At 47.9% G+C, this 70,853-nt stretch overlaps 1 protein-coding gene across 1 annotated transcript; it reads right to left on the bottom strand.

Moving 5' to 3' along the window:
• Positions 1-33,362: 33,362 nt before the first annotated feature.
• LOC123461593 (UPF0561 protein C2orf68-like) lies at positions 33,363-34,886 on the bottom strand. The gene is made up of 2 exons (XM_045152670.1): positions 34,739-34,886; positions 33,363-34,662 (listed from the first exon to the last, which is right to left on the bottom strand). Exons 1-2 carry the CDS (start codon positions 34,840-34,842, stop codon positions 34,266-34,268), a joined length of 501 nt encoding a protein of 166 aa, XP_045008605.1. The 5' UTR covers positions 34,843-34,886; the 3' UTR covers positions 33,363-34,265.
• Positions 34,887-70,853: the final 35,967 nt, after the last annotated feature.

Genomic DNA, 70,853 nt, shown 5'->3' with positions numbered 1-70,853 from the left:
CAATCAGTCGCTCTTTAATTTTGATGTCATGATCGATCTTTTCCTCCTATTAAGATGGTCTTGTGTTGGTAGTGTCAGGCACTGTGAGGTCATGGATATCCAGGCCATTTTGTGTCTGAAGGAGCACTAAGGAGTCCTACCCTTCCTTTGGCTCTTACATTCTTTCTGCCACCTTTTCCGCAATAGACCCTGAGCCTTGGAAGGTGTGATAGAGATATTGCAGCGCTGAGCACTCCTGTCACTTCTTTCCAGCACCATAATGTCTTCCGAGTCATCCCAAGGTCACGCCATCTGAAAAGAGAAGATTCTCTACCCAAAGCGAGGGTAGCATTAATATATGGTATGAACATTAAGAGAAGTGCTTACTGGGCAGTTTGATAAGCATAGTATACACATGTCTTTTAAATATTTTTAAATTTTTTATTTATTTATTTGAGAGCAACAGAGAGACAGACAGAGGCGCAGAGAGAGAGAGAGAGAATGGGCCAGGGCCGCTAGCCACTGCAAACAAACTCCAGATGTGTGCGCCCCCTTATGCATCTGGCTAAGGTGGGTCCTGGGGAATTGAGCCTCGAACCGGGGTCCTTAGGCTTCACAGGCAAGCGCTTAACTGCTAAGCCATCTCTCCAGCCCAACATGTTTGTTTGTTTGTTTGTTTGTTTTTGAGGTAGGGTCTCACTCTGGCTCAGGCTGACCTGGAAATCACATCAGGGTATCTCGGAACCCATGGCCGTCCTCCTACCTCTGCCTCCCAAGTGCTGGGGTTAAAGGCATATGCCACCACATCTGGATAAAAATATTTTAAAAATAAAATTGCTTGTCTCAGCAGCCCAAGGTTCATCTTGAGAGCCACAAAGAAACAAGTGACACCCAGCTCTAAGCCTTGGGATCCTATGTCACTGCAGTACTCAAGACACTAAGCAAAAGCACGCCCTAACCCAAGGCCACCTTCCAAGCCATGCCCACTCTGTGGTCCGGGAGGCCCTGGAAGATGAACTGTCTTGATAAGAGGCCTTACCCTCCGGTTGGGGGGTCCGCTCACAATGTTGTCCCTTACCTCAAATTTTGCCTGCAGACCTGTTCTCTGTGTTGGTGCTACCAATAGAGAGCGGAGGTGCCTGGGGTCTTTTGCTCCACATCAAGTGACCCTACGGAACACAGGGTGATTGGGACAGTGTCTGGTAATATTGTTTTGTCCTGGGTACTGGGGCAAGCACATCTGTTTTTTTTTTAAGATTTATTTTTATTTATTTATTTATTTATTAGAGACAGAGAGAAGGAGAGTGAGAGCAAGAGAGAGGGAGAGAGAGAGAATGGGCACGCCAGGGCCTCTAGCCACTGTAAACAAACTCCAGATGCATGTGCCATCATGTGCATCTGGCTTCTGTGGGACTTGGAGAATCAAACCTGGGTCCTTTAGGCGTTGCAGACGTGCACCTTAACTGCTAAGTCATCTCTCTAGCCACTCGTATCTGTCTTAATTGATTCAAATGCTTATCAGGAATCCACAACTCATGCCTTCTTCCTAGTTACTGGCATGAAAGCCCAACCGGAGGTCCCCTGTCTCGTCTCCCTCCCTACTTATTTGCTCTTCTTTTAAAAATTCAAACTTATTTTTCTTTCTTTATTTATTAGAGATAGAGACTTTGTGGGGGGAGGGAGAGAGAAGGGGCATGCCAGGGCCTCTAGCCACTGCAAATGAACTCCAGACACTTGCACCACAATGTGCATCTGGCTTACATGGGACCTGGAGAATTGAACCTGGGTCCTTAGGTTTCACAGAAAGGGCCTTTAATCCCAGCACTCAGGAGGCAGAGGTAGGAGGATTACCATGAGTTCGAGGACACCCTGAGACTACATAGTGAATTCCAGGTTAGCCTGGACTAGAGTGAAATCCTACCTTGAAAAACAAAAAAGAACAACAACAAAAAAGCCATTTCTCCAGCCCTTATTTGCTTTTTTTGATGAGATTATTTCTGAGCATTCCTTTTTGGTCCTGCCTAATACTCCTTCCCCCTACTGGGATGGGACCTTCTCCACATATTAGGGGCTACAGTTCATCTCTTCCGGATAACTAACCACTCCAGACTCTATCCTTCCATGTCAGATTGAAACACTCACCCCTGACTCTCCACTCAGCCCAGATTGAGTCACTAATTAACCTTATGATCTGGGATACCAGCCATGCCATTATAGCCTCGCATCATACCCTATAAAAATCTCCTGAATCCGCTATATTACTGTTCCCCTGTGCCACTCAGCCCAGAGGGACTTGGAGGCCTTAAACCCATCATCTCCCACCTTCTTACTGCCTGGTATCTTTGTCCCAACCAACTCACCTCTTAATACCCCTACTCTTGCTGTCAAAAAAAAAAAAAAAAAAATCCACACAATTGAAGCCAGCCATGGTGGCGCACGCCTTTAATCCCAGCATTCAGGAGGCAGAGGTAGGAGGATCATCATGAGTTCGAGGACACCCTGAGACTACATAGTGAATTCCAGGTTGGCCTGGACTAGAGTGAAACCCTACCTTGAAAAATCAAAAACAAACAAAAAGGGCTGGAGAGATGGCTAGCGGTTAAGTGCATGCCTGCGCAGCCAAAGTACTCAAGTTTGATTCTCCAGGTCCCTTGTTAGCCAAATGCACAGGGGTGCACGCATCTGGAGTTCATTTCCAGTGACTAGAGGCCCTGGCATGCCCATTCTCACTTACTCTCTCTGTCTCAAATAGATAAGAAATAGATCTTTAAAATACACACAATTGAGCTACGCTTGGTGGCACACACCTTTAATCTTAGCACTCAGAAGGTAGAGGTAGGAAGATTGCTGTGAGTTCAAGGCTACCGTGAAATCACATAGTGAATTCCAGGTCAGCCTGGGCTAGAGTGAGACCTTACCAAAAAGAAAAAAAAAATGGGAGATGGCTCAGCAGTTAAGGTGCTTTCCTGCAAAGCCTAATGACCCAGGTCTGATTCCCCAGGACCCACGTAAGTTATATGTACAAGGGGCACATGCATCTGGAGTTTGTTTGCAGTAGCTAGAGGCCCTGGTGCATCTTCTCTCTCTCTCTTCCTCTTTTTTTTTAAAGATTTTAAAAATTATTTATTATAGACAGAGACAGGGAGAGGGAGAGAGAATGAGAATGGGTGGGCCTCTAGCCACTGCAAACAAACTCCAGACGCATGCACTACCATGTGCATCTGGCTTACGTGGTACCTGGAGAATTGAACCTGGATCCTTAGGCTTTGCAGGCATGTGCTTTAAATGCTAAGCCATCTCTCTAGTCCTCCCTCTTTTTTATTAGAGACAGAGAGAGGGACCGAGAGTGAGAGAGAGAGAGAGAGAGAAAGAATGGGCGCACCAGAGCCTCTAGCCACTGCAAATGAACTCCAGACACATGCACCACCATGTACATCTGGCTTACATGGGACTTGGAGAATTGAACCTGTGTCCATAGGCTTTGCAGGCAAACACCTTAACCACTAAGCCATCTCTCCAGCCCCCTCTCTCTTAAATAAATATATATATTTAAAAATAAAAGCATTTACTTTCATGCCTCAAAAGATTATAAAGGCCAATTCCCCGCCCCCTTGCACCACATCTCAGCAGGCAGAACTCATTGCATTAATCAGAGCACTCATTTTAGTGGAGGATAAGCTCATTAACATGTCCACAGACTCCAAATATGCATACAGCCTCTTTCACTTCAACTCACAGATTTGGAAAGAATGCAGATATCTCACAGCCAAAGGGACCCCAATTATAAATGGCAAGATTATTTCAGTAGTTGTTAATAAATAAACAAATAAATAAAAAGATTATTTCAAGGTTACTAGAAGCAACAATCCTGTCCATAAGGCCTTTATCATCCATTGTAAAGGGCACCAGACTGATAAAAGCTAGATTTCATCCAGTAGTAGACAGACCTGTATGTGGACTCCGCGTGCTGCCTTGGGACGGGAAACATCCTGATGCCTTTTCCCCCCTTAATTCCCCCACCTTTTCATACTTACAGACCTATAGCCTTTAGGGAACCCTTCTGGTATCTTGCAGGAAGTCGATTCTGCACCCCGCCAGGTAGAGGAGGTCTTCCTCAAACATATCGACTCCCCATTCTATGCTAACTCCCTCCTCTTACTCCTTCTTGACACCCACCTCCACTTAAGCCCTCGCCCAAAACCGCTCCTTAGAACAACCTCTGAGCGGCGGGAAGACTGACCCTCAAACCAGCCTTAGTCCACCCCCTCCCACCTCCACCCCTGCTTTCCTACTTAACCAGCTCCAAGGTCATCGACTGGCAAATTTATCTCACTCACATGCCCGTGGTTAATGACACCGCAGTCATTATGGGAACGATTAGGGACACCTTCCCTAGAGGGGCAGAGGCATTTCCCATGACTAAGGAAAGGGCCTCCACAGTCACAGCAAAGCTTCAAACTGAGGTCATTCCTCTGTCTGGGGCCCCATCTTCCATCCAGTTGGATAACGGCCCCCAAATTTGCCTCTCAAATTATACAGGCAGTTAGCAAGGCACATAATGTCACACGGAAGCTCCATAGTCTGTAGAACGCGTGAGTGGTGTTCTGAAGGATGCCCTCACTGGCTTTTTTAAAAAAATTTAATTTTTTTTTTTATTGACAACTTCCATAATTGTGAACAATATCCCATGGTAGTTCCCTCCCTCACCCGCTTTGCTTTCCCCCTTTGAAACTCCATTCTCCATCATATCCCCTCCCCTTCTCAATCAGTCTCTCTTTTATTTTGATGTCATCATCTTTTCCTCCTCTTATGATGGTCTTGTGTAGGTAGTGTCAGGCACTGTGAGGTCATGCATATCCAGGCCATTTTGTGTCTGGAGGAGCACGTAGTAAGGAGTCCTACCCTTCCTTTGGCTCTTACATTCTTTCTGCCACCTCTTTCACAATGGACCCTGAGCCTTGGAAGGTGTGATCGAGATATTTCAGTGCTGAGCACTCCTCTGTCACTTCTTCTCAGCACCATGATGCCTTTCTGAGTCATCCCAAGGTCACTGAAAAGAGAAGCTTCTCTAACCCAAACTCACTTGCATTTTGTTTGTTTGCTTCAAGGTAGGGCCACCACACCCGCCCTCACTTGCTCTTAGACCAGCTTCATAGGGACCGGGCCACTCTCCTGCCTCTTGCCTTCCTTGTACTTGCGGCGCTCTCCTGGGAGCCCTGCTGCTCAGTCCCTGATGTACCGTACGCCTCGGTGCCCATTCCCTGCCTCTAACTCCTTCCTTAATTCACCTGCCTCACTAATGCCACTCTCTCTCTCTCTCTCTTTTCTTCTTCTAGGTAGGGTTTCGCTCTGGTCCAGGTTGGCCTGGAATTCACTATGTAGTTTTAGGGTGGGCTCAAACTCATGGTGATCCTCCTACCTCTGTCTCCCAAGTGCTGGGATTAAAGGCGTGCGCCACCACACCTGGTACATCTCTCTTTCTCTTTAAAAACATTTTATTTGTTTGTTTGACACACACACACACACACATACACACAGAGAGAGAGAGAGACAGGGAGGGAGGGAGAGAGGGAGAGAGAGAGAACGGGCACTCCAGGGGCTGCAGCCACTGCAAACGAAGCACCACCATGTGCAGATGTGGGACCTGGAGAATTGAACCTGGGTCCTTAGGCTTCAAAGGCATAGGCCTTAGCCACTAAGCAATCTCTCCAGCCCCTCTTTCTTCTCTCTCTCTTTTTTTTTAAATTATTTATTTATTTATTTATTTGAGAGCAACAGACACAGAGAGAAAGACAGATAGAGGGAGAGAGAGAGAATGGGCGTGCCAGGGATTCCAGCCTCTGCAAACGAACTCCAGATGCGTGCGCCCCCTTGTGCATCTGGCTAACGTGGGACCTGGGGAACCGAGCCTCGAACCGGGGTCCTTAGGCTTCACAGGGCAAGTGCTTAACTGCTAAGCCATCTCTCCAGCCCTTTCTTCTCTCTTTTATCCACTTGCAGAGAGAGAGAGAGAGAGAGAGAGAGAGAGAGAGAGTGAGTATGAGCATGCCAGGGCCTCCAGCCACTGCAAACGAATTTCAGATACATATACAACTTTGTGCATCTGGGTTAATGTGGGTAGTGGGGAACTGAACCCAGGTTCTTAGGCTTTGCAGGCAAGTGTTTTAACTGCTGAGCCATCTCTCCAGCCCCTCACTAACCCCTCTAGCTGAGCCACTTCTCCAGACTATCCTCTGTCCTCTAGGACTGTGCCCCTTCCTGCCTGCCCCAGCCCTGTCCTCAGTGACGCTCCTCCCCACTTCAGCACAGGCTGGAGACCTTGTTCTCTGCCGCTCAGATGTAGCATCCAATTAAGCTCCATCCAAGATGGGAAGGATACAGTTAGAGGGCACTTGGTTTCCCCCATAACAAATGTGCCACTATTGCACCCATTGGCTCATTTGGCCTGGCTGGCCCAACATAAGGCTTGCAGTGTCCACTGTTGTTTATCTCCACTGATGACTTCTGTCTTTCCCATGGAGCTACATGCAGTATAGTTGTTTTTATTTTATTTTATTTTTTTCCCAGCTTTCTGACTGCTGGTCTACACAGGGAGGTTTTCATCTCAGCTCCAGCAGTGATCTTGCAGCCCAAGCATGTGGAGTCTTCAGCAATAGGGTTTTACCATCTATTCCTGGTGGGAAACCAAGCAGATTTATATATTTTTTAAAAATGAACACAGGAGCTGGGCATGGTGGCACATGCCTTTAATCCCAGCACTCAGGAGGCAGAGGTAGGAGGATTGCTGCAAGTTCGAGGCCACCCTGAGACTACATAGTGAATTCCAAGTCAGCCTGAGCTGTAGTGAGACCTTACCTCGAAAAATAAAAAATAAGGGCTGGAGAGATGGCTTAGCAGTTAAGCGCTTGCCTGTGAAGCCTAAGGACCCTGGTTCGAGGCTCGATTCCCCAGGACCCACGTTAGCCAGATGCACAAGGGGGCGCACGCGTCTAGAGTTCGTTTGCAGTGGCTGGAGGCCCTGGCGCGTCCATTCTCTTTCTCTTTCTCTCTGCCTCTTTCTCTCTCTGTCGCTCTCAAATAAATAAGAATAAACAAAAAAAAAAAATTAAAGAAAAATAAAAAATAAAGAAATAGAACCTCCCATGATCTCAAAGCCCTCTGCCTCAAGAACTCTCACCAGTGTCCCTTGAACATCACTCACCTTATCTTGTGTCCCCACAGATCCTGCCTCCCTCTGACTAATCCAGATCCAGGAAAAAAAAAAAAAAAAGACAACTCATCCCAGCTAAAACCACCAGGAGATGCCCTCTGTCCCATTCCTTAACTTCCTTTGGGTTTCCTAAGGGCTAGACCCCTAACTCTTTCATCCCCTCATTAATATGTCTTCTGCTTACTATACGAAGCCAACCGCAAACTTTCCTCCTGCTGGGTCTGCGCCAGGTCCTCCACCGGTGACCTCACCCCCCCCCCCGCTCCTATACTGGTTCCCACACCTGCACGTTTGTACAGTTCTAGGTTTGTGACAGGGTCTATTTCGATGCTTGCCCCTCCTGGAGTAACCTTCAGAATCTAGCTCTTAAGGCCTTAGAGTCTCTCAAATCCCACCTTAAAACACCTGGTGTCACACAGACCAACACTCCCCCCATACGGGGACTGATAGCTCCCAGGAGCCTCATCCATCAGGCTCCCCTTTGCATCACCAGAGTCACTTTTCCTCTATCCCAACCAGTTGGCACTCTAGAAGCTTCCCTGTGCAACGTCTCACACTCCAATCCCTTCTTTTATTTATTTTTTTTTTCGAGGTAGGGTCTCACTCTAGCCCAGGCTGACCTAGAATTCACTCTGTAGTCTCAGGGTGGCCTTGAACTCACAGTGATCTTCCTACCTCTGCCTCCCGAGTGCTGGGATTAAAGGCGTGCGCCACCATGCCCGGCTCCAATGCCTTGTTACAAACCCAGCATACCAACGCTGGGCCAGGCTCACCAACCACGTGACCTAACCCGACACCCACCTACCCAATTCGACATACTTCCTCCCGCCCCCACCCCATTCAGACACTGTCTTCTGTCACGGTCGGTTTTCCTCCTCCCTGTTTGCTCCCCTTTGACAGCTTGCCCTCCTTCAACCAGCCCTCCGATCGCCGCCTAGTGCCAGCCCCCTCTGCTCCCCTCTCCGCTATGCTCCTGCCCATAGGTTAATGCCAGGGAGACCACGACAGGTCCCCACTGGGCCTATGCACCTTCTACAACAGATTACTGTCAGCTCCGTGGCCTCTTCTCTTCGGCCCTATGAAAGGGAACAAAATGCAGACCATGTCCAGTGCTTTCTGGATTTGATAGCATTAGCTGCCTAGACCCCAGGGAGGGTGTCTTTTTTGTATGTGGAACCAGAGTTTATACCTGCCTACCTACCAACTGAACAGGTACCTGTACGCTTGCCTGCCTAACGCCCGCTCTCTCCTTTGCCAACACTCCTGACCCAGTTCCCATGCCTGCAACCCAATATGTGTCGTGGAGGCCCCCCACCCTCATTCCACTTCTTGAGGGACTGGGAATCCTAACAGGGGTGGGCACTGGAGCCGCAGGATTGATTGTAGCTACCAGTGAATTTCTAAAGCGATCAAAGGCTCTCCAAGAAAGCCTGAACAGCATTGCCCTCCAGCTGGCAGCTGTCCAGGACCAGGCGGACTCACTGGCAGCAGTGGCCCTCCTCCAAAATTGACGCAACTCAATCTCCTGATGGCAGGAAAGTGGGGGGGGGGGGTGTGTCTCTGTCTCTTTCTGGGAGAAGATTGCTGTTTCTATATCAACAAATCAGGGATACTCCGTGATGGGATTAAAAAACTACAAGAGGCAGGGGCTGGAGAGATGGTTTAGCCATTAAGGCGCTTGCCTGTGAAGCCTAAGGACCCAGGTTTAGTTCCTCAGTACCCATATAAGCCAGATGCACAAGATAGCACATGTGTCTGGAATTCATTTGCAGCAGCTGGAGGCCCTGGTGCACCCATTTTTTTTTTCTTTTTCTCTGCCTCTTCCTCTCTCTCAAATACATATACATAAATAAAATATTGAAAAGTGAGGGGCAAACAGAAAGAGAGAGAGTATGGGCATGCCAGAGCCACTAGCCATTGCAAACAAACTCCAGACACATGTGCCACTTTGTATATCTGGCTTTATGTGGGTACTGGAGAGTCGAACCTGGGCAAGCAAGTAAGCACCTCTAACCATGAGCCATCTCTACAGCCTGGGGTTACGTCTTTTAAAAACTGTTTCCCCCATACTATCCGCCAAGGAACCTTGCACACAGGAGGGATTCTACCAATGTCTGTGACGGGACTGGATGAGAGTTGCTGAGAGCAATGCTGCCCCAGGCTGTCTGTAGAAGCTCCCACAAGAAATAGCAGCAGCTGACAGAAAGCTGGAAGAAGCCATTCTACATGCAGTTCAATGGGAGAAACATACACCACCAGGGAAGATACTCAATGGTGGGCACTGCAAGCCTTAGAATTGGCCAGCCAGGCCAAATGAGCCAACGGGTGCAAAAGTGGCACATCTGCCATGGTGGAAACCAACTGCCCTCCAATTGGACTGGAGGCACGCTCCAAGGGAGGGAATACATTCCTGATACTGAAAACCTACAACAGGGGTAGTCATGAGCTCTAGGGGTGTAACATCGGCTGATGTCTGGGAAAATGTGTATACTATGCTTATCAAACTGCCCAGTAAGCACTTTTCTTAATATTTATACCCTTATATTAATGCTACTCTCACTTTGGGTAGAGAATCTTCTCTTTTCAAATGGCAGTGATCTTGGGAAAACTCAGAAGGGATCATGGTGCTGGAAAGAAGTAACTGGAATACCGAGTAACATCTCGATCACACCTTCCAAGGCTCAGGGTCTAATGCGGAAGACGTGGCAGAAAGAATGTAAGAACCAAAGGAAGGGTTGGACTCCTTACAACGTGCTCCCTCCAGACAAAAAATTGGCCTGGATATCCATGACCTTATAGTGCCTGACACTACCTACACAAGACCATCATAAGAGGAGGGAAGCATCATGTCATCCAAATAGAGGAGAGACTTATTGAGATGGGGAGTGGATGTGATGGAGAATGGAATTTCAAAGGGGAAAAGGTGGGGGAGGGAGGGTATTACCATGGAATATTTTTTATAATCATGGAAAACATTTCATAAAATTGAGAAAAAAAAAAGAAATACCAGCAACACGGGCTGAAGAGATGGCTTAAACACAGTTACGAGGTTCGATTCCCCAGAGCCCACGTTAGCTAGATGCACAAGGGGGTGCACGCATCTGGAGTTCGTTTGCAGTGGCTGGAGGCCCTGGCGCGCCCATTCTCTCTCTCTATCTGCCTGTTTCTCTCTGTGTGTCGTTCTCAAATAAATAAAATAATAAGCAAAAAAGAAATAGCAGCAACAGGGAAATTCCTGAGCACTTCTTCAGGTTTCACATTCTCACCCCTTGCTTATGCTCCTCAGATGAAAATAGTAGCCGCAGCCAGACAGGAGGGAGATTCTAACAGGAGCTCACATCCCCAGCTGGGAGAGACAGAAGTGTTCCCCAGGAGTTCCCTCCCTCGTCAGCAACAGGAAACCCCAAGCTAAATCTGTGAGATTAAAAACAACCCCCGGCGCTAACCTCGGCATGGGATCCTGGACTGGATCCTAGAACAGAAAGAGATCACTGGTGGGAAAAATTGGGAGAGTCTTCCAAATAAAGCTCGCGGTGTCGTGCACAGCAACGGACCGGTGCTTATTTCTAGCTTTACAAGATGCTGACATGGCAGGAAATTGGATGGAGGACAGAAAGAGAGCTGTGTGCGCAGCTTTTCTGAAAATCTGAAATTATAGTAAAATTTAAGAGTTTACTTTTGGAGGAAAAAAAAAAAAAAAAAAAGAAACATCAGATAATCCAACATAGTGGCTCAGGCATCCCAGCAGTTAAGAGGCAGAGGCAAGATGATCTCAAATTAAAGGCCAGCCTGGGCTACAGAGCAAGAGCCTATCTCAAAACAAACAAACAAACAAACAAAAAATCAACTGGGCACATGATCCCAGCCAGGCAGAGGCGGAAGAGTTCAAGGCCAGCCAGGGCTACAGAACAAAACTGTTTCGAAAGACAGAACAAATTAAAAAATCCCTATGAGCAAATTCGGAGGTGGTTTAGGGTTAGTAGAGCCGTTAAAATATCCTTGAGTCTGTAAGGGGAATCTGCTTTTTCCGTATTGTTTGAGGTTACGGACAGGGGTTCTGTGACTCAGTTAATTGGTGTAAAGAGATCTTTTTACTTCTTTCTTTGTTTCTTTGTTTCTTTCTCCCTCCATCTTTCAGGTCCTGATGTGTGCGCTCACACTGCACCTGCCAAGTACACGGGAGAGATGTGGGGATCGCACCTTCACTGAGCCATGGCGGCTTTCGTGAGAGCGCCCTGCCTTGTGCAGAGATCATTTCTTTTACTATAAGCTCAGAGCTGGGGTTCAGGAGGAGACCAGGAGAGTCAGTGCCGGGCCACCAGCCCAGAAGGTGAGGGAGGGAGGCTTAAGGAGAATAGATTGGCTTTGGAGAGGGAGGGGTGCTGCTGGGTGCTGGAAGAGGGCTGGGGAGTGACAGGAAGGACCACCGAAGCTGATGGGGGAGGGGGGAGAACAGAAGCGGGGAGGAAGAAGGGTTCATGCATAGAAAGAAAAGCAGAAGGGAGGATGACACAGAGGGAGAGAGATGTTACAGGCAGAGAGACAGTAGAAGGCCAGAAAGAGAGAGGATGGTATCTGGGAAGACTCTTCTGTCCTTGGGGCGGGGTGAATGTCCAGTGCGGGGAGGGGCCTTGGCCAGCGTGGAGGGTGGGTTGTTGACAGCGGCCTCGCCTCGCGGCCAGATGGTATGGGGGAGAGCTGTGAGACTCGGACACTTACCACTTCCTTTTCTGGAAGGTGAGCCCCTTCCAAGACGCACCTAGACACCAAAACCTTCTTCTGTTCCCCTCCCCTCCCCACCTCCCACTTAACCCCTTCCTCTTCCCAACTAGTCACTCCTCTATGGAGCCCATGAAATAATCCTTTCTTTTTTTAAAAAATTTTTTGTTTATTTTTATTTATCTATTTTGACAGTGACAGAGAGAAAGAGGCAGAGAGAGAAAGAGAAAGAATGGGCGTGCCAGGGCCTCCAGCCACTGCAGACGAACTCCAGACACGTGCGCCCCCTTGTGCATCTGGCTAACGTGGGTCCTGGGGAATTGAGCCTCGAACTGAGGTCCTTAGGCTTCACAGGCAAGCACCTAACCACTAAGCTATCTCTCTAGTCTTTCTTTCTTTCTTTCTTTCTTTCTTTCTTTCTTTCTTTCTTTCTTTCTTTCTTTCTTTCTTTCTGTCTGTCTTTCTTTCTTTCCCTCCCTCCCTCCCTCCCTCCCTCCCTCCCTCCCTCCCTCTCTCTCTCTCTCTCCTCTCCTCTCTCTCTCTCTTTCTTTCCCAGGTAGGGTCTCACCCTAGCCCAGCCTGACCTGGAATTCACTATGTACTCTCAGGGTGGCCTTGAACTCCCACCTCTGCCTCCCGAGTGCTGGGATTAAAGGTGTGACATGAATTGCACTTTATTTTCCCCAGCTGGGTACGATTTTAAGTCATCTTCAGAAAGGGCTTTGTCATTGTGTTTTGGGGAGGAGATTCTCGGAACAGCAGTCATAAAGCTTGGGTAATCCAATGAATTAACAAATGAAAGGATAAGAGATCCATGAACCAGAAAACCAGTTTTCCTCTAAAATCATTTTTTCTTGGAGCCCTTACGGACATGTTTTGGGCCTCTGTAGGCCTCTGGCCTCAGGTTCTGTGGTACATTGTCAACAAGCGTCCCCTTTCTGTAATCTCAATTTTCTTTTTCTTTATTGTTTATTTATGAGAGAGAGAGGGAGGGAGGGAGAGAATGGGCACGCCAGGGCCTCTAGCCACTGCAAACGAACTCCAGATGCATGTGCTATCATGTGCATCTGGCTGACGTGGGACCTGGAGAATCAAACCTGGGTCCTTAAGCTTTGCAAGCAAGTGCCTTAACCACTAAGCCATCTCTCCAGCCCTGTAACCTCAATTTTCTATCCTCTGTAGCTCTTAGTTTCTCTTGGAGAAATCTGCCAGGTCACCAAATACCTGTACACCCGTTTACAGCGCCTCTGACAAAGGGTAGCCCGCCCTGGTTCAGCCATCTTGTCCCCATCCCCAGACTTGGCCCCAAGCAGACGTCCCACATGGCAGGCAGCAATGAGTGGCAGCTGGACCCGGGCTTCCTGGCTGAGCAGGCTTGATTTGGCAGTGAGTACAGACTTAGGAATGCTGGTAGGGAGCTGGGGGACGCAGGGGACGTAGCCAGAGCTGGTGGAGACCGTGTCTGTCATGGCAATAGCCCAGCCTTACATGACTGAGGACTGGCGAGCCAGCGTTACAGAGGTCTTCTTGAATGCCCAGAGGTAAGGAGAGGACAGGAGTGCTGGGTCACTGTGGTGCACCTGGTCCTGGCTCTGGTGACTTCAGAATGAGTGCCGCGGACACAAAGGCCAGCTGGCAGGGCATCTGCAGCTATTAAAAACCCTTTGTTGACACAGTGCCCGAGGCTGCTAATGCGGCTTTTCATGTTGCCCTGACACACAGTCATACAATCTTGCCACATCCCTCTGTTCTTCAGGCCAAGTTAGCTGACAGCCTGTCCCTACCCTGGTGGCCCAAGCACAGAGGTCCAAGCATACTCATTCAGGGAGCCCTGTCTTGTCTCCCATATCCTCGGGCAGAGTCTGACCTGTTTTCTTAGAACATTAAGTGACTGATGGTGTGCAGAGAAACAGTCAACAAATGAAAATATACCCCCCCCCAAAAAAAGTAAGAGCTTCCTGAGTTTAGCCATGCCTGGGGATGCTGCCTTTGACATCCTCTTTTTTTTTTTTCTTTTCAAATTAATTTATTTTTATTAACAACTTTCATGATTGTAAACAATATCCCATGGTAATGCCCTCCCTCCCCCCTCCCCCACTTACCCCTTTGAAACTCCACTCTCCATCATACCCCTCCCCCTCTCAATCAGTCTCTCTTTTATTTTGATGTCATGATCTTTTCTCCCTATTAAGATGGTCTTGTGTAGGTAGTGTCAGGCACTGTGAGGTCACGAATATCCAGGTTATTTTGTGTCTGGGGGGAGCACATTGTAGAGAGTCCTACCCTTCCTTTGGCTCTTTCATTCTTTCTGCCACCTCTTCCTGATCCTTGGAAGGTGTGATAGACATATTATAGTGTTGAGCACTACTTTGTCACTTCTTCCCAGCACCATGATGCCTTCTGAGTCATCCCAAGGTCATTGCCATCTGAAAAGAGAAGATTCTCTACCAAAAGTGAGAACAGTATTAATATATGGGTATGAACATTAAGAGAAGGGCTTACTGGGCAGTTTGTGAGAATAGTACATACATTTAGCCAGATAGCAACAGACATTACACCCCTAGGGCTCATGACTACCCCTGTTGTAGATTTTCAGTACCAGGGATATATTCCCCTCCCATGGAGTGGGCCTCTAATTAGAAGGCAGTTGGTTTCTACCATGACAGATATGCCACTATTGCACCCATTGGCTTATTGGCCTGGCTGGCCAAATATAAGGCTTGAAGTGTCCACTGTTGAGTATCTTTACTGGTGATTTCTCTCTCTCCCATTGAACTGCATGCAGAATGGCTTCTTCCAGCTTTCTGTCAGCTGGTCTACATGGGAGAGGTTTTCAGCTCAGCTCCAGCTCAGCAGGATTTCTCAGTGGCCTTGCAGTCCAAGTATGTGGAGTCTTCAGCAATAGGGTCTTACCATCTATTCCTGGTGGGAAACCAAGGGCCTCGGCAATGGCCTGTAATGTTTTGGGAGCATCAGGGACCTCCCTGGCCAACAACTCACTGGAAGGGTTCCCACTCTGAAAATTTTCTAGTAACAATCGATGGCTCCTGAGTATTCCATTGTCCAAAAAAAGTAAGTTTCCATATGATTATTTATATCCTCTTAGATTTATACCCTCCATCTTTCCTTTACTCAATCTCTTCCTCTGACCTCACTTAGGCCTTTTCACCCCCATTAATCTATTATTCTACTTACATAAATACAAACCGTTCTATTAAGTACCCCCTCCCTTTCTGTTCCTTTATATCTCTTTTCTAGTTTACTGATCTCTGCTACTGAGTGTTCTTCCTACTCACACAGAAGTCCAATCATCTGTAGCTAGGATCCACATAGGAGAGAGAACATGCAATGTTTGGCTTTCTGGGCCTGGGTTACCTCACTTAGTATAATCCTTCCCAGATCCATCCATTTTCCTGCAAATTTCATAACTTCATTTTTCTTTACTGCTAAATAGAACTCCATTGTATAACTGTGTCTTAGCTTCATTATCCACTCATCAGTTGAGGGACATCTAGGCTGGTTCCATTTCCCAGCTATTGTGAATTGAGTGGCAATAAACATGGTTGAGCAAGTATCTCTAAGGTAATAAGATGAGTCCTTAGGATACATGCCTAGGAGTGCTATAGCTGGGTCATATGGTATATCTATTTCTAGCTATCTTAGGAACCTCCACTCTGATTTCCACAATGGCCAGACCAGATTGCATTCCCACCAACAGTGTAGAAGGGTTCTTCTTTTTCCACATCCTTGCCAGTATTTATGGTCATTTGTCTTCATGATGATAGCCAATCTGACAGGAGTGAGATGGAATCTCAACATAGTTTTAATCTGAATTTCCCTGATGATTAGGGATGTAGAACTTTTTTTTAGATGTTTATGTGCCATCCGTATTTCTTCTTTTGAGAACTCTCTATTTAGTCCCATAGCCCATTTTTTAATTGGGTTGTTTGATTTCTTATTTAGTTTTTTGAGCTCTTTGTATATCTTGGATATTAATCCTCTATCAGATGTATAGTTGGCAAAGATTTTTTTCCCATTCTGCAGGTTGCCTATTTGCTTTATTCACAGTGTCCTTTGCCATACAAAATCTTTGTAATTTCATGAGGTCCCAGCATTTAATCTGTGGTTTTATTGCCTGAACAATTGGGGTTGTATTCAGAAAGTCTTTGCCAAGACCAATATGTCGAAGGGTTTCCCCTACTTTTTCATCTAGCAGTTTCAGAGTTTCAGGTCTGATATTAAGGTCTTTAATCCATTTGGACTTAATTCTTGTGCATGGAGAAAGAGAGAAACCTATTTTCATCCTTCTACAGATGAATTTCCAGTTTTCCCAGCACCATTTGCTGAAGAGGCTGTCTTTTCTCCAATGAGTATTTTAGGCATTTTTACCAAATATCTGGTGCTGGGTTTAAAGGCATGTGCTACCATGCCCAGCTCCTTCTTTTTCTATTTTATAGAAAAGTCTAAGAAGCATTGGTGTTAGTTCTTCCCTGAAGGTCTGATAAAATTCACCAGTGAATCCATCTGGGCCTGGAATTTTTTTAACTGGGAAATTTTTGATAAGTGCTTGGATCTCCATACTTGTTATACATCTATTTAAGTGACTAATCTCATGTTGATTAGGTAGGTCATATAAATCAATGAAACCCATTTCCTTCAGATTTTTAAACTTAGTGGAGTATATGTTCTTATAGTATGTCCCTATGATTTTTTCAATTTTTCTGATATCTGTTGTGATGCTGCATTTTTCATCTCTAATTTTATTCATTTTTTTTTTCTCTTCTCTCTTTTGGGCAGATTTACTAAGGGTTTATCAACCTTGTTTATCCTGTCAAAGAATCAACTCTTTGTTTCATTGATTCTTTGGATTGTTTTTTTTTTTGGTTTCTATTTCATTAATTTCTGCCCTAATCTTTATGATTTCTTCCCATCTACTGATTTTCAGTTTACCTTGTTCTTCGTTTTCCAAAGCTTTAAGGTGAAGCATTAGGTTGTTTACTGGAGACCTTCCTAATATTTTTTTCAAGGTAGGGTTTCACTCTAGCCCAGGCTGACCTGAAATTCACTATATAGTCTCAGGGTGGCCTTGAACTCACGGTGATCCTCCTACCTCTGTCTCCCTAGTGCTGGGATTAAAGGCATGCGCCACCATGCCTGGCTATTTTTTTTTAAAATATTTTTCTTCATTTATGACTTTTATTTTTAGGTAGTCCCAGCTGGCCTTGAACTTGCTAGGGAGCTGTAGCAGCCACCTTCTCATTGCTGGACAAACACCCGACTACAAGCAGTCTATGGAAGCTTATAGTCCAAAGGGAACTTTTGGCATTGTGGGCATCACATCTCCACAACAGCAAAGAGGAAGCAGAGAGCCAGCTGAGTGTGGAAGTGGGGCTATGACATCTCCAGGCATACCCCCAGTGGCACACTTCCCCCAGCAAGGTTCCAAGGGCTCTGCAGCCTTCCCAAGCAGTGCCAACAACTGAGAATTAAGTAGTCACATATATGAGGCTATTGGGACATTTATATTCAAACCATCACCGTCTACCCCTGGACCCCATAGACTCATGTCCATCTCATGATACAAAATGCATTCAGCCCAACTTCAAAAGTCTTCATAGCCTTTACCAATATGAATACTGTTCAAGAGGCCAGAGTTGGGCTGTAGAGATGGCTCAGCAGCCAAGTGTGCTTCCTGCCCAAGCATGAAGGCCTGAAGAGACCTGAGCCTACCAGAGTTTGAATCCAGATCCCATATTAAATAGCTAGGTGTGGCCACACAAGCCTGTAACCCCAGTCCCATAGGGGAATAGAGGCCTGAGAATCTATGAAGCCTACAAGGTCTAGAATCAGGAAGAAGACTCCAGCCCAAAACAAAGATTTGGGGGCTGGAGAGATGGCTTAGCAGTTAAGGTGCTTGCCTGCAAAGCCTAAGGACCCATGTTCAACTCCCCAGATCCCATGTAAGCCATATGTACAAGGTGATGTATGTGCAAGGTCTCACATGTGCAAAGGTGGTACATGCACCTGGAGTTTGATTACAATGCCTGGACACCCTGGTGCACCAATTGTCTCTCGTACACATAATTTTTTTAAAATTTTAATTTCATTTATTTGATAGAGGGAAAGAAGCCAAATGAGAGAGAGAGAGAATGGGCATGCCAGGGCTTTCAGCCACTGCAGACGAACTCCAGATGCATGTGCCACCTTGTGCATCCGGCTTAGGTGGGTCCTGAAGAATAGAACCGAGGTCCTTTGGCTTTGTAGGCAAGCACCTTAACCGCTAAGCCATCTTTCCAGCCCTTGCATAAAAAAATTTTTTAAAATGACTTGGTGAAGAGTGATGAAGCAGGACATTGAGCTGTAGCCACTGACTCAGCTAAGGGGTTACAGGACCCCTGAAAGTAAAACCAAGGAATGTTTTTGAGCCCATAGGAGAATCTGGGTCATTCTACTTTGCAAGAGGTCAGAACTGTCAGAAGGGTCTGGCCTTTCCTTATCTCTTATTCTCTGGAGAAGTTCCCCTTTCCTAGTAGGACAACCACCCCTCCTGAGAAGGTTGCACACCTCCTGAAGGATTAAGATTCCTGGGAAAATTGCCATTTCCAAGAAGATCTGACCACGCACCTAGACACCTGCCTGAACTGACCAGTTCAGCCTCCATCCTGTAAACTCCCATGAAAGACCCCAATCTTGGTTTCTAGGTGGACTTTCCCATTTTCTGGGAACCCCATTACTGCTCATTTCTTCCTTCTCTTAAGCTTGCTCTTTCTCTCTCTCTTTCAAGGCAGGGTCTTACTCTTGTACAGGCTAACCTGGAATTCATTAGGTAGTGTCAGGGTGGCCTTGAACTCTCAGCGATATGTGCCACCATGCCTGGCTTAAGCTTTCTCTCTCTGTCTCTCTCTTTAAATTATTTATTTATTTGAGAGAGAGAAAGAATGGGCATGTCAGGTCTTCCAGCTGCTGCAAACGAATTCCAGACACATGTGCCACCTTGTGCATCTGGCTTATGTAGGTCCTGGGGAATTGAACCTGGGTCCTTTCAGTTTTGCAGGCAAGTGCCTTAACTGCTAAGCCATCTCGCCATCCTCCTTCAGCTTTCTCTTAAGTTCTATCTCTATGAACTCTATCATAGGATCTTTCTAAACTTTATCCTCCAGTCTCTGGGTTTCATTCGTTGAAATTCATAAGACGAGAACCCAGAAGGCCACTGGCTCAGGACAAGCTGTGCGTGTCTGTGCGCACCCACACCCCGGCTCGCCCAAGCTGAGATAAGGCTCTGAAGCTCCCAAAGACACCCCAGACCCCTGTGTCATCAGACTACCTCCACCCAGACATGTGACAGAATGTCCTAACACCCTAAGCAGCTGCCCGCTTGTGCCTGCCTTGAGGCCGCTTTCCCCTGGGACTGTAAGCCCAAACAGACCCTTTCCATCCATCAGCTGCTTTTGCTCAGGTGTTTTGTCTCAGTGACAGGAAGGTAAGTGCAGCAGTCACATTCACAGGTTCCAGGAGTTTGTCCTCTGTTGCAGTCAGATTCGCATTGCTGGCAGAAATCACCCAAGAGCACCAAGAGCAGCTTGTAGGGGAAAAAGCGGTTATTTTGGCTTACAGGCTCGAGGGGGAAGCTCCATGATGGCAGGGGAAAATGATGGCATGAGCAGAGGGTGGACATCACTCCCTGGCCAACATCAGGTGGACCATAGCAATAGGAGAGTGTGCCAAACACTGGCAAGGGGACACTGGCTATAACAACCATAAGCCTGCCCCCAACAATACACTGCCTCCTGGAGGCGCTAATTCCCAAATCTCCATCAGCCCAGAACACCTAAGTTTATGGGGGACACCTGGGTCAAACCACCGCATCCTCCAACCCAGCTTCTTGGGAAGATGCAAAGCAGATGTGTGGCATTTGCTGTGCTGAGCTCTACTTTCATATCTGTTTGAAATTTTCCATCATAAAGTGTCAAATAACAGCACCCAGACCTCACAGCTCTGTTTCTCTCCTTTCAGCTTTGGCCCCATTTCTTGCCCCAGTTTTTAAAAGATTATTTGAGGCCTATGTCTCCTCTTTTCTTGTCTGACTATCCATCTTGAACCTAACTTCAATAGGCTGTTGCTTCTGCCAGGGTCTAGATAGGCCAAACAGGTCAACTGCTCATTTCCTGACCACAAGGGCTGTGCAGGAAGAAATCTCAATTGTTGTTTTAGCCTGTGAGTTTTGTGGGATGTGTTCCGCTTCAATAGACAACTAATACAGCGGAACATTAAGAGTCCATACAATAAATGGCCTGGCCTCCTCACAAGACCAACATCACGGGAGGAAAGTAGGGAGGGGGTTGTTGTTCTATGGAACAAGAGTTAAGAAACGGTACATGATCCTTGATAAATTACCATTCCAAGAAAACAGTGATAAACCGTTTGTAGACAATGGGGAAAATATGACTATGGACTGTTGATACAGGAATTTTGGAGGTCCTTGCCAATGCACCGGTATATGCCAACGCAAATCTGTGAGGTGTTCCTAGAGTCTTTATATTTTATTTTTTGTTTTATTTCGAGGTTGGGTCTCACTCTATCCCAGGCTGACCTGGAATTCACTATGTATTCTCAGGGTGGCCTCGAACTCACGGCAATCCTCTTACCTCTGCCTTCTGAGTGCTGGAATTAAAGGCGTGCGCCACCATGCCTGGCTTCCAGAGTCTTTTTTTTTTTTTTAAATATCTTTATTTATTTATTTGAGAGACAGAAAGAGGGAGAGAGAGAATGAGTGTGGGCGTGCCAGGGACTCTGCCACCAAGAAAGACTCCAGACTCTTGTGCTACTTGGTGCCTCTGGCTCCACTTGGACACTGGGGGATCAAACCTGGGCCGTCAGGCTTTGCAAGCAAGTACCTTTACCTGCTGGGTCATCTTTCCAGGCCTGTTCCCAGATTCTTGTCTTATGAATTTGATAAATGAAAGCCACAGACAAGAGGATAAGGTTCAGAGAGATTTTTCTATAGCTTAGAGCTTTAAGAGGGAGAACTTTAAGGGAAGGGGGACTTAAGCCCAGAACATAAGAGAAGGAAGCAAGACAGAGCTCTTGTCCAAGGAGGGAAGATGGGTGTGAGAAGCCCCCTTAAGACAGGTTTGGTTTTTTTTGTTTGTTTGTTTGTTTTCTGACCTAGATAGTCATTCTAGCCCAAGCTGACCTGGAATTCACTCTGTATTCTGAGGGTGGCCTTGAACTCATGGTGATCCTCCTACCTCTGCCTCCTGAGTGCTGGAATTAAAGGCATGTACCACCACGCATGGCTTATTTTATTTATTTTATATAGAGAGAAAGAGAATGGGCATACTAAGGCTTCCAGCCACTGCAAACGAACTCCAGATGCATGCGCCACCATGTTCATCTGGCTTACGTGGGTTCTGGGGAATTGAACCTGAGTCCTTAGGCTTTTGCAGTTAAGTGCCTTAACTACTAAGCCACCTCTCCAGCACCTTGACTTTCTTATGTGTCAAATACTTTATTTATTTATTTATTTATTTATTTTTGGTTGTTGTTGTTGTGTTTGTTTTTTGTGCTGGGGACCAAACCCAGGGCCTTGTGTTTCCTAGGCAAAGGCTCGGCCACAGAGCTGAATTCCTAACCTCTATGATTTTTTTTATTTATTTATTTGAGAACGACAGACACAGAGAGAAAGACAGATAGAGGGAGAGAGAGAGAATGGGCGTGCCAGGGCTTCCAGCCTCTGCAAACGAACTCCAGATGTGTGCGCCCCCTTGTGCATCTGGCTAACGTGGGACCTAGGGAACCGAGCCTCGAACCGGGGTCCTTAGGCTTCACAGGCAAGCGCTTAACTGCTAAGCCATCTCTCCAGCCCTGATTTTTTTTTTTTTAATTAAGAACTTTAAGCTGGATGTGGTGGCACACTCCTTTAATCCCAGCACTTGGGAGGCAGAGGTAGGAGGATCACCATGAGTTTGAGGTCATCCTGAGACTCCATAATGAATTCTCAGTCAGCCTGGGCTAGAGTGAGACCCTACCTCAAAAAACAAAACAAAACAAAACAAAACAACAAAAGGCTTTAATAGATTAACCTACCATAATTTGGTCATGTTCCTGCCATATTTATTCTCTTTCGTCTCATCTCCCCACCCCCTTTTGTTGTTGCTTTGAGGCAGGGTCTCACTCTAGCCCAGGCTGACCTGGAACTCATTGGATAGCCCAGACTGGCCTTAAACTTATGGTGATCCTCCTACTTCAGCCTCCCAAGTGCTGGCATTAAAATGTGAGTCACCATGATCGGCTAAAATGTTTCCACAGTGAATGGTTGGCTGCACTTTAAAAAGGCTAATTTCCTCACACTCCCCAGAGTCCCTTCCTCCTCCAGCCCTGCGCCAGTGCTCCCTTGCGCTCCTCCCTCTCTGTCTAGCAGTAGTGCAAGACCCGCCGCTGCCCGTCTCCAGCCTGGCTGTGATCTCCTCAGTCCCAGGGGAAGAGGACAACTCACGCGCCTTCCTCCCAGCTTCCTACTCCGCCTGTTCTAGCTCCAGCCTCTCCTTCGCGCTCTCCTCCCTCTCCATCTCAGAGTCTCGCCCTCCATGCTCCAGTGTACCTGAGCACTCACAAGACTTCTACCTCGGGGGTGGAGGCTGGGGTACAGGCTTCATTCACAAGAGAGACTGGGGCAGAAAGATGGCTCAGTGGTTAAGGTGATTGTCTGCAATGCCTGGCAACCTGGGTTTGATTCCCCAGGACCCACTTAAAGCCAGAAGCACAAAGTGGCGCACACGTCTGGAGTTCATTCGCAGTGGCTGGAGGCCCTGGCACACCCATTCTCTCTGACTCTATTCTATCTCTTTCTACTTGCAAATAAATAAATAAATATTTTTTTTTTAAAAAAAGACTGCAGGGAGGCTGGAGAGATGGCTTAACGGTTAAGGCACTTGCCTGCGAAACCTAAGGACCCAAGTTAGATTCTCCAAGTCCTATGTAAACCAGATGCACATGGTGGCACATGCATCTGGAGTTGGTTTGCAGTGACTAGAGGCCCTGGCGTGCCCATGCTCTTTCTCTCTCTCTTCCTCTCTCTCTCTCTCTGTCTCAAATAAAAATAAATTTAAGAAATTTTAAAAAAGACATTGCAGGGGCTGGGGAGATGGCTTAGCTGTTAAGCGTGCCTTCTTGTATTTTTTTTTTTTCTAGGTAAGGTCTCACTCTAGCCCAGGTTGACCTGGGATTCACTATGTCATCTCAGGGTAGCCTCAAACTCATGGTGATCCTTCAACCTCTGCCTCTCGAGTGCTGGGATTAAAGGCGTGCGCCACCACGCCCGGCAAGGGCGCCTTCTTGTAAAGTCTTCTGGTCCAGGGTTCAATTCTCTAACACCCACGTAAAGCCAGATATAAAGGGGCACAAGCATTTGCGATCTCAATTCACCTATGCCAACAGGAGGTGGAGCAGGACAAGAGCTCCCCTGAGGACCAGCTGGTCTGGGGTTCATTTGTGGTTTGGCAGTGCTTTTTCTTTGTAGCAAGAGATTTTGTCTGGAGAAGATGGGGGCACAAGCGCCTTTCAGTTATCCTCTGACCCCCGCAAGTGTGCAGAGGCACTAGCGCCCCCACATGCCCCCACAAATAAACAAATGAACTTAAAGAGAGTGCTACTCGGGAAGCTGAGGCAGGAGCTCTGTCCAGAGTTTAAGGACAGCCTGAGTTATATAGAAAGACTCTGTCTTTAAAAAGGGGGGTGGGAGCCGGGTGTGGAGGTGCACGCCTTTAATCTCAGCACTCGAGAGGCAGAGGTAGGAGGATCACCATGAGTTCGAGGCCACTCTGAGACTACCTGGTGAATTCCAGGTCAGCTTGGACTAGAGTGAGACCCTACCTCGGAAAGAAAAAAAAAAGTGTGTGTGTGTGTGTGTGTGTGTGTGTGTGTGTGTGTGTGGTAGTTTGATTCAGGTGACCCCCATAAACTTAGGTGTTTGGAATGCTAGTGCCCAGCTGATGGAGATTTGGGAATTAAACCCTCCTGGAGGCAGTGTATTGTTAGCGGCGGGCTTTTTTTTGGGTTTTAAAACCAGCTTCCTTTTGCCAGTGTTTGGCACATGCTCCTGTTGCTGTTGTCCATCTGATGTTGGCCAGGAGATGATGTCCACCCTCTGCTCATGACATTGTTTTCCCTGCCATCATGGAGCTTCCCCTTGGGTCTGTAAGCCAAAATAAACCTTTTCTCCCACAAGCTATTCTTGGTCAGGTGTGAACCTGGCTGCCACAGGCAGCCCGCTGTGCTAGTTCACACCTTTAATCCCAGCACTCGGGAGGCAGAGGTCGGAGGATCGCTGTGAGTTGGAGGCCATCCTGGAACTACAGAGTGAATTTCAAGTCAGCCTGGGCTAGATCAAGAGCCTACCTCAAAAAAAAAAAAAAAAAAAAAAAGGGCTGGAGAGATGGCTTAGTGGTTAAGCGCTTGCCTGTGAAGCCTAAGGACCCCGGTTCGAGGCTCGGTTCCCCAGGTCCCACGTTAGCCAGATGCACAAGGGGGCGCACGCGTCTGGAGTTCGTTTGCAGAGGCTGGAAGCCCTGGCGTGCCCATTCTCTCTCTCTCCCTCTATCTGTCTTTATCTGTCTCCCTCTATCTATCTCTCTGTGTCTGTTGCTCTCAAATAAATAAAAAAAAAAAAAAAAAAAAAAAACAAGCAAAAACGGTAGGGACCATGATGGGAAGATGGTTCAATGGTTAAAGGCTCATGTTTGCAAAGCATGTCAGCCTGGATTTGATCTCCCAACATCTATGTAAAGTTAGACACAAAATGGCACATGCATCTAGAGTTTCTTGACAATAGCAAGAGACCCTAGCACACCCATACACACATGTGAAAATAATACATTTTTTTTCCAGTCCATTGCTTTTATTTTTAGACAGGATCTAAGTTATAAATTTTGTTTTAAATATTTTATTTATTTGAGAAAGATTTTGTGTGTGTGTGTGTGTGTGTGTGTGTATACACACACACATATATATATGTATATGGAGAGATGGAGAGAGAGAGAATGAGCACGTCAGGGCCTCTAGCAAATAAACTCCAAACACATGTGCCACCTTGTGCATCCGACTTTACATGGGTACTGAGGAACCAAACCTTGGTCCTTTGGCTTTGCCAGCAAGCACCTTAACCACTAAGCCATCTCTTCAGCCCAAATAAATTTAAGTTTAAAAGAAAAATGGGCCCGAGGAGATAATCCAGTTAATAAAGTGCATGAGGACCTGAGTTTAATCCATAGAACCCACATTGAAACAATGTATATACTGGGGCTGGAGAGATGGCTCAGGGTTTGAGGTGCTTGCTTGCAATGCCTGACAACTCTGGTTTGATTCTGCAGTACCTATGTAAAGCCCGACGCTCAACGTGGTGCAAGCATCTGGAGTTCATTTGCAATGGCAGGAGACCCTGGTGCGCCCATTCTCTCTCTGTGTCTCTCTCCCTCTCTTTCTCTCTGCAAATAAATGCATAAGTATCTTATTTATTTATTTATTTATTTATTTATTTGAGAGTGAGACTGAAGCAGAGGAGAGAGAGAAGGAAAGAATGCATAAGGGGGTGCACACATCTGTAGTTCCTTTGCAGTGTCTGGAGGCCCTGGCGTGCCCACTTTCTTTTCTTTTTTAATATTTATTTGTATTTATTTATCTATTACAGAGAGAGGGAGAGAGAGAGAATGGGCACGCCAGGGTCTCTAACTGCAAACGAACTCCAGACACTGCACCACCATGTGCAACTGGCTTACGTGGGACCTGGAGAATTCAACCTGGGTCCTTGGGCTTTGCAGGCATGCGCCTTAACTGCTAAACCATCTCTCCATCCCCTGGCATGCCTATTTTTTTTTTTCTGTCTGTTTCTCTTTCTCCCTGCCCATTTCTCTCTCTTAAATAAATAAATAAATATTTTTAAAAGGTGAACAAGGCTAGAGAGATGGCTTAGCAGTCAAGGTGTTTGCCTGCAAAGCCAAAGGACCTTAGTTCAATTCCCCAGGACCCACATAAGTCAGATACACGAGGGGCACTTGCGTCTGGAGTTCATTTGTAGTGGCTGTAAGCTGTGGCGCGCCCATTCTTTCTCTCTCTCTCTCTCTCTCTCTCTCTCTCTGCCTCTTTCTCTCTCTCAAATAAATAAATAAATAACAAATAAAATATACATATTTTAAAAGGTGGACAGCACCTGAGGAACAAAGGGCACCTGAGGCCTTCATCTGGCGTCAACCTGCACACACAGGGACATGCACACAGCTCAGAAACGAGACAAAAACAAAACACGCGGGCTGGCCGTGGTGAGGTGACTATAATGCCAGCGCCAGGGAGGACGAGGGAGGGAGCCGGAGGTGGAGGCTAGCCTGGACTACTCTTTAGCGACACCCTGTCCCCAAACACAAAAGCAGCCAGGCATGGTGGCACATGCCTTTAATCCCAGCACTCAGGAGGCTGAGGTAGGAGAATTTGCTATGAGTTCGAGGCCAGCCTGGGCTACCGAGTGAGTTCCAGGTCAGCCTGGGCTAGAGTGAGACCCTGCCTTGAAAAAAACTAAAAAAAAAGACCAACCAAACAACAAAAGATTGGGGATGTAGCTCAGTGGTAAAGTGCTTGCCTGTTGTGTGCAAAGCCCTGGGTTCAAAAAACAAGAAAGAAAGAAAGAAAGAAAGAAAAGGAGAGAGAAAGAGAGAGGGAGGGAGGGAAGGAAGAAGGAAAGAAGGAAGAAAGAAAGAAAGGCAGGAAAGAAGAGAAGGCAAGGAGAGAGAATATGAGGTGCAGTGATGTCCTTCTGTAATCCCAGCTGCTTGGGAGGCGAGGCAGGGGCCTGACTAGCGGGGTGCGCACCTCTTCCACAAGCCCTGGCTTTCGCTGAAGGAACCCTCGCTCTCCCGGTAACTCTTCCCTCCTTGTTCCGGAATCACCGAGCTGATGCACGCGCCTGTCACGCTGCCCTCGGACTGCTCTGCGCACATTCTGCTGTCTGTTCTCTTCAGTAAACCAGCTCACGCCTTTCATGGTTTATTAGGCAACAGACAGGAACCACATGGGCTAGAATCTTCAATTCCTACCACATACTGTAGGAAATGGGCTTTTCTTTTCCTGTTTTTTTCTTTTTTTTAAAAAGGAATTATTTTAAAATATTTATCTTTATTTATTTGAGAGAAAGAGGTATATATACATATACATATACATATATATATATATATATATATATATATATATATATATATAGAGAGAGAGAGAGAGAGAGAGAGAGAGAGAGAGAGAGAAAGAGAGAGAGAGAAAGGCTATGCCAGGGACTCCAGCCACTGCATACCAACTCCAGATACATGCATCATCTTGTGCATCTGGCTTACATGAGTATTGGGAAATCAAACTTGGGTCCTCAGGCTTCACAGACAAGTGCCTTAACCATTAAGCCATTTCCCCAGCCCCCCTTTTTCTTTAAGGTAGGGTCTCACTCTAGTCTAGGCTGACCTGGAATTCACTATGCATTCTCAGGGTGGCCTCGAACTCACAGTGATCCTCCTACCTCTGCCTCCTGAGTGCTGGGACGAAAGGTGTGCGCCACCACGCCCGGCTAGGTTTTTCTTTTCCTTTCAATCACGATTGGGCTAAGGGTCCCCTCAGACCCTGCCACCGCGTCTGTTTACCCAGCAGGTCAGCAGCGCCTTTCTCACGGAGCTCTCACCAGGCCTGCGCTCAACGTTGCTGCCCCATGTTCTTGGGGGTGCTGCTTCGTGTCTCTGTCAGTGTCAAAGGTGGCACAGTGGGCGTGGATACACTCGGCACACGGAGTGTGCTGGGGTACTGGCCACCAACCCTACTGACTTAGGCCCCTTACTCACTGCGCACCAACTTCCTATGCCAGGAAATGGCACCAGTGTCTCCCAGGATGGTCTACCTCCCAAGCCCACTGGATGCCAAAGTTCTGCCCATGCCTTCAAGGCCTGGGGGATCCTGCCTGACTTCATCCATATTCCCACTTTTTCCTGCAGGCCCTTGCTCAAACACAGTCATCTCGGAGCAGGGGCCCCGACGCTGTAGAGTCAGCAATCCTCGCCCTTACCAACCACATCCGCCCCTCCTCCCCTTCAGGGCTTCCTGGGCACCTAAGGATTGCCATCTAGTTCCTGCTGTGTGTTTGCCGTGTTTCTCTGGAATGTCAGCTCTGCCAGGCCAGGGGCTGTGTTTTCTTCACAGTTGTACCGCCAGCCTGAATTCACGTCTGGTACATAGCAGGTGCTCAGTAAATATTTGTTGAAGGAATAAATGTATGAATTTGCTGAACATGTCATACCTCTTCACACTCCCGTGCCTTGGCATATGGTATCTCTTCAGCCTGGAAGCGGAATTGCCTTTGGGAGAGGGTTACCTTTGGATGCGTGCGCCTGTCTCACACAGCTCCTTAGGGAGGGCCTGCCCCTGTGTCCGCAGGGTCACAGAGGCAGGCTGAAAGAGCCATGTTTGTGGCTTGTGACTGTGCCCTAGGCAATGCAAGTCACCGCGGTGGACGGTGGACGCATGTCCCAGGAATTGGGCGTTGGACTTTATATTCCAGCCTTAATCTGGGCCTTTCGAAAAACAAAAAAGAGAAAAAGATTAGTTTTTTCCTCAAATGAGAGAAAGAGCAGAGAATGAAGGACGAAGGCTGGGCTCAGGGTGGCCCCCCTTCCGCTGCTCCGCAGGTGGCTCCCTCTCAGCTCACAGCAGCATTCTGTCCCCAGAATCACCCTTCAGCGAGGGGAGCTGCCTTGCCCAAGATTATCTGTGTCCCGAGCACACCCACAGCAATGGACAATGGAGACCCGCACCTCCTCCTCCAAGCTGCACTTGGTGCAGAGGCCTAGCCCTTCACCTCGGCTCAGGACAGCTCTAAGGGCCACCGCAGCTCCTGACGCGATCGTGGGAGGTTCCCAAGCGCTTGCAGCTCCCCTGCTCCTTCCACACCAACATCTTTGGCCGTCTCACCGGCGGCTTCCTGAATGTTCTGCCCCACCTTTCTGCGCGCCCATCTTGTTCCCCAGGAAACCCAACTTCAGAGCGGACGCATACAGTTGCGGTCTGGTCTTGGAGAGGGAGGTCGGGAGTGATCAGTTCGGTTTCAGGCACACTCAAACTCCCTCAAACAACTCAGGTTCTCCCCCCCCCCAGCTCCGTGGTACCCCAGGGGGTGAGATGTTAGTTCCTCCACCCATCCGTGCGTCGCGGTCAGCACCTTAGGTACCGGTTACCTTCTGCCTTCGCAGCCCCAGCACGTCGGATTCCGGACCCTGGTCCTTTCTGCCCCCAGCCTGCTCTCAGCCAGCCCCCCCGCCCCTCCAGCTGCTGGGGTCTTTCCACTCGCTGCAGCTCTGTCCCCAGGTGCTGGGCTGCAAAAGTCTCCAGGCTGAAGGCGGCTTAGTCCCTCAAAGATCCTCTGATGAACCCCAGAAAAATATGTCACGTCGTCACCAAGAAAGCAGAGGTGAGCAGTTTAACGGAGCCACAGCCGGGGCCAAGTGATGGGCAAACCTTCCCTAGGGTGCCACGGGGCCGCGCTGGCGGGCGATGCTCCGGCCCCCGCGCTCTCGCTGGAGTAGGGACGCCGCTTGGCTCCCCGTGCGTCCCAGGCAGGCGGCGCGGTTCCCCGGGTTACGTGGACGCCCTGGACCGCGCGAAGCCCGGAGCGCACGCGAGGTCAGGCCAGGGTCCGGCCGCCCACCCGGGAAGGGCATGCCAATGGAGATCTTAGGCACCGGGGACCTTGGGCTCCGGGCCGCTCCCCAAGAGGGTCCCTCCAGAGGCTGATACCAGGGGTCCCCCGCAGGGCCACGGGGAGCGTCTAGCACCTCCTCCCAAGACAGTGTCGGGCCCTTCGCTTTCAGCTACCTGATTACCCGGTGATTTCTGGTGCAATGGTTTCTTTTTAAGTGGAGAAAGACAAGGGAAGGCTTTGTCTCCCTCCTGCCTGGGAGAAGGGCAAGACGCGCACACTTGGCGGGGCTCAGGTGCTGCTCAGGAAGCGGGTGAGGGGCACCTCCGCTTTCAAGACCTGGCTCGGGCACCTGCTGAGGACCTGGGACGCGTGCACGCGCCGAAGCCGGACAGCGCACTAGCCAGCAAGTGAGAGACTGAGCCTTTGTGAACTCAGTACTCCTTTTTTAAATTTTTATTTATTTATTTATTTGCTTTTCAAGGTACGGTCTCGCTCTAGTCCAGGCTGACCTGGAATTCACTATGTAGTCTCAGGATGGCCTTGAACTCACAGCGATCCTTCTGCCTTTGCCTCCTGGGTACTGGGATCAAAGGAGTGTGCCACCACGCCCAGCCCAAGTACTCCTTTTATCCTGTGAGTGGGTTGGTTACAGAGAATGCATTGTTTCAGCCCCCTTCGCCTGTCTCTTGCCACGAGGCCTCCACGCGGGCCCGGCTATGGCCAGTAGCAAGGCCCTCAGCAGGTGCAGCTCCTGCAGCCTGGCCGCCGAGACTCTACCGTGGTGAACCGAAGACACCAGTGTTTGTCAGGAACCCACTCCGTGGCCTTCTGATGTGCTGAAAACCGACATTTGGGGACAGAGCTGGAACCAGCCGCTCTTGTGTTTACTTATCCCGTCCCAGGTCTTCCTTCATGCACATGGGGAAGATGGCTTGAGCAGTCTCCACTTCACCCTCTTCCAGAATGCCAGCCCATCCCTGAGACTTGAGACGTGGGCTTTGCCTGGCAGTCCTAGGCCACCTACCCACCCCAGGGATCAGGGCACAGCAGTGGTCTGACACTAGAACCACAAAGAATGGGGCCCCCCAAAGGGGGGGGGAAGAGGGTGGGAAGGTCTTTTCTAGAAGAAGGAAACCAGTTCCCAGTCCACCACAGTGGAAAACCTCAGCTCCGTGCCATGCCATGCTGGTAGTAAGCAAGCAAAAATAGAATTATGTTATTACTCTTTTCAGCATCTGCTGTAATTATATATGTATGTTTAAATATTTTAGTTTTACTTATTTATTTGAGAGAAGAAAGAAGGCAGAGCAAGAGCGAGAGTGAGAGGGAGAGAAAAAGAGAGAATGGGTGTGCCAGGGCTTCCAACCATTGTAAACGAACTCCAGATGCATGTGCCACCTTGTGCATCTGGCTTACATGGGTCCTAGGGAGTCGAATTGAGGTCCTTTAGCTTTGTAAGCAAGTGCCTTAACTGATAAGCCATCTTTCCAGCCATATACATACATACATACATATGTGTGTGTGTGTGTACGTGTATATATATATATATATATATATTTTTTTTTTTTCAAAGTAGGGTCTCACTCTAGCCCAATCTGACCTAGAACTCACTCTGTAGTCTCAGGGTGGCCTCGATCTCATGGTCATCCTCCTACCTCTGCCTCCTGAGTGCAGGGATTAAAGGTGTGTACTCCCACATCTGGTTTGTATATTGTTTTATAAACAATAGTTCAATAAATATACCAAACATTACTTGTATTTATTTAGCACGTGTGCATTTGTGTGATGTGAGTGTCACAGCATGAGTGTGGAGGTCAGAGGAGAGCCTCGAGGGGCTGGACAGAACTTAGCAGACAGGGATGGACTCTTTTTTTTTTTTTTTGCTGTAAAAATGGTTTATTGGTTAAAAGAAATACTGCATTCCAAAAGTACCTTACATGATTTTCAATTGGCATACTTCATTTTATTCATTTGAACACATATGTTGGAAAGGAGGAAAAAGAGCATATGGATTTTTTGTACATTTAGCACCATGACACAGCCAGTGCAAGCAGCCTTTTAAAAATTTGTTTTTGAAGCAGGATCTTGCTAAGTAGCCTGGGCTGGCTTTGCTGTGTGGCAATCTTGTGTGTGTGTGTGTGTGTGTGTATCGCTATACCCAGCACTCCCAGCCTCTTGTTTTTTTGGCTCTGGGAAGGCAGAGTAGCCATTTACTAGGAAGGCCTTCATTTCTAGCAGCACTTCTAGCCTAAAGAATGTTGGGGTGGACATCTATGGCTTCTTGGCCATGTGATCCCTCAGGGACAGGATGAGAACTCAAAGGAGTTAAATATTTCAAATAATGGCCAATATTCTGTGGTGATTTTCCCCAAAGTCTTGGAGGTAGGAAGGTAGTCTGACCTCATTCCTCTTTGCTCACCCGGGAAGCACTACCCTGAATTCATGGACTCTGCCAAATGCACAGCAGACTGGATAGTCACCATCCCAGAGTACACCCTGTCATCTGTATGTGCTAATCTCTACTGTGCAGTGCCCCTGCAAAGGACCACAAAGATGGAATATTCCTTCCACAAAGGCTCTCCCATACCCACACTGGACTGCAGCCAGTACATACATCAGTCAGTAACACACCTTTAGCATCTACCTTCTTATATTACACTTTTCAAAGACTGCCATGCTTGACAGTGGGTTACAATTATTTTTGTTTCTTTTCGAGGTAGGGTCTTGCTCTAGCCCAGGCTGACCTGGAATTCACTATATGATTTCAGGGTGGCCTCGAACTCATGGGCAACCCACCTACTTCTACTTCCCAAGTGCTGGGATTAAAGGCATGCACTACCATGCCTGGCTACAACTCTTTTTTTTTTGTTTTTTTGTTTTTGTTTTTCAAGGTAGAGTTTCACTCTAATGTAGGCCAACCTGGAATTCACTATGTAGTCTCAGGATACCCTCAAACTCATGGCAATCCTCTTACCTCTGCCTCCTGAGTACTGGGATTAAAGGTGTGTGCCACCACATCTGGCTTACAACTCCATTTTTAATGTTTAGCCTTATATAGCACAAGGGCCCTGCAAACCAGCTCCCCTTTTACCAGTCACATTGTGGCCCAGGAATTACAAAGCTATAAAATCCAGGCTCCAAGGGTCTCACTATGTAGCTCAGGCAGCCTCTGGAATGCCAGGATTACAGGTATGTACCACCACACCCAGCTGTTTTTTCTTCTGCTTCTTTTTCTTTTAAAGATAGCCAAAAGCATAAGTAATCCAAGGAGTGTTGGTTCTGAAGCAGCCTGCTAAAATGTTCCGCCTAGTGCAACACTAGGGCCACTCCACCACACTGCCCAGCACATCTCTCTAGACTAACACTAGACTAGAGCCTGTGAGAAATGTTCTACCGTGTTCCATATCTGCAGGCAATGCTGGTGAATAAAACAGAAGGTAATACCTGGGACCCCACAAGAGGGGCAAGAGAACAACGAGGCTAAGCTATAAAACTACCCTCAGAGAAGCATTTCAGGCACATCTGGAGAAACAGCAGCGTTCCCTGGCTCCAAAAGATCACTTTTCATTTCAGCACAAGATTTAGCTTTGTTTAGTCATACTATTTGCTAAGAATCTTAGAAAATATTTCATATGTACTTGATAAGCCAAGTTTCTCTAAAAGAAAGTTTAAAAACTATCATTTCCTGCCTGAGAGGGTCTTTGAGAGACTCACATAATAAACATAAAAAGACAAGAGATACATGCAAACATTGCTTTTTTTTTTTTTTTTCTCTTCCTTTTTCAAGAAGCAAACTTTTAGGTGCTTGTCTCTTCAGGTATTTTTTTCTAGGTTCTGTAATGGAACCAGGAAACAAATGATCCAGTTCTAAGACAGGCCCCAAAGTATTTCCAGACTAAGTGTTGAAGAATTCCAGTGAATCCTATGTTCCAGGTCACACATTCAGTTGAAGATCTGGAAGACTAAGGAAGCGGTCCTCTAGCCTGCAGGAAGATGGGGGTAGTTTGGCAGAACCTCTGTGAGCAAGGAGCCTTTGGAGGGTAGTTGGCAATGACTTCTAAAGGCACTTCTAGCACAGTTGCCTACATAGAGGGCAAAGACTTTCTCCTTTGAAAGCAGAACTGGGCTCAGGACTGGCAAACTTAAGGCACTTAACCCTGGGCCAGCTCTGTGGGTCTGGAGCATTCTATCTCCAGCCATCTTCATAGCCAGGCCCTTCTAACTTACCACCTCACTCGCTGTCCCAGCATTGCAAGCTGTGACAAAACAGCTCTCAGGAAGCCTTTAAGAGAAAAACTGCAGTGATGACTAGCCAGACTGATTTTGAGACCCTCATGTAGAAAGACCCCGGGGCAGGGGCTTTGGCTGCAGTCTCAGTGCTCAGGGGCTCTCTTACAGTCCACATTTCAAGTTGCTGAGGGGTAGGGTCACTTGCTAGAAGTTAGGTGCCTCAAAATTCCTGTACACAGGATGTCTTGTGGACTTCAGACCACAGCCTAACCCCCTTGTGGATGTAGCAGCTTTGTGGGGTAGAAGTCTGAAGATGGATAGACTGGTCCTGATAGCCCTAAACTAGGGTGAGCTCCCTGAGCAGAATTCTTCCAAGTGCAGTGAATCCAGCCTGAACACCTTCCGCCTTCAACCTGGTCAGTGTTGGCTCTGGCGCTTTGCAATCTCCTCCTGGATCCGCAATCTGAGGGCCTCTCGCATGGGTGGATCCAGAGGTGTGTGCGCTGAAACTTCCTCACTCACCCTTCCCGGGTCATCATCCTGGTACACGATAACTGTTGTGACCTCTCCACTGTCCGCTTCATATTCTAAGCAGAAGAGCTGGCGGCTGGATGGCTCCAGCTCAGAGCTGCCGCTGCTGCTGTCACCCGACTCCTCACAGTCAAGGTTGCCTGGGCGGCTACAGCTATCTCGCCCTCGGTGTCGCGGCAGGTACACCTGCAGGTCGGGCTTGCGGGGCCGGGTGGGCGCGGGCGTGTGTCGCCTCCTCACCTTCTCCTTGGCGGCCTGCTTCACCTTCTTGCCGTAGTCGTCCCTGCGGGGAGCCGAGCGGGAGTCAGAGGTGGTCGGGTCGGCCGGACCGGGCCAGGGGCGGCGGGGCGGGGCGGTACCGGGCGATCTGGTTCCGTCGGATGTGGTGCACGAAGCCGTGGCTCATGTCCAGCCGCCCGCCAGGCTTGCAGCAGAGCCCGGGACGGCCATCCCGCGACTCCATGTGAAGTCCTGGGCGCACAGCCGCCAACGCCAACGCCGCCTCAACGGCCGCCGCTCCAACCGCTCCCGGGCCCCAGGAGGGATGGACTCTTGAGATAGCCTCAGGTTTGTCCTACTTGCCCTGGGTCAGGTACAACATTAGTTCAAAAGCTCTGGATTAGCCAGGTGTGGAGGTGCACACCTTTAATCCCAGCACTCGGGAGGCAGAGGTAGGAGGATCACCATGAGTTCGAGGCCACCCTGAGACTACAGAGTGAATTCCAGGTCAGCCTGGGCCAGAGTGAGACCCTACCTCAGAAAACCAAAAGTATATCAGTAAATAAATGAAGTGTAAAACATTTTTGAGGCAGTGTCGTACTATACACACGATATGGCACATGTGTCCCCACACACATACATTAGAGGAGGTTGTGCCACCATGCCTGGCTTTAAAGAATAACATCTTTTTCACTTAAAAATGTGTGTAGGGGGCTGGAGAGATGGCTTAGTGGTTAAGTGCTTGCCTGTGAAACCTAAGGACCCCGGTTTGAGGCTTGGTTCCCCAGGTCCCACGTTAGCCAGATGCACAAGGGGGCGCACGCGTCTGGAGTTCGTTTGCAGAGGCTGGAAGCCCTGGCGCGCCCATTCTCTCTCTCTCCCTCTATCTGTCTTTCTCTCTGTGTCTGTCGCTCTCAAATAAAACAAAAAATGTGTGTAGGGGCTGGAGAGTTGGCTCAGTGGTTAAGGTGCTTGCTTGCAAAATCTAATGGCCTGGGTTTGGTTCTCCAGTACCCATGTAAAACCAGATGAACAAAGTGGTGCATGCTTCTGGAGTTCATTTGCAGCGGTTAGTGGTTAGTGGTTAGGGCCTGCTCATTCTCTCTGTCTATTTCTCCCCCTTTCTGCTTGCAAATAAATAAGTAAAAAGAAAATACATTTAGGACTGGAGAGATGGCTTAACAGTTAAAGTATTTGCCTGCAAAGCTGAAGGATCCCAGTTCAATTCTATAGGACTCACCTAAGCCAGATGCACAAGGCGGCACATGCATCTGGAATTTGTTTGCAGTGGCTGGAGGCCCTGGTGCAGCCATCCTCCCTCTCTGCCTCTTTCTCACTTTCAAATAAATAAATAATATTAAAAAAATACATTTAAAAAATGTATATTTGTGCCTGGTGTGGTACCTTTAATCTAAGCACTAGGAAGGCAGAGGTAGGAGAATCTCTGTGAGTTCGAGACCAGCCTGGGATTACAGAGTGAGTTCCAGGTCAGCCTGGGCTAGAGTGCAACCCTACCTGGAAAACACACACACAAAAATTAACAACAATAATAATAATAAATTAAAAAGCACGTACATGTATTTTTTTTTTTGTTGTCATTCTTTTGCTTCCTCCCCGAGCGCTGGAGAGTGGGTGCGGGCCCGGAGCATGCTAGGTGGGTTTACCACCAAGCTGCGTCTCCTGCCGCCTGGCGCTCCTTAGCGCTTTCTTCATGCTCACCCCTAGATGTTCTTTTTTCGTTCTTGTGGCTTTCATTTCCTTCTCAGACTTTTCCCAGCTTTTCTGACTCTCCTCCTCAAGGTGATCGTTTTTCCCCTTTTTAATTGAGAAGAGACTGGTGAAGTGATCCTGGGCAGCAAGCCAGAGGGCCTGGCTCCAGCCTTCCTGCATTGCCGGGTTAGAGCCTGCGCTCTCGAGCTTTGTGTCCAGTGCCCAGGAAAGCAGGTCAGGCACCGGTGAGCAGTGAGTCCCCCCTTGGGAGTTCACACGGCACCGCCCCCACCACAGATGCTTTCTGCATCGAGCCAGAAAGTAAGAGTAAAGCATCAATACCACGCCGACAGCGGTTTAGAAATAGGAGGTGATACCACATCATAGCCTACTCAACTTCCAAATTTGTATCTTAAAATAGATGATACCCATCTTCCCTGATTCTGTGTCAAAAGTGTTATAAGATGTTTGATCCTTTTGGAGGCCAGAATAATCCTGAGTTGAATAAAGTAAACAGAAAGAGCAGGTGTGGGGCACACGCCTGTGATTCAGCACGTGGAAGGTGGGCACACGAGAATCAGAAGGTCAAGGTCATCTTTGACAACATAGTGAGTACAAGGCCATCCTGCGGTGCAGTAGATCCTGTCTAGAAAACAGACAGATAAACAACGAAGTGGAAGCTCAGGTCATCTGATACTTCATGCTTTTACATGTCATCTCCCACGCCCCTCCCCCAGTGCTTTCAGCAAAGTCTCTGCCATGCCGGGGCTGATCTCTCCACTCCTGGGCTCATGGGATACTCTTGCCTCCTTCTCCTGAGAAGTGGGACCAAACCTGGTTGTTGTTTTTATTTTTTGGTTGTTGTTGTTTGGCTTTTGTTTTCTGGAGGTAGGGTCTCACTCTAGCCCAGGCTGACCTGGAATTCACTATGTAGTCTCAGGGTGGCCCCAAACTCATGGTGATACTCCTACCTCTGCCTACAAGCGCTGGGGTTAAAGCTGTGCGCCACCAGGACCAGTTATGGTTTTGTTGTTTTTATGCTTTTAAAATACCAACTAAGAATAGATTCAAGGGAAAGCAGCTGAACAAAGAACTCATTTATAGCTGAACATCTACTCATTTGTACCTGGTACCACATTTACTTATGACACTGGGGTTGGGGTGTGGCTCAGTAGTAGGGTAGGCACAAGACTCTGGGATTCATCCCCAGTCGTGCGCACGTGTGCACACACACACACACACACACACACACAGAAAGAGAGGGGGGATGAATGTGAATGAATATTCACGCAATGGGACTTTTTGGATACTAGTGGAGATATTTACCACTTTTTCTTTGGGTGAAATTAACATTTCTTTCTTCTTTAATTTTATTTTTATTTATTAATTTATTTTGGTTTTTCGAGGTAGGGTCTCACTCTACCCTAGCCTGACCTGGAATTCGCTCTGTTATTCTCAGTGTGGGCTCAACTCAAGGCAATCCTCCTACCTCTGCTGGGATTAAAGGCGTGCGCCACCACATCTGGCTACGAAATTAACATTTCTATATAAGCCAGAATTAACTTTAAAGTGTTACCTTTTCCCTCCTTTGGTAGCACTTTCCCATGGCTTTGATCACCACTGATGCCTGGGTTTATTAAAATACATTTGGACTGGAGAAGGTGGCCTCGCAGGTAAGGCCTTTGCCTGCAAAGCCAAAGGACCCCGGTTCGATTCGCCAGGACCCACATAAGGCAGATGCACAAGGAGGCACATGCATCTGGAGCTTGTTTGCAGTGGCTGGAGGCCCTGGCACACCTATTCTCTCTCTTCCTCTTACTTTCCCTCTATCTCTTTCTCTCTCAAATAAATAAATTAATTAAGTATATATATTTAAAAACCCAACAATTTAAAATACATCAATTTTCCCTGGGCGTGGTGGTGCACACCTTTAATCCCAGCACTCAGGAGGCAGCAGTAGGAGGATCACTGTGAGTTTGAGGCCACCCTGAGACTCCATAGTGAATTCCAGGTCAGCCTGGGCTAGAGTGAGACTCTACCTTGGGAAAACCACACAAAAAAATACATTCATTTTTGCACGTATCATATGTGCGTAGAGTGTGTGGGGGGTGTGCGTGTGTGGATGCAGATGAGCACCTGTGCGCTTGCGTGTACAAGCTAGAGGAATTGCCAGGTGTTCTCCTACTGTTATCTGCTGTGCTCTTGAAACAGGAGTTGCTGTCTGTCAGTGAACCCGGGCAATGCTCTGGTCTCCATGGTTCCCCGACCCCCAGTCTGGGGTTGCAAATGTGTGTGACCACACCCAGCTTTTATGTGGGGTCTGGAAAGTTGAACTTGGTAGTCTGCAGCTGGAGAGACCCTCAGTTTTAAATGTCAAGCACTCTTAACCATACGCCCAGCCCTAAAACTTTTTTTTCACTTCTTTCTTTTTAATTTATCTTTATTAGATATGGATATACTTAGTATGTAAACAACACATGTTGAAACCATCCTTTCCCCCCTCCCTGCGCCTTTTCCAAAGAAGCCCTCCTTGTTGGAGATGCAGGTCAACCCCATGAGGATTGTGCATCGTGCACTGTGGGGGCAGCAGTCAGTTATGGGGGAGGCAATGTGTCCATGCATAATGTCCCAACTTGTGTCTCTAACAATCTTTCTGGCCCTTCTTACGCAAAATTCGTCAGTGCCTGTCTCCTTCACCCTAGTCCTGATATCAGGTTCATTTCCCCAATTCCTCTGTGGTTTCAGCTGGGGCTGGGGTGGAGGGCGCTGGGTCCTTTATCTCCTCAGGACCTGCTTCTGTCTGAAAAAGCAAAGCAGAATCTCCAATGGAGAGAGAAGTCAGCACTGGCTAAATGAGATAACCCTTATTAATTTAGAGAGAACTTAACGAATGTAGACCCTCTTATAGCTCAAGATTAGTGGGAGCTTGACATTGGAAAGCAAAGTTGTTGTCTGGACATGATTCTGACTTGTTTCCCAGTTCCAGATGTGGGTTCCTTTCCACTGAACGGATCTATTAGCTGATCCAAGAGCAGTTGGTTACCCACCATGGGTAGCCTGGGCTAGAGTGAGACACTGTCTCAAAACACTAAAAAGAAAGAAAGAAAGAAGGTAAAGTATTTCTATATGAGAGAGTTTTGTTTCTATGTTGTAAAGCTGCACAGCAGATGCTGAGTGTGTGGGACTCCTTGATGTTCAGCTGACGAGAGGCTTCAACCAGACTCCAGAGTCGGGGTTCATTTGCCCCCTCTGTTCCCATCATCTCCACTGTCTCTCTACTCTGCTTCGTTGTCAGTGGGCTGGACTTTGATTCCTGACACTGCCTGTTTGTAGATCGATGGTTCCGGTGACCCTGCTGCCTCAGCACCGACTCCAGGGCAAGTCACACGTGTCCCCGCCAGCTCGACTCTGGCTTGCTTACTTATCTTCAGGATGATGTTTGTTTGACACAGTCACATGTAGCCCAGGCTGGTCTTCAACTTGCTACACAGCCAGGGCTGACTCTGTATTCCTGGTCCTCTTGCCCCCACCTCCTGAGGGCTGGGATTACAGGGATGCCACCATGCCCATCTCTTCAGCCAAAACGGGCGTTCCCATGGGGACTTCATACTGGAGACAGCATCCCCCGCTTGCTTGTCCTAGAGAGGAGGAGAGAAAAACCACGCAGGCTCCCAGGACTTTGTGTTTGCAACTGTCCTCTCCCAGGGCCTGTTTCCTGGACGCAGCAGAGGGCTCTTCGCAGAAGAAAGGGAAAGGAGCGATTGCCCCCGAGGACAACTGCGCTTTGTAAGCCCGTCCCCACAACGCCACCGCTCACCGTCACTGCCTCGAGCTGCAGAGCTGTCCCCAGGCACAGTCCCAGGAGGGGACCATGCACGCAAGGCAGGCGCAGCCACCAGCCCGCCTGCTCATTGCTTGTCAAGTGAATTCCCCAAAGAGTTCCGAAGCTTTGCTTGGCAGAGCAAAGGAAAACAAGGCGTTAATGTATTCCACTGTCTTCCTTGTGACGCAGAGGCACCCCCAGCGTGCTTCCAAGCGCCCCTTTGTTCTGCCACCACCAGAACCTTCTCCTTTTAAAGCACTGCCACAACCCAAGGGAAGAAATCTGCTTGATGCCCCAAACTGGTTGCCCCAGAGGCCTGCTTCCGGCCACTAAGGAAGTCACGCCTCAGAGTGTGCAGCCATTTACTGATGTGCAAATTCATTCCCAAGTCTAGACCTAACAGATAGCAGCTGATGGACAGTGAACTCCAAGGGTAAAAGTCAGTACTGACTAAAGGTGGGCAGCATGATGTCAACATCTGGTATATTCTGACCTTCACCACCCATCACCAACTCCTACCCTGGGAGCAATAATATCCCTATAGTGGCTTCAATGTAAAATGTCCCCCAGGGTCCCTTTTTATCACATTTGCTGTAGGCTTGAAGTCTTGCAGACTTTCAGGACCCTGACTGCCTACTTTTTAAATTATTTCACTTAAAAAAATATTTTATTGGGGGTCTGGAGAGATGGCTTAGCAGTTAAGGTGTTTGCCTGCAAAGCCAGAGGACCTCAGTTCAATTCCTCAGGAACCACGTAAGCCAGATGCACAAGGTGGCACATGCATCTGGACTTGGTTTGCAGTGGCTGGAGGTCCTGGTGTACCCATTCTCTCTCTCTCTTTTTTAAATAAATAAATAAATTAAAATAGTTTTTAAAATATTTTATTTATTTATTTGAGAGAGAAAGAGGCAGATAGAGAGAATGAGTGAGTCTGGGCTGGTGGGGTGGTTTGATTCAGGTGTCCCCCATAAACTTAGGTGTTCTGAATGCTAGGTTTCCAGCTGATGGAGATTTGGGAATTAACGCCTCCTGGAGGGAATGTATTGGCGGGGGCGGGCTTATGAGTGTTAGAGCCAGTGTCCCGTTGCCAGTGTTTGGCACACTCTCCTGTTGCTATTGTCCACCTTATGTTGGCCAGGGGGTGATGTCCACCCTCTGCTCATGTTGTCATTTTTCCCTGCCATCATGGAGCTTCCCCCTCAAGCCTATAAGCCAAAATAAACCTCTTTTTTCCCACAAACTTCTCTTGGTTGGGTGATTTCTACCAGCAATGCAAACCTGACTGCAACAGTAAAGTTGTACCGAGGAGTAGGATTGCTGCTAGACACCTGACTGTGTGGCTTTGGCCTTTTGGAGCTGATTTTCAAGAGGAATGTGGGAGGATTTGAAGCCTTGGCCTAAGAGACGCCTTGCAGTGCTGTAAGTACAGCTTGATGGACTATTCTGGTCAGAGTTGAAAGACCTGAATGCAGTAAGAACTATGGACTGTGAGGTTTGGCTTAAGAGGATGAGAAAGAGCTTTGCTTGGACTGGCCTGGCAGTTTGTGTGAGAAACTTGCAGTTATGCCCGTGTCCTGAGAAGTTGTGCGGGGTTGCTTTGCATAGAAATGAACTGGTGTGAGCAGAGGAGTATGGCACAGAAAAAAAAATTGGGGTGAACTGCTGCCCATTCAGCTGCAATTGAGAGATTACAACCTTTGAGACTGGGCCAGCTGACCTGCACTGGGGCAACAGGAAGAATGTTGACTCTTTTGAAGGGGCCCGAGTGCTCAAGGAGTGTCCTGAGCTTTATGTCTGCTTTATTCCCCCTGGATTAACAAATTGCCACCCTACCTGGTATTGTGGAGTATAGAAATGCAGGAAAGAGAAGGTGATTGAGTTTGTAACACCGTCTTGTGTTTTGGAAACAGCCATAGGCAGTGTGAAGCAGGTTTGCTGGATGCCTGCACGGAGACCCCATGGGGCCATGAGGATGAGCTGTGGATTGCAGGAAAAGACCCAGTGGAGATGCCGGGACCATGAGATGGCTGCTAAGGAAAGCTGCTAGCCCCAGATGAAGTTTTCCAGGACTGTAAGTAGTTTAGCTGGTGGGGTGGAATTGAAATGCCAGAGACTTGTTGCTGATTAGAATTATTGGACTTGTAGACTTGTCACTGGCTAGAGTTGTTGGACCTGGAGCTACAGAGTTTGATGTTTGCCCTGTTTAAAATCTTGTATTGGTTGAATATTCCTTTGCTATGCCCAGTGCCATCTTTTGCAGTGTGAGTGTTTATTCTGTGCCATTATGGGTTTGGAGGAGGATTTTTTGGTTTTATGGCTCAGTTAGAAGATCTTGGACTATGGGGATGTATGAACATCATTGGAATTGATAAAAACTGGGGACTCTTAAAGTTGTACTGAATCATTGCATTTTATATCATATACAGATATCAGTTTATGGGGGCAGAATGTGATGGTTTGATTCAGGTGTCCCCCATAAACTTAAGTGTTCTGAATGCTAGGTTCCCAGCTGATGGAGATTTGGGAATTAATGCCTGCTGGAGGCAGGGTATTGTTGGAGGTGGTCTTATGGGTGTTATAGCCAGTTTCCCCATGCCAGTGTTTGACACACTCTCCTGTTGCTATTGTCCACCTTATGTTGGCCAGGAGGTGACGTCCACCCTCTGCTTATGCCATTGTTTTCCCTGCCATCATGGAGCTTCCCCTCAAGCCTATAAGCCAAAATAAGCCTTTTTTTCCCCACAAGCTGCTCTTCGTTGAGTGATTTCTACCAGCAATGCGAACCTGACTGCAACAGTTGGAATGCATCACTTCTTCAAAAATGCACACACACACACACACACACACACACACGCACCCTTTCTTGTTAAGTGGAGGAAGACCAGTGGGGTTGCAAGGCCATCTGAATGACAGTTCATTGAGTGTCTGTGGGGGCAATCATTGAGCTCTAGAGAGCATAAGACAGTAAGCTGTGCAAAAAGTCACTGGCTAGCCAGTTGTGGTGGCGCACAACTTTAATCCCAGGAATGGGGAGGCAAAGGCAGGAGGATCGCCATGAGTTCGAGGACACCCTGACACTACATAGTGAATTCTAGGTCGGCCTGGGCTAGAGTGAAAACCTACCTTGAAAAACAAAAACAAAGTCACTGGCTGCATTCTTTCCAGGCCTCTCTTGCTCTGGGCATGAAGCTGGCATGGGGTGACTGGGGCAGACATCACCATCTTGTAGAGTAATCCTGTGTGTATTCTAATCAGTCAGAATTCAGATCAAAGGCAGATTCCATCCAGAGTTTCTTTTTTTAGATATTTAAACTGGGCATGGTGGTGCATGTCTTTAATCCCAGCACTCTGAGGCAGAGGTACAAGGATTGCCATGAGTTTGAGGTCAGCATGAGAATACATAATGAATTCCAGGTCAGCCTGGGATACAGGGAGCCTCTACCTGAAAAAACAAACAAAAGCCAATTGATCAATTTATTTATTTTGTAAAATCTCTTAACAGGAGGCTGAAAGTAGAGCTCTGTGGCAAAGCCTTTGCCTAGCATGGGAGAGTTACTGGGTTCCATTCCCAGTACCAGTAGTGAATACGTGAAATTTGGAGGGGACACAAGCGTTCAGGCTATGCCAGCTGGGAACTACCAGAGCAAGAAGAGACAAGGTGGAGTTCCTCCCTCCACTTGATATCTTTTTTTGAGAGAGAGAGAGAGAGAGAGAGAGAGAGAGAGAGAGAGAGAGAGGGAGAGAGAGAGGGAGAGAGAGAGAGAATGAGAGAATATTAGTGCACCAGGGCCTCAACCACTGTAATCAAACTCCAGATGTTTGCGCCACCTAGTGGGCATGTGCAACCTTGCACTTGCCTTACCTTCGTGCATCTGGCTGATGTGGGACCTGAAGAGTTGAACATGTGTCCTTAGGCTTTGCAGGTAAGCGCCTTAACCGCTAAACCATCTCTCCGGCCCCTCATCAGCTTTCTTAGTAGGTGTACCACAGTCTGAACTGCCACTGAGAAAGTGACGGCTGTTAGTGGCACTGCACATGGGCCCACAGCAAAGTCAGAGTCTGACGGGAAGCGGCCTCACGTTGCCTGAGCATCCGAGTCTGAGCAAGGGCAGAGAGGATGCTGGGTGTGGGGCCTGTCACTGCCAGCAGCATGTTTACTGTGATCCAGTGAAAGTGCCCCATGACATCCCAGGTCTTTTCCGTTGATTTCTCTGCTTCCCAGTAATTTGAAGATAAATCCAACCCTTCTCTCTCTGATGGATGAATCAGCTCAGTCAGCACATTTAAAGGTGACCTTATTTATGAGCAGCAATTGTCTGTATTATACAGTCAGATTGCAAATGGTGTTGAACAATTCAGGGTTGGAGAGATGGCACAGCGGTTAAGTGTGCTTAACCTGAGGGCACTGGATCCCATGTAAACAGATAGACAGCTGGGCGTGGCCACGCACACTGGTGATCCCAGTGTGGCAGGGGAGCAAGGACCTGAGGGTCCTTGGAGCCCAGCAAGCTCTGGAATCAGTAAACAGATTCTGGCTCAAAAACAAAGACCAACTGGACTAGAGAGATGGCTTAGCCATTAAGGTGTTTGTCTGCAAAGCCAAAGGATCCCAGTTCAATTCTCCAGGACCCACATAAGCCAGATGCACAAGGGGGGGCACATGCATCTGCAGTTTGTTTGCAGTGGCTGGATGCTCTGGTAAACCCATTCTCTCTCTCTCTCTCAAATAAATAAATAAATAATATATATATATAAACCCAAGCCAGGTGTGGTGGCACACACCTTTACTCCCAGCACTTGGAAGGCAGAGACAGGAGGATCGCTGTGAGTTTAAGGCTAGTCTGAGACTACATAGTGAATTCCAGGTCAGCCTGGGTTAGAGTAAGACCCTACCTCAAAAAAAAATAAAATAAAATAAAATAAAGAGCTGGAGAAAAGGCTTAGGGGTTAAGGCATTTGACTGAGAAGTCTAAAGACCCTGGTTCGATTCCCCAGGACTCACATCAGCCAGATGCACAAGTGTGTGCATACGTCTGGAGCTCGTTTGCAGTGGCTAGAGGCCCTGGCATGCTCATTCTCTCTTTCTCTCTATCTGCCTCTCTCTCTGTCTCTTTCTCTCAAATAAATAAATAAATAACCTTTTTTTTGTTTTGTTTTGTTTTCCGAGGTAGGGTCTCACTGTGGCCCAGGCTGACCTGGAACTCACTATGTAGTCTCAGGGTGGCCTCAAACTCACAGTGATCCTCCTACCTCTGCCACCTGAGTGCTGGAATTAAAGGCGTGTGCCACCACGCCAGGCTTTAAATAAATATTTTTATAAGTTTTATTAAAAACGCAGCTGCCAGGGGGCTGGAGAGATGGCTTAGCCGTTAAGCGCTTGCCTGTGAAGCTTAAGGTCCCCGGTTCGAGGCTCGATTCCTCAGGACCCACATTAGCCAAATGCACAAGGAGGCTCATGCATCTGGAATTCGTCTGCTGTGGCTGGAAGCCCTGGCGCACCCATTCTCTCTCTCTCTCTCTCTCTCTCTCTCTCTCTGCCTCGTTCTCTGTCGCTCTCAAATAAATAAATAAATTTAAAAAAAAAACCGTTAAAAAAATGCAGCTGCCTCACACAGAACCCAGCTTGTCTATAACAATAGCATGAGGTTCGAACATAACCTAGACTTGGAGAGATAAACAGAGTATCTGCCCTTTGTGATTCCAGCCTCCCTCCCGCACTTGGGGGGCCACTCTCTCATTCAACATGATGTAGCCATTCTGGACTCTCATTTGCTTATCAAATCCGGGGAGTTCTTTGCTGCTCCAGAGCCTTTGAGCTTGCTGCCAACTGCTGTCCGAAAGTCTGTGGCTTTTCGGCTGGCTAGCTGCTCCTCCTCCTCTTTTTGTGAGTGTGTGTAGAACGTGTGATGTGGTAAGTTATGTAGGAGGGGTGTATGCACGTGCGTGTGCAGATGCACACGCATACAGAGGTCAGAGGAGAACATGGGTGCCCCTTCCACTGCTCAAATGCATGTTTTCTTGAGATGGACTCTTGCTGATTCCAGAGGTTAATGTTTTCATGCTCCTTAGCCATTCTGTGGTCTCTGTTTCCCATGAGGTACATAAGGGTTACAGACATGTGTGGCCACGCTTAGCTGCTGATGCGGGTGCTGGGGAATCAAACCAAATTCGGGTGGTCTGAGGACCCCTCAGAGCCTTGTGTTTGCACAGAAAGTGCTCCTACCCACTGAGCCGTCTCCCCAGCCCTGGTCTGCTGCTTCTTACCCTTCATGGCTTCCTGAGAAAAGCCTTCCCTGACCTCCTGACCCCGGTGTCTCCCCTGTGGTAGGCAGAATAGTGCTCCTTACAAGCATCTCCATGTTTGAGTACCAGGAACCTGTGATTAGGGAAATAAATGTTACAGGTGGAAGGAAGTTTGCTAATCAGCTAACTTTTATTTTTATTTATTTATTTTTTTGTTTTAGACAGAGAGGGAGGGAGGCCAGGGCCTCAGCCACTGCAATCGAATGCCAGATGCTTCTGCCATCTAGTGGGCATGTGCAACCTTGCACTTGCCTCATCTTTGTGTGTCTGGCTTACATGGGATCTGGAGAGGGATCGAAGATGTGTCCTTAGGCTTCACAGGCAAGCGCCTTAACCACTAAGCAATCTCTTCAGCCCTTAGCTGACTTAAAAAAAAATACTTATTTATTTGCAAGCAGGGAAAGAGCTAGAGATAAAAGAGACAGAGAGAATGGGTGCGCCAGGGCCTCTAGCTGCTGCAAACGAACTCCAGATGCATGTGCTACTTGGTGCATCTGGATTTATGTGGGCACTGGGGAATCGAACCTGGGTCATTTGGCTTTGCAGGCAAGCACCTTAACCACTTAGCCATCTCCCCAGCCCTTCAGCTGACTTTCAAATAATGTTTTAAGAGCCATAGGAAGGGGAGGAGTGCTTACATACTGCCTTCCAGATACAAAGTGGCCAAGATATCCATGACCTCACGGTGGCTGATACTACCTACACAATACCCCTGACTGGCTGTTACATTCTCTCTATCATCTCTTCTGCAATGATCCCTGAGCCTTAGAGGGTATGACAAAGATGTCCCTCTGAGTGCAGAGATTGCTGAGTGGCTAAGTCACTTGTGTTCAAAGCCTACCAACCCTGGGTGGATTCCCCAGTATCCATGTAAAGCCAGATGCACAAAGTGGCACATGCATCTGAGTTCATTTGCAGTGGCTGGAGGCACCGGTATGCCCATTCTCTGTGCCTCGCTCCTTTCTCTGTCTCTCTGCTTGCAAATAAATAAATAAAAATATTTTAACACAAAATGGCCTGGATATCCGTGACCTCACGGTGCCTGACAGTACCTACATAAAACCATCATAATGGGAATAAAAGATCATGACATCAAAATGAGAGATTGATTGAGAGGGGGAGGGGATATGATGGAGAATGGAGTTTCAAAGGGGAAAACAGGGGAAGGGAGGGAATTACCATGGGATATTGTTTACAATTATGGAAGTTGTCAGTAAAAAAATAAAAAATTAAAAATATTTTAAGGGGCTAGAGAGATGGCTTAGCAGTTAAAGCATTTGCCTGCAAAGCTGAAGAATCCCGGTTCGATTTCCCAGGACCATGTAAGCCAGATGCACAAGGGGCGCATAGGTTTGGAGTTCATGTACTGTGGCTGAAGGCCCTGGCATGCCCATTCTCTCTGTCTCTCTCTCTCTCTGCTTCTTTCTCTGAATCAAATAAATAAATAAAATATGCAAAATAAATGAATAAACAAAAATTTTAAAAGAAATATGAAAGAAAAGTTAAATGTCCAGTTTTTTTTTTTTTTTTTTTTTCGAGGCAGGGTCTCACTCTAGCCCAGGCTGACCTGGAATTCACTATGGAGTCTCAGGGTGGCCTCGAACTCATGGCAATCCTCCTACCTCTGCCTCCCGAGTGCTGGGATTAAAGGCATGCGCAAATGTCCAGTTTTGCAGTCATCATTGATTCAGCAGTAAAGCAAGGACAAATGCAGTGCTCCAGTGTTATGCCCATAGCACTTGGCCACAGATTGGGGACCTTTGGAACTCACAGCCCAGGTCTCCCTTCTGGCCTTTGAATTTTTTTTTTTAGTTATTTTATTTATTTATTTGTGAGGGGGAAAGAGTCAGAGAGAGAGAGAGAAAGTGAGAGAGCGAGAGAAAGAGTGGGCGCACCAGGGCCTCCAGCCACTGCAAACAAACTCCAGATGCATGTGTCCCTTGTGCATCTGGCTTATGTGGGTCCTGGGGAAGAGAACCTGGGTCCTTAGGCTTTACAGGCAAGCACCTTAACCGCTAAGCCATCTCTCCAGCCCCCTGGACCTTTGAAGTTTGACACCATAACAAAGTTATGGTCTGGAAGTGCCTGGTTAGAAAGCACCCTTGAGGGAGCTTTGATTCCACAAGGGAAGTTTCCTGGTGACCCTGAGATGTAAGGGTGCTGACTCGTCTACAGCCCTGGGGCGCATCCAAAAGGCCAGGGAGAGTCTCCACCATCCCTACCCTCTGGAGGAAGAGGGGAATGAGGGGCGGGAGGAGGGGAGAGAAGGAGGAGGGGGAAGAGGAGAAAATGCCACCCCACAGAGGGGAGTGAACATGCCGCAGGCACAGAGCCCAGCTCAGCCACCCACGGCATCATCAAACCAGCGCCTTTTCGGAGGGAAAGTGGGGCTGTTAATAACTGCGTCGGTTGTCCCTGTTTCATCCTAACTGCCCCAGGGCAGCCTTGCCTGACAGCATTATTTGTCCTAATAATACAGGCGGAAGGCGTACCTATTTCCCAGTGGCATCGGCAAGCTGTTTGTTCCCTTCCAGCAGCTCTGCCCGGAGAGAGCCAGGGCTGGGCCTTCAGGAAGGCGGGTGCGAGCTGCCTGGAGCCTCCTGAGCAGATCCCCGGGTTTCCTCCCAGTCTAGGTCACATTTATTCCACGCCATTGTCAGACACAAGGCTGGTTCACTGTGGGAGGCAGCTGCATTTTAATAAGTGTGACTGTTGTGGGTCTATTCCATGAAGCTGGTCAGAACTACTTGACTGAAAACAGCTGCCCGCTTTTTTTTTTTTTTTAACCTGGAATTCACTATGTAGTCTCAGGGTGGCCTCGAACTCATGGCGAGTCTCCTACCTCTGCCTCCTGAGTTCTGGGATTAAAGATGTGCGCCACCACGCCCGGCAGCTTCCCTCATTTTTGCCTTGGGTCAACCACAGACAGCCAAACATGTGTCCCCAACCAATTATAATCATTCATTATCTGCAGACAGCCTTGATCAGGATACACCTGAAACCTTTCTTTTCTTCCATTTCAGAACTTTTCCACTCCTCTGCCTGTCAAAAAGCAAGTGCTAAACTCAGGCATTCTCTGCTTCTTGGCCAGCAAGAGCTGCTGGTTCACCATGCCCTTCAGGCCACGGGGGACCAAAACTTCTGAACCTATGAGCCAAAACAAATCATTTTCCCTTAAGAGAAAGAAAGGGTGGGGGGGGGACGCTGAAGAGATGACTTAGCAGTTAAAGCATTTGCCTGCAAAGCCAAAGGACCCAGGTGTGAATCTGTAGCATCCACGTGGCCCATGTGTCTGGAAATCATTTGCGCTGCCTAGAAAGACAGAGAGAGAGAGAGAAAGAGAGAGAGAGAGAGAGAGAGAATTGGTGTTCCAGGGCCTCCAGCCACTGCAATCAAACTCCAAGCATATGTTCCACCTTGTGCACATATGCAACCTTGGGCTTACATCACCTTGTGCTCATGTGGGATCTGGAGGGTAGAACATGGATCCTTTGGCTTTGCAGGCAAGTACCTTAACTGCTAAGCCATGTCTCCAGCCCTTAAAAGAAGTTTTGACTTACAAATAATTGAATTTGTTTTGTTTTGTTGTGGAGACAAAACAGCATCTCATCATATAGCCCAAGCTGGCTTTGAACTTGCAGCAATCTTTCTACCTCTGCTTCCCAAGTGCTGGGGTTACTGGTGTGTCTCACCACGCCCAGCTACGTAATTCCGTTTTAATTCCAAGTTTCTTTGGCAAATATCTAAACACGTCTGAATCAACTTTCCAGAAACCACTGTATCCAAAATACCACACCTCTAAATTAACAGAAAGTAATATTCAAAGTGTGACCTCTAGCGGGGCGTGGTGGTGCATTCGGGAGGCAGAGGTAGGAGGATTGCCGTGAGTTCGAGGCCACCCTGAGACTACATAGTGAATTCCAGGTCAGCCTGAGTTAGAGTGAGATCCGACCCCGAAAAACCTGAAAAAGAAAGTGTGGCCTCTACTCTGATTGAGAAGGAGTGAGTGGGAAGAGTGGCGTACCCTCATCCTTCTGGCTTTTGCCGTATGGTGGAAGACAGGGCAGATTCCCGGCATGCTTCATGGCGGAGGCTGCAGATGTTGGGCGGCCAAGAGCTTCATTTCTTCCTACAAAGGGCCTTCCAATCAGAAACTATGCTTGGCAGAGACACTGGGGGTTTGGGGTCCCATAGGTGAGAGGGCCTGGGGCAGAATAGGAAGGACAGACAGCGCTCTGTGAGGGTGATGGCACTGTGGGTGAGGAAGAAGGAATTAGCCTAGAAAATCCAGTTGGGCCTCATGGACTAAAAGAAATTAAAGCCACCACCACATAAATCAGCTGTGGCCAGGCACGCAACATTCTCATTAGATTTTAAACATCTAACTCTGGTTTCTAAAGTGAAAGCTTTAGCATTAAGTCTTTTTACCTCTGACCTTGTTAGACCAGAGATCTTGCGTGGGAACGCTCTGCCCGGGAGCTGAGAGCTGCCGGTTCACTTGTTAGACTGCCTCAGAATCCTGGGGCTCTAGGGCAGGTGGGTGGTTCTATACAGGCTTCTAATATGTCTACACAGGCTGGAGAGATGGCTCAGTGGTTAAGGCACTTACCTTCAATGCCTAAGGACCTGGGTTCGGCAACCCAGGACCCACGTAAGCCAGGTGTACAAGGTGGTGCATGCATCTGGAGGTCGTTTGCAGTGGCTGGAGGTCCCTTATCTCTCTCTCTCTCTGCCTCTTTCTCTCTCTGCCTGTCTGTTGCTCTCAAATAAATAAATACAAATAAACAAAACAAACAAACAAAAAGATCTATTTTTAAAAGCAGGACTGGAGAGGTGGCTTAGCAGTTAAGGCACTTGTCTACAAAGTCAAAGGACCCAGGTTTGATTCCCCAGGACACAAATAAGCCAGATGCGCAAGGAGGCATGTGTGTCTCGAGTTCATTTGGAGTAGCTGGAGGCCCTGGCATGCCCATTGACTTGTTCTCTCTCTCTTTCTGCTTATTTTACTCTCTCTCAAATAAATCAATAAAAATTAAAAAACATTTTTTAGCAAACAAAGAAATTAAAAAATAATATCATGCTCCCCCAGACACAAAATGGCCTGGATATCCATGACCTCACAGTGGCTGACACTACCTACACAAGACCATCATAATAGGAGGAAAAGATCATGACATCACAATAAAAGAGAGACTGATTGAGAGGGGGAGGGGATATGATGGAGAGTGGAGTTTCAAAGGGGAAAATGGGGGGAGGGAGGGCATTACCATGGGATATTGTTTACAATCGTGGAGGTTGTTAATTAAAAAGAAATTTTTAAAAAAAGTAAAATCAGGGCTGGAGAGATGGCTCAGCAGTTAAGGTGCTTGCTTGCAAAGCCAAAGGACCCAGGTTCAATTCCTACAAGCCATGTAAGGCAGATACACAAGGTGGTGCATGCGCCTGGAGTTTTGCACAGTGCCTAAGGCTCTGGCGCACCCATTGTCTCTCTGTACATATCTGCCTCTTTCAAATAAATAAATAAATCTCTTAAATAAATAAGTAAATAATAAATGCTTAAAAAGTAAAAGCAGTGATAAAAAGTGTCCCTTCCCACTCTGACAGCCAGGCTGCCAAGAGAAATAATCTTGCTGGCGTGAAGACCCAGGCATGTCACTGTGTGCAACTCAAGGGCCAGAGAGGAGAAGACCCAAGAAACAGTTTCTGTTGTCTACATCTAGGTTTTTCTTTTTTCTGTTTTTTGAGGTGCGGTCTCGCTCTAGCCCAGGCTGAGCTGGAATTCACTATGTAGTCTTAGGACGGCCTCGAACAGCAATCCTCCTACCTCTGCCTCCCGAGTGCTGGAATTAAAGGCATGTGCCACCACGCCCTGCTTTTTTTGAACATTTATTTATTTAACAGAGAAAGAGGGAGAGAGAGAGAGAGAGAATAGGTACACCAAGGCCTCCAGCCACTGCAAATGAACTCCAGACGCTTGTGCCCCCTTGTGCATCTGGCTAATGTGGGTCCTGGGGAATCGAATCTGGGTCCTTTGGCTTTGCAGGCAAACACCTTAACTGCTAAGCAACCCCTCCAGTCCCCCCCTTTTTAAATTTTATTTTATTTTACTTATTAGACAGAGAGAGAGAGAGGGGGAAGAGAGAGAAATGTGTGCACCAGGGCCTCCAGCCACTATAGACGAACTCCAGACACATGCACCACTTTGTACATTTAGCTCATGTGGGTCCTGGGGAATTGAACCTGAGTCCTTTGGCTTTGCAGGCAAGCATCTTAATCACTAACCCATCTCTCCAGGCCCCCTCCTCTTTATTTATTTATTTTTTTTGGTTTTTCGAGGTAGGGTTTCACTCTGGTCCAGCTGACCTGGAATTCACTATGGAGTCTCTGGGTGGCCTTGAACTCACAGTGATCCTCCCACCTCTGCCTCCCTAGTGCTGGAATTAAATGCATACACCACCATGCCCGGCTTCATACCTAGCTTTTTTAAGTGGATTCTCAGATCCTCTAAGGCCCTCATGCTTAAGCAGCAAGTGCTCTTGACCATTGATTTATCTTCCCAGCCCCGGTTTATGGAGACAGGGCTGGCCTTGAACTCCTGGCCCTCCTCCTTCCACACTTGGTGTGGTGCTGTGCCCTTCTTCGTTTGATCACCCAAATGACCATGTTCCCTGGCTATGGTGGCATGTCCCCGTAAGCCCCATGCTTACGAGACAGAGCTAGGAGTGGTGCTGCAAATTCAAGGCTAATTGGTCTACATGGTGAGTCAGCCAGCCCAGGCTGCAGAGCAAGACCTTGCTTCAAAGAAAAAGTGAGCCAGGTATGGTGGCACACGCCTTTAATCCCAGCACTTGGGAGGCAGAGGTAGAAGGATTGCCATGAGTTTGAGGTCACCCTGAGACTACATAGTGAATTCCAGGTCAGCCTGAGCTAGAGTGAAACTCTACCATCACCCCCTCCAAACACAAAAAAGGATAAAAAAGAAAAGAAAAAGTGAGGGAGGAAGGACTGGAGAAAGGGCTCAACTGGAAAGAGTGCTAACTGCACATCATGAGGATCCGAGTTTGATCCCGAGCACCCATGACAAAAGCTGAGCATGGGCCAGGGATGGTGGTACACGCCTTTAATCCCAGCACTCCTGGGGCCGAGGTAGGAGGAGTGCGGAGAGTTCAAGGCCACCTCAGGACTACAGAATGGATTCCACCTTAGCCTGGGCTAGAGTGAGGCCCTACCTCCAAAAAAAAAAAAAAAAAAAAAGCTAGGCATGTCCACGCATGCCTTTGACCCCAGCATCAAGGGAAGCAGAGGCAGGAGGGTCTCTGGGGCCCACTGGCCAGTCAGTCTAACCAGCAGCCAGCAAGCTTCAGGCTCAAGGACTGTGGAAGAGCAATGGAGGAAGACACTCATGGTCCTCCTCTGGCCTCTGCATTGTGCATTGGTGACACATGCATTTGCACAAACACCAGACACACTCCCCCCGGCCCCCGAAGAAAAAGGGAAAAATGAATGTCCTTTTCCTCCTTCTTAGCTTCAAGTCCCAACTCCACGCCTCTGCTTCCTCATGTGAAACGGCTCTCCCTGGGCTGACCATTGGGAGGATTGAGCGATTCGGGCTTGCTCGGAGGTCTCCCTGGCGCAGGTGGGCCCGAGGCGCGCCCTAGCTGCGTCCTGTCTGCCAGGGCAGGAGCGCAGGCACACGGTGGCAGGCGGCCGTGGGCAGCGTGCTCAGACTTGAGGGGCTGACTGACGACGTTGCCAGGCTTCTCTGCCTACGTGAAGGAGGAAGGGCAGAGGCACATTTCAGTGGGAGCAGAGAAAACTGAGCTTGAGTAAAGGCTGCTCCGAGGTCTCAAAGGGCTCTGGAGAGAGAAATGGTGGTGCTGCCGAGACATCTGGAACCAGAGCCCCACGCCGACTGGGAGGAATCCTAGCTGGTGCCTTTCTGGGTTGTGGACATCCAGGAGGCTTCCTAGCTGGTGGCCTGAGGCTAAACAGTCTTCTTTCCTGGAAAGCTTCTCTCACCTGAGTTATCCCGTGCAAAGTGAAACACACAGGGACCGTACCCTTAAAGGTGCCACCCCTCCAGCTGAGGATGTGGCTCACTTGGCAGAATGCTCCCGTGCACAAAGGCCTGAGTGTGACTCCCAGTACCCCACCAACTACATGTGGCAGAGCACACCTTTCATCCCAGCACTCAGAAGCTGAGGTAGGAGGATCAAAGCGAGTTCAAGACCAGCCTGGGGTGACAGAGTGCGTTCCAGTCAGCCTGGGCTAGAGTGAGACCCTGCCTTGAAAAAAACAAAAACAAAGCCAGGCCTGGTGGCATATGCTGTTAATCCCAGCACTGGGGAGGCAGAGGTAGGATCGCTGTGAGTTTGAGGCCACCCTGAGACTACATAGTGAATTCCAGGTCAGTCTGGGCCAGAGTGAGACCCTACCTTGAAAAACCAAAAAAAAAAAAAAAAAAAAAAAGAAGAGTTCAAGGTCATTCTCAGCTATACAGTGAAATTGAGGCCAGCCTAGGCTACATGACGAGACCCTGCCAGGGTTTGTTCTGTTCTAGCTATTGTCCTATTGCCTTGGCATGAGGGGATGTGCTGCCCCTCTCTCTAACCACTTCCCAGGAGCCCAGGATCCTCCCCCTGCCAGCAGAGGAAGTCAATCTTCCCTTCCCATGAACCTGCCACCCTAACTCACAGAGGGTGGGGACCCCACCAAGGAAATGCAACTCTGGGGCCAGATGTCACAGACTAACACACACACACACACTCACAGAGTTATGGATATCTTTTTCTATTGTACTGCATTTATTTATTTAGGAGAGAGAGAGAGAGAGAGAATATGGGCATGTCAGGGCCTCTAACCACTGCAAACAAACTCCAGTCTCATGTGCCACCCTGTGCATCTTGCTTTCCATGGGTACTGGGGGATCCAGCTGGGGTCGTTTAGCTTTGCTGGCAAGTACCTTCACTGCTAAGCCATCTCTCCAGCCCATGGACATCTTACTCTTTATTTAATTTAGGCTGCGTGTGTGTGAAAGTGGGCGAGTGTATGCCACGACACACACGTAGGGGTCAGAGGACGACCTCGGCCGCCAGTCCTCACGCTCCACCTCGTCTCCCTGTTGTTGGCTGCTGCGAATACCAGCTTAGCCAGCCTGGAGGCTTCGGGGATTCTGCTGCCTCTGTAGAAGAGACGCTGAGAAAGAGAGAGAGAAACAGGAGAGAGTGAATACGGGCACGCCAGGGCCTCCTGCCACTGCAATCAAACTCCAGACACATGTGTCACTTCATGCATCTAGCTTTCTGTGGGTACTAGGGAATCAGACCTTGGCCATCAGGCCTTTGCAAGTAAGGACCTCTAGCCACTGAACCATCTCGCCAGCCAGTTGTGGGCATTTTAAGATGTATTTTTATTTATTTATTTATTAGAGACAGAGAGAGATAAAGAACAAGTGAGAATGGACACGCCAGGGCCTCTAGCCAATTGTAGGTGAACTCCAAACGTATGCACCGCCATGTGCATCTGGCTCACGTGGGACCTGGAGAATCGAACCTGGCTCCTCAGGCTTTGCAAGCATGCAGTTTACCGACTAATCCATTTCTCCAGCCCCAGTTGTGGACTTTTTTTTTTTTTTTCGAGGTCAGGTCTCACTGTAGCCCAGGCTGACCTGCAACTCACTATGTAGTCTCAGGGTGGCCTTGAACTCATGGCAATCCTTCTACCTCTGCCTCCCGAGTGCTGGGATGAAAGGCGTGCATCGCCACACCCGGCCAGTTGTGGACATTTTAAATGGAGTGTGTTCTCATCCGAAACTAAACTGTGGTTCTGGCATTAGGGAGAAGGCAGCGTAGACAGGCCATCAGGGCATGGCTTCTGGCAGAAACAGCCGAGGAGGCTGGCTCTCATGCTCTGGTGGGGGGGGGGGGGAGGGCATGCTGAGCTGCGGAGACAGCGTGACTGAAGGTAGCGTGCTTAACAGGTGCAGAGTGGCTTGTGGTGTTGCTGTGCAGAGGAGGAAGAGTCTGTAGAAATGATGCATTTCTACGTAGGCTGTGAGGAGATTGTTTATTCTCGAATGAGGCGTGAAAGCAGTTCACACATGCGAGCTCGTTGGCTTTGACGCTGGGCTCCGGCAGGCTGGGTTATGCGTCTACTTTCTGCCCTGTGCCTCCCTGGGCGCTCTCGCCTGAGCTCTGCCCGCGTTACTGGTTTTCTCAAAGATCTGTCCATGGCTTTGTGGATTCTCTCTGGTTTTGTTTTGTTTTGTTTTTTCCTTCGATTCATTTTTCTTTTTGTGATTTATTTTTTTTCTCTGCCTTTGGGACTTTATTCTGTTCTTTTCCTTACTTCTAGCATCGGACACTTCTCTATCAGTCTTGGTTCTTCTTTTCTTTTCCCATATCATTTATTTATTTAGGAGAGAGAATGGGTGCACCAGGGCCGCCAGCCACCGCAAATGAACTCCAGACACAGGCGCCACCTTGTGCATCTGGCTATGTAGGTACTGGGGAATCGAACCAGGGTCCTTAGGCTTCATGGGCAAGCGCCTTAACTGCTAAGCCATCTCTTCAGCCCTTGGGTCTTCTTTTCTACTGTGTGCACAGATGAGCAGCTTCCTCCAAGTGCCCCATTAGTGTGTCCTTCAGTTTTACACACATGACCTCATCACCTTTCAGATCTAAGTACTGTCTCATTTCTCCTCTGAGATCTTCTTTAAAACTCTTCTTGTTTTAATATTTTATTTATTTAGTTGAGGGAGAGAGGCAGAGAGAGAGAGAGCACAAGATAGAGCAAGAGACAGCGAGTACACCAGGGCCTCTATCCACCGCAAATGAACTCCAGGTGTATGTGCCCCCTTGTGCATCTGGCTTATGTGGGTCCTGGAGAATTGAACTAGGATTCTTTGGCTTTGCAAGCAAACGCCTTAACAGCTAGGCCATCTCTCCAGCCTCTAAAACTCTCTTAATATTTATTTTCTAGCCTGGTAAGTTAATACCACACCTTTAGTCCCAGTACTTGGGAGGCAGAGGTAGGAGGACTGCCTTGAGTTCAGGGCCACTCTGAGACTATATAGTGAATTCCAGGTCATCCTACCTCAAAAAACCAAAAAAAAAAAAAAAAATTCTAATTTTTAAAAATATTTATTTAAAGCAGAAAGAGAGAGAGAGAGAAAGAGGGGGAGTGAGAAGAGAGACAGAGAGAATGAGCACGCCAGGGCCTCTGGTCACTGGAAATGAACTCCAGATGTATGTGCCACTTTGTGCATCTGGCTTTATGTGGGTCCTGGGAAATCAAACCTGAGTCCTTAGGCTTTGAAGGCAAGCGTCTTAACCACGGAGCCATCTCTCCAGCCCCTTATTTTTTTTCTGAGACAGAGTCTTATGTGGTCCAGGCTAGTCCCAAACTCACTATGTAGCCACTGCAGTTACCTTCACGTTGCTGGGACAAAGCACCTGAGGAAAAGCAGCGACAGAAGGAAAGGTTTTATTGTGGCTCACGGTCTGGAGGGGAAGCTCCATGATGGCAGGAAAGCATGGCATGAGCAGAGGCTGGATGCCACCTCTGCCACAGCAGATGGACAACGCCAGCAGGAGAGTGAGCCAGCCTGACACTGCAGGCCAGGGGCTAATGAAGCTCAAGGTCCACCCCAGCTAAACACCCCTCCAGCAAGGCCCCACTTCCACCGGCCGGGGAATGGACCAAGCATTCAAAATACATGTTTATGGGGGACAGCTAATTCAAACCACCGCAGTAGCCAAGTCTAACTTTGAACTCCTGAATCTACCTACCAGGGGCTGGGATTATAGGTGTACGCCTTAACTTTTACAATAGGCAATTCATTAATTCAGTGTCAAAACATACGGGGTTTTTAGGGATGGAGAGATGGCTTAGCAGTTAAGCTACTTGCCTGCAAAGATGAAGGAGCAGAGTTTGATTCTCCAGTATCCACATAAGCCAGAGACACAAGGTGGTACATGCATCGAGTTCATTTGCAGTGGCTAGAGGACCTGGTGCACCTATTCATTCTCTCTCTCTGCCTCTCTCTAGCTCAAATAAATAAATAAGTAAATATTTTTAAAAAGTAGTTTAGGGGTTGGAGAGATGGCTTAGGAGCTAAGGTGCTTGCCTGCAAAGCCTAAGGGCTCAGGTTTGATGCCCCAGTACCCACATAAGCCAGATGCACAAGGTGGTGTACGTGTCTGGAGTTCGTTTGCAATAGCTGGAGGCCCCGATGTGCCCATTCTCTCTATTCGTCTCTTTCTCTCTCAAATAAATAAAGTGTTTTTTTTTAAATAGTTTGGGGGGCTGGAGAGATGGTTTAGTGGTTAAGCGCTTACCTGTGAAGCCCAAGGACCCCAGTTCGAGGCTCGACTCTTCAGGACCCATGTTAGCCAGATGCACAAGGGGACGCACATGTCTGGAGTTCGTTTGCAGTGGCCGGAGGCCCTGGCATGCCTACTTTTTCTCCCTCTTTCTATCTGCCTCTTTCTCTCTGTCTGTTGCTCTCAAATAAATAAATAAATAAATAAAAATAAACAAAAAATAAATTTAAAAAAATAGTTTGGGTCCGGGTGTGGTGGCACATGCCTTTAATCCCAGCACTTGGGAGGCAGAGGTAGGAGGATCACCATGAGTTCAAGGCTACCCTGAGACTACATAGTTAATTCCAGGTCAGCCTGGACCAGAGAGGGACCCTAACTTAAAACAAAATAAATAAATAAATCAATAAAATAGTTTGGGGCTGGAATGATGGCTCAGTGGTTTAGGTACTTGCCTGCACAGCCTAACAACCTGGGTTTGATTCCCCGATACACACATAAAGCCAGATGTACAAAGTGGTGCATGCATCTGGAGTTTGTTTGCAGTGGCTGGAGGTCTTGGAGTGCCCATTCTTTTGTCTGTCTCTCTTCTCTCTGTCTCTGCTTACAAATAAATAAATAAAATATGTTTTTTAAAAACGTTTTATGTCCCAGCACCCCAGAGGCAGAGGTAGGAGGAATCACTCTGTGTTCAAGGCCAGCCTGCGATATGAAGTGAGCTCCAGGCCAGCTGAGGCTAGAGTGGAACCCTACGTCGAGAAACCGAAGTCAGTTTTATGAAGTTGGCCGTGGCGGCTCACACCTTTCATCCAAGCACTCAGGAGGCTGAGGAAGGATGATCACTTGCATTCAAGGCCAGCCTGAGCTCCAAAGTGAGTTCCAGACTAGCATAAACTAGAGTGAGACCCTGCCCTCACCCCCAAATCTTTTCAGCTGGGCATGGTGGTGCACGCCTTTAATCCCAGCAGCGACAGAGGTAGGGGGATCACTGTGAGTTCGAGGATACCCTGAGACTACATAGTTAATTCCAGGTCAGCCTGGGCCAGAGTGAGACCCTGCCTCGAAAAACCAAAAAAGAAAAAAAAAAAAACAGTTTCCAGTGTGTTTCTAATCTGACTACATTGTAGCCAAATACCAGTTCAGTGTACATGTGGAGGGCAGGATGGGGATCTGCTGCACGTTGCCATTTTTGGGAGGGTTCCGGGTGTGCTTGAAGAGATAAACTCAGTTCTTTCATACGGTGGCTACCCATTGTCCATTAATCTTACGACGTCCGTTTTGGCTTACTCTATCTACCATTGCTGAAAGATGTCCAGCATGCATTACGTGTGACTTTCCATGATGGCTCTTGAGGTTCCCTTGGACAATATGCTGCTGTGATCCCCCTTCAAAGCTACCTGCTGCTGGAGGCACAGGCAGCTGACAGCTCCAACTGTGGCACCTTCGGGCTACTATGGCACTCAGCACTCGAATCAAAACCACATTCCTGTCCCTCCTGCATCATGGCTCCCAGCCAGTGACTAGTTAGTCAGCAGGGAGTCCTGGAGCTGGGCCCTTTCTGACTGGTGCAAGACTCTTCAGTGTTGCTTGGGGGCTACTCGTGGCCTGGCCGTGAGCTGTGCTGCAGCCTGAGGTCCCCCCTTCCTTCCTCCTCTCCTTTCACAGATGGCAGACTCGCGTCCGTGGTCTGAAGGCTCTGCCAGCCTGCTCTTGAGCCCTCTTCCTCTGCCTCTCAAAGCCCTGTTGTAGCTTTCTTCTCGTTGCTGGGACAAAAGCCCCTGACCCAAAGTAGCTGATGGGAAGAAAGTTTAACTCGGCTTACAGTCTCAAGGGGAAGCCTCCTGATGGCAGGGGAAAGACGGCCGAGCAGAGGCTGGGCGTCACCCCTTGCCACGGCAGCTGGCAAAAAAGCAGCAGGAGAGTGAGCTGAGGGGCTGGGGAGAGGGCTCAGCAGTTAAAGGCACTTGCTTGCAAAGACTAACCACTTGGGTTTGATTCCCTAGTATCCACGTAAAGCCAAATGTACAAAGTGTCACATGTGTCTGAAACTTGTTTGCAGCAGCAGGAGGCCCTGAAGCAGTCATTCATTCTCTCTCTTTACCTCCTCTCTCTCTCTCTCTTTCTCTCTCTCTCTTTCTCTCTCTCTCTCTCTCAAATATATAGGTATTTTTTGAAAAGAAAGAAAGTGGGGCTGGAGAGATGGATTAGCAGTTAAGGCATTTGCCTGCAAAGCCTAAGGACCCATGTTCTACCCTCCAGATCCCACCTTAGCCAGATGCACAAAGGTGAGGCCAGTGCATGGTTGCACATGCCCACTAGGTGGCACAAACTTCTGGAGTTCAAGTGTAGTGGCTGAGGCCCTAGTGAGCCAATTCTTTCTCTCTAAATAAAATAAAACAATAAAAGAAATAATAAAAGAAAAGAAAGAAAGTGAGCTGAGCTCTAGCAAGGGGGAGCTGGCTATAATACCCCAAAGTCCATCCTTAGCAACACACATCCTCCAGCAAGGTTCCACCTCCCAAATTTCCACCAGCTGTGGACCAACCATTCAAAACATGAATCTGGCCAGGCATGGTGGCGCATGCCTTTAATCCCAGCACTCAGGAGGCAGAAGTAAGAGGATCACCATGAGTTCGAGGTCACTCTGAACATAGTGAACTCCAGGTCAGCCTGGGCTAGAGCAAGACCCTACCTTGAAAGCCCCCCAAGAGAAAGAAAGAAAGAAAGAAAACAGCAGTCTGGGTTGGAGAGATGGCTTAGCAGTTAAGGCACTTGCCTGCAAAGCCAAAGGACCCAGGTTTGATTTCTCAAGACCCATATAAGGGGCTGGAGAGATGGCTTAGCGGTTAAGCGCTTGCCTGTAAAGTCTAAGGACCCCGGTTCAAGGCTTGATTCCCCAGGACCCACGTTAGCCAGATGCACAAGGGGCGCACGCGTCTGGAGTTCGTTTGCAGTGGCTGGAGGCCCTGGCATGCCCATATTCTCTCTCTCTCTCTCTCTCTGTGTCTGTTGCTCTCAAATAAAAACAAAATTAAAAAAGTGAAAAAAAAAAAAAGACCCATATAAGCCAGGTGCATAGGTGGTGCAGGCAGCTGGAGCTTGTTTGCAGCAGCTGAAGACCCTGGAATTCCTATTTTCTCTCTATCTGCCTCTTTCTCTCTCTCTCTCCCTCAAATAAACAAAATAAATAAAAATTTTAAAACACAAGATTAAGGGGGACATCCGATTCAAGCCACCACAGCCCTCCTCCAAAAAATCTGTGTATCTAGTCACATCTTGGCATTTGTTTTTCTTGTTTTTAAATTTTTATTTATTTAAGCCAGGCATGGTGGTACACCCCTTTAATCCCTGCACTCAGGAGGCAGAGGTAGGAGGATCACTGTGAGTTCGAGGCCATGCTGAGACTCCATAGTGAATTCCAGGTCAGCCTGGGCCAGAGTGAGGCCCGACCTTGAACAACCAAAACGAAAAAAAAAATTCATTTATTTATTTTCAAGGAGGGATGGAGAGAGTGTGTGTGTGTGTGAAAGAGAATGGGCAAGCCAGGACCTCCAGCTGTTGTAAATGAACTCCAGATGCATGCACCACTTTGTGCATCTGGCTTTACATTGGTACTGGGGATTCGAACCCAGGTCGTTAGTCTTTGCAAGCAAGCGCCTTAACCGCTGAGCCATCTCTCCAGCCCCATTTGCTTCTTAGAATCTGTGTTAGTCAGACCTTTTATCAATGTAACAAAATACTTAGCATCAACATCGTAAGGGAGGACTTACCTGTTTGGACCACAGCTTCAGACTGTAGTCCTTGGCTGTGTTAATTCTGGGTCTACCGTGAGGCAGAGCATCCTGTAGTGAAGAGAGGAGGGTGTTCACTTCATGGAAGACGGGGCACAGAGAGAGAAGAAGGGACAGGGGACCAAACATGGTATAATCTTCAAAGGCACTCCCCTAGGGATCTGCTGCCTTCAGCTAGAGCCCACTGAAAGTTCCACCCACCACAAACCAGCAGCCCCAGCTGGGGACCAGCTGTTAGCACGCAGGCCTGTGGGGAGCAGTTCACATTCAAACTGCAGCAGAACCGAAACTAGCAATTAACAATGGATTTGTCAATTTCTCCTTGTAAGTCTGACAATTCTTTTTGTCTTAGTTCCTTTTTCCTTTTCTCTGACAGCTCTTGACATGGCTTCGTGTGCATAAAAGTTCAGAGTCATTATGTCTTCTTGATGAATCTTCTATTATTTCATGCAATAATCCTCCTTATTTCTAATAGTAGATTTTATTAAAAGTGTGTGATCTTGAACAATATGCAATGTTAATCTTTAGCTTTTGATTTTTTTAAGTATCATGATTTTGAAGTATTCTGCAAATTACTTTGTTTTTGAGATTTATTCATAAAGATACAGATAGTTGCAATTTATTTAGTTTTAATATGCTACATTAATCATATTAATCTGTTATATGGATAAAATATAATCTAACTGTTCTGTGACTAAAGGGCATTTAGCTTTTTTTTGTTTTGTTTTGTTTTTGTTTTTTCCAGGTAGGGTCTCATTGTAGCCCAGGCTGACCTGGAACTCACTCTGTAGTCCCAGGCTGGCCTCCAACTCACAGCGATTCTCCTACCTCTGCTTCCCAAGTACTGGAATTAAAGATGTGCGCCACCGTACCTGGCATATTCAGCTTTAAAAAAAAAAAAAGTGTTTTTGTTTTTTGAAGTAGGGTCTCACTCTAGCTCAGGCTGACCTGGGATTTACTCTGTAGTCTCGGGGTGGCCTTGAACTCACAGCGACCCTTCTACTTCTGCTTCCCGAGTGCTGGGATTAAAGGTTAAATTTGTTTTTATTAATTTACTATAGCCCAGGCTGACATGGAACTCACTCTGTAGCCCAGGCTTGCCTCTAATTTACAGCAATCCTCCTACTTCTGCCTGCAAAGTGCTGGCATTAAAGATGTGCAGTGCCTCACCCTGCACATTTAGCTTTTTAATTTTTTTTCTGCTTTTTTAAAAAAATATTTATTAGCTGGGTATGGTGGTGCATGCCTTTAATCCCAGCTCTTGGGAGACAGAGGTGGGAGGATCGCTGTGAGTTCAAGGCCACTCTGAGACTACAGAGTGAATTCCAGGTCAACCTGGGCTAGAGTGAAACCCTACATCGAAAAACCAAAAAAAAAAAAAATTTATTATTATTATTTATTTGTAAGCAGAGTGCGAGAGAGAGAGAGAAAAGAGAGACAGAGAGAGAATGGGCACACCAGGGCTTCCAGCCATTGCAAATGAACTCCAGACGCATGTGTACCCTGTGCATCTGGCTTACGTTGGTCCTGGGGAATTGAACTTGGGTCCTTTAGCTTCGCAGGCAAATGCCTTAACCACCAAGCCATCTCTACAGCCCTTTTCTTTCTGTTTTTTTGAGGTAGGATTTTACTCTAGCCCAGGCTGACCTGGAATTTATCATTTAGTCTCAGGGTAGCCTCGAACTCATGGCGATCCTCCTACCTCTGCCTCCCAAGTGCTGGGATTAAAGGCGTGTGCCACCACACTAGGCACATTTCCCTTTTTAAAATTCTTTTATTCATTTACTCTAATGCAGGTTGACATGGAACTCACTCTGTAGTCCAGACTAGCCTGCAGATCATAGAAATCCTGCCTCTGCCTCCAAAGTGCTGAGATTAAAGATGTGTGCCACCTCACCTTGCACATTTAGCTTTATTTTTAAGATTTATTTTTATTTATTTGTTAGAGAGAGAGAGAGAGAGAGAGAGAGAGAGAGAATGGGTGCGCCAGGGCCTCCAGCCACTGCAAACGAACTCCAGACACCTGCACCCCCTTGTGTATCTGGCTAACATGGGTCCTGGGAATCAAAACTGGGTACTTCAGCTGTGCAGGCAGACGCCTTAACCACTAAGCCATCTCTCCAGCCCCCTGACTTATCTTTTCAAAACACATTTTATTTGTTTGAGAATGAGAGAGAGCATGGGCACACCAGCACCTCCAGGTACTGCAAATGAACTCCAGACGTACACACCACCCTGTGCATCCAGCTTTACGTGGGAACTGGGGAACAGAACCTAGATCCTTTGGCTTTGCAGGCAAGCACCTTCACTGCTAAGCCAATCCTCCAGCCCTTTCTTTTTTTTCTTTCTTTTTTCTTTCTTGCTCTTTTTGAGACAGGATCTCATTTTGTCCAAATTGACCCTTTCGCCGCCTCCTCCTGAGTCTGGAATTACAGTCATACACCCCACACCTGCCTTATGTCTTTGTTTTTGTTGTTGTTGTTTGTTTTTTGGTTTCTCTTTTTTTTAAATCTTTTTTTAAAAAATATTTTTTGTTCATTATTTATTTATTTATTTGAGAGCTACAGACACAAAGAGAAAGACACATAGAGGGAGAGAGAGAGAATGGGCATGCCAGGGCTTCCAGCCTCTGCAAACGAACTCCAGACGCATGCACCCCCTTGTGCATCTGGCTAACGTGGGACCTGGGGAACCGAGCCTCGAACCAGGGTCCTTAGGCTTCACAGGCAAGCGCTTAATCGCTAAGCCATCTCTCCAGCACTGGTTTTTCTTTTTTTTTGTTTTGTTTTGTTTTTCGAGGTAGGGTCTCACACTACCTCAGGCTGACCTGGAACTTACTCTGTAGTCCCAGGCTGGCCTCCAACTCACAGCAATCCTCCTACCTCTGCCTCCACACCCAGCTTGGGCAAGTTTTTAAACTCTGCCTCAGTGTCCTTATCTCAATTCTAAGGGTTGTTATGAGGAATCAACGACTAAGGTTCTGGGAGTGGTGTTTGGTATACAGCAAGTACTTACTAAGTGAATAGGGCTTACTGTTTTTGTTTGTTTGCATGATCCTTTTTGTGGTGGTGAGTGGGGTGCATGCATGTGTATGTATGGTGCATGCACGTGTGTATGGTGCATGCATACGTGTGGTGCATGTGTATGTGCTGGTACGCATGTTTGTGTGCTGGTGCATGTTTAGGCGCTGGTGCACACATGTGCATGTATGGCACATGCATGTGTTGTGTGGGTACAGTGCCCCAGGCGCTCGCCTGCAGCAGTCAGGGGCGAGCATCAAGGTCACCTTTCCTCACTCGCTCACCTGCCTGTTTTCCTTGAGGTGGAGTCCCTCACTGGTTCTAGAACCTCCTACTTGCAAGCCCAGCACTTCTGTGGGACTGGAGCTACAGGCGCTGCTCTGGGTTTTAAGTTTCATTATTGAGTTGTTTGTTTCTACAAGGTCTATTTCTCCTTCTTTCTCTGCTTCTTCTTTTTCTAAGGTAGGGTCTCACTCTAGCCCAGGCTGACCTTAAACTCACAGCAATCCTCCTATCGCTGCCTCTGGAGTGCTAGGATTAAAGGCATAAATCACCATATGGCCCAGCTTTAGAGTTTTTGTTGTTGTTGTTTATTTGTTTGTTTGTTTTGGTTTTTTGAGGTAGGGTCTCACCCTAGCTGAGGCTGACCTGGATTCACTATGTAGTCTCAGGGTGGCCTCGAACTCACAGCGATCCTCCTACCTCTGCCTCCCGAGTGCTGGGATTAAGGGCGTGCGCCACCATGCCCAGCTTTAGAGATTTTGTTTTTATATTTTGCTTTTTCAAGGTAGGGTCTTGCTCCAGCCCCAGGCTGACCTGGAATTCACTATGTAGTCTCAGGGTGGCCTCGAACTCACAGTGATCCACCTACCTCTGCCTCCCGAGTACTGGGATTAAAGGCGTGCGCCACCACGCCTGGCTTTGTTTTTAACAGTTAGTGTGGGGGCGGGGCGGACATGGTGAGTGTGCCACGGCCCGTTTGCAGAGGTCAGAGGACAACCTGCAGGGTGGTCTTCACTGTCCTCCCTTAGGTCCGAGGCGGGCTTTCTCTCCTCCTCGCTCTGCTGCTCCTTTCTGCCCTGAGCTTCAGGGAGCTTCTGTCACCCAGCTCGCTGTCAGTGTGCTGGGAAGATAGATGGCTTCTAGCTTTGTATGTGGGGTCTGGGGCTTGAACTCAGGTGCTCAGCCTTGAGTGGTGAGCTCTTCATCCACTGAGCCAGCTCCCCAGCCCCTGTTTTCAACAGTCTTATTAAGAGAAATTTCAAATGTATATACAACTAGAATGTAATGAAGCCGGTCGTGGTGACATGCACCTTTGATCCCAGCACTCGGGAGGCAGAGGTAGGATGATCGTTGTGAGTTCGAGGCCACCCTGAGACTACATAGTGAGTTCCAGGCCAGCCTGGACTGGAGCAAAACCCTACCTCGACCCCCCCCCCAAGAAAAAGAAAGAAAGAATGTAATGATGTCTCTATGTGTTTATTATTCACCTTCAGTAGCCAATTCAATCCAATCCACAGTCCATCTTGTTTAATCCATAATCCTTCTCATAGCTCCTCCCCTGAGATTATTTTGAGTGTGTGTGTGTGTGTGTGTGTGTGTGATGTACATGTGTAGCTGGTATGTATGCCTGTGTATGTGCATGTGCACGTGGAGCCCCTGTGCTCACCTGTGGTGACTGGAGTGGGTGTCCCGCTTAATGACTCTGCTGCCCATTCTGGCTTGAGCTAGAGTCTCACTGATCCCAGCTCTTGTGTTTTTGTGTGTGTGGGCTCCAGACATTCTTGCATCTCTGCTACCTTAGCGGTCCTGTGCGGCCCTGCGCAGCTGCTTATGTGGTCCTGGAGCTCAGCCTCCAGCAGTCTCTCGGCCCCCTCAGGCCCCCCTCATGCTTGCTCTTAACTGCTGAGCCATCTCTCCAGCCCTATTTTAACATTTCTAAGTCTCAGACACCATATTGTTGTACTTGTAAATCCTGTTCGGATCTTGACCTAGCACAGTAATGCCTGTAATTCTAGTACTTGGGAGGCTGAGGCAGAAGGAGCTGATGTTTAAGGCCAGCTGGACTATGCGATGAGTTCTAGACCAACCTGAGCTAGCATAACATAGCAAGATATCTCAGGAAAGAAACTGGGGCTGGAGGAATGGCTTAGCGGTCACGGCGTTTGCCTGCAAAGCCAGAGGATCCAGGTTCAATTTCCCAGGACCCAGGTTAGTCAGATGCACAAGGGGCGCATGTGTCTGGAGTTCGTTTGCAGTGGCTGGAGGCCCTGGTATGCCCATTTTCTTTCTCTCTCTCTCTCTCATAAATCAATAAAAAAGATATATATATATATTTTTTTAATTTTTATTTATTTATTTGAGAGCGACACAGAGAGAAAGACAGATAGAGGGAGAGAGAGAATGGGTGCGCCAGGGCTTCCAGCCTCTGCAAACGAACTCCAGACGCGTGCGCCTCCTTGTGCATCTGGCTAACGTGGGACCTGGGGAACCGAGCCTCGAACCAGGGTCCTTAGGCTTCACAGGCAAGTGCTTAACCACTAAGCCATCTCTCCAGCCCAAAAAAGATATATTTTTTTATAACAGAAATTGTTCAGGGCTCAGAGATGGCTTATCAGTCAAGGCACTTGCCTGTGAAGCCTAAGGACCCATGTTGGACTCTCCAGATACCACATAAGCCAGACGCACAAAAGTGAGGCAAGTGCAAGGTCGCCCATGCCCACTAGGTGGCACAAGCGTATGGCGTTCAATTGCAGAAATGAGGTCCTGGCACATCAATTCCTTCTTTCCCTCTCAAATTAAAACTAAGTAAAAAATTTTTTTGTTCACTTTTATTTATTTAGTTGAGTGTGACAGAGAGAGAAAGAGACAGAGAGAGAGAGAGAGAGAGAGAGAGAGGGAGGGAGAGAGAATGGGCGCACCAGGGCTTCCAGCCGCTGCTAATGAACTCCAGAGCATGTGCCCCCTTGTGCATCTGGCTAACATGGGTCCTGGGGAATCGAGCCTCGAACCAGGGTCCTTAGATTTCACAGGCAAGCGCTTAACCGCTAAGCCATCTCTCCAGCCCAAAAAACTAAGTAAAATTTTTAAAAAGGAAATTATTCAAAGCCACACACTCAAAAAAGGAAATTGTTCAGCTGGGTGTGGTAGTGCACGCCTTTAATCCCAGCATTCGAAGAGCCAGGGGTAGGTGGATCACTGTGAGTTCGAGGCCACCCTGAGACTACATAGTGAATTCCAGGTCAGCCTGGGCTAGTGAGGGAAACCCTACCTTGAAAAAGTAAAACAAAACAAAAAGGAAATTGTTCAAACCTTTTTATTCTTCTTAATAATATATCAATTTTTTCCTGGGAGCTGGAATGTCTTATCTTGGCTCCTAAAGTCGTTATTAAACAGCAGTATGCCATATTCCCTTGCTGCCTGGTATCTTGCCTCAGTCTTGGGCCTCTAGCCCTTATTTGCAGTGTCTAATGATCTTCACAATGACCCTTGAATTGAGAGTAGCTGTTGTGGGCTCCTCTTCGGAGGAGCCTGTTTTCCTGCATGGGAACTTCCTGTGCTGAGACTTACTCGTGCCCCTCCAGGGCTATTTTGCATCTGCTGCGCCAGGTGGTCTAGGGTTGTCACCTGCTGGATGCTCATTTTCTTCTCTTGGCATCAGACTCCCAGGACGAACGTGGAGTAAGTATTTGGACTTTACACCCACCCAAAGCACACAGACGAGGTTTGGAGTTTTCAAGGGATGCTTTTTAGCTCCCCGCCACTCTCTGCTTGTGCTAAGATAAACAAGCTTCCTTGTTATCTCCCAGTGCCAGAGGGGAGGTTTTTCCTAGCTCACTCTTTGCTAAGAGATCAGCTCTCAGAGGAGTCTAGCTTTGCAAGGAAGCGGAGCCTCAGCTCGCCCCCTCCTCTGCCCGAGATCTTATTTCCAGTCTCAACACAGACGCCAAAACCAAGGCCCCCGAGTTACTGGCTCTGATTACCTTCAACCCTTCTCCTGCATCCTTCCCACAGGCCGGATCATGTGATCACCACTCGGTTTTCCCCCTCTTTGTTCCCAGTCCCTGGGGACATCCTTCTCTCTTGCTTGCTAACTCAGCCATGCACTGACAATTTATTTATTTATTTGGTTCTATTTTATCCAGCTATCCTTCCCCCCACCCTGCCATCCAGTATTTCTATGGGCTTGTAGCTAGGGGAGATTTTTAACATTATTATAGTCAAAGATTTTTGTCTGCATCTGTTTTGTTGTGATTTATTCATTTATTTTTTTAATTATTTTATGTATTTATTTACAAGGAACGAGAGAACATGAAAGAGAGAGAGAAAGAGGGAATGGGCACAACAGAGCCTCTTGCCGCTGCAAACAAACTCTGAATGCGTGCAGGACTTTGTGCATCTGGCTTTACAGGGGTACTGAGGAATTGAACCCCGGGCTACCAGGCTTTGCAAGCAAGCACCTTTAACTGCTGAGCTGTCTCTCCAGCCCCTTTGTGGTTTTTAAAATATTTTGTGTAGCCGGGCGTGGTGGCACACGCCTTTAATCCCAGCACTTGGGAGGCAGAGGCAGGAAGATCGCCGTGAGTTCGAGGCCACCCTGAGACTACATAGTGAAGTCCAGGTCAACCTGGGCCAGAGTGAGATCCTACCTTGAAAAAAAAAAAAAGTGTGTGTGTGTGTGTGTGTGTTTCTGTATGGAAGATTCTGAGTCTCTTGCCACTCTGTAAATGAATGCCAGATGCTTGAGTCACTTTTTGCCCCTGACTTTATGTGGTCACTGGGGAATTTGTAAGCAAACACCTTTAACTGCTGAGCCATCTTCCCAGGCCCCTGTTTTATTGTTAACATTGGTTTCATTTGTTTGGGGTTTGTAATTAAAAGGAAACCAGAGTGATATGATTATCATCACATCGTGCTGACATCAGATTCTTCTGCCCCAAAAGTTCATTCAGTTCTCTGTTCTGTTCCTCAGCTAAGGACCTTTCGCTCAAGACCCTGGGGGACCCCACTGTCAATCTGGATGCAGTCCATTTAGACCTGGGAGGACACCTCATTTTGGTTTAGACCAGTTGTGAATCTTGCCGTGTGAGACTTACAGACCAGTGCTCTGCACGGCTCCCACTTTGGGGAACTTTGGAATTCTGGATCGTGTTCTGATACAGTTTCTCTGTCAATTTTTCCCTGCAAAGAGGCAACATCATCATCTGTAACACTGATTTGTACCACTGCCACCAGGTAGCCAGCCAGCAAAACTGGCCGGAGTGGACATAGCCCTGCTCTTTTCTGAC

The sequence above is a fragment of the Jaculus jaculus genome, chromosome 6, assembly GCF_020740685.1.
Source record: "Jaculus jaculus isolate mJacJac1 chromosome 6, mJacJac1.mat.Y.cur, whole genome shotgun sequence".
Classification (NCBI taxonomy): domain Eukaryota; kingdom Metazoa; phylum Chordata; class Mammalia; order Rodentia; family Dipodidae; genus Jaculus; species Jaculus jaculus.
This window is presented reverse-complemented; position numbering and strand designations above follow the sequence as displayed.

Bases quoted from the DNA above. Each gene is read 5' to 3' on its own strand.
- LOC123461593 (XM_045152670.1), bottom strand. From the start codon at position 34,842: ATGGAGTCGCGGGATGGCCGTCCCGGGCTCTGCTGCAAGCCTGGCGGG. The intron at 34,663-34,738 runs GTACCGCCCCGC...GGCTCCCCGCAG, and splicing joins CGACGGAACCAGATCGCCCG to GGACGACTACGGCAAGAAGG.